Source organism: Nuphar pumila, chromosome 1 (genome assembly GCF_984573655.1).
Source record: "Nuphar pumila chromosome 1, dmNupPumi1.hap1.1, whole genome shotgun sequence".
NCBI classification, from domain to species: Eukaryota; Viridiplantae; Streptophyta; class Magnoliopsida; order Nymphaeales; family Nymphaeaceae; genus Nuphar; species Nuphar pumila.
The window spans coordinates 32,324,883-32,396,971 of NC_143249.1; the positions used below are offsets into that span (position 1 = coordinate 32,324,883).

At 38.5% G+C, this 72,089-nt stretch overlaps 2 protein-coding genes and 1 long non-coding RNA gene across 4 annotated transcripts in view; all 3 read right to left on the reverse strand.

Annotated features, from left to right (window-relative positions):
- Window positions 1-2,163: 2,163 nt before the first annotated feature.
- LOC149848598 (uncharacterized) lies at window positions 2,164-48,026 on the reverse strand. 2 transcript variants are annotated; one of them, XM_089996370.1, is made up of 13 exons: window positions 47,889-48,026; window positions 47,733-47,798; window positions 47,590-47,655; window positions 47,360-47,435; window positions 44,909-44,986; window positions 42,719-42,816; window positions 31,545-31,618; window positions 31,174-31,264; window positions 30,630-30,787; window positions 29,532-29,574; window positions 3,432-3,497; window positions 2,536-2,613; window positions 2,164-2,444 (listed from the first exon to the last, which is right to left on the reverse strand). In XM_089996370.1, exons 1-13 carry the CDS (start codon window positions 47,982-47,984, stop codon window positions 2,352-2,354), a joined length of 1,083 nt encoding a protein of 360 aa, XP_089852496.1. In that variant the 5' UTR covers window positions 47,985-48,026; the 3' UTR covers window positions 2,164-2,351. The 2 variants fall into 2 exon arrangements, with proteins under 2 accessions (XP_089852496.1, XP_089852504.1); XM_089996378.1 differs by lacking the exons at window positions 47,360-47,435; window positions 47,889-48,026.
- A 10,000-nt stretch (window positions 48,027-58,026) lies between these two features.
- Window positions 58,027-60,106, reverse strand: LOC149848599 (uncharacterized). Its single transcript, XR_016432966.1, has 2 exons — window positions 59,763-60,106; window positions 58,027-58,461 (listed from the first exon to the last, which is right to left on the reverse strand). It is a non-coding gene; the product is annotated as an uncharacterized LOC149848599 (long non-coding RNA).
- A 5,641-nt stretch (window positions 60,107-65,747) lies between these two features.
- The window catches only part of LOC149848600 (adenine DNA glycosylase-like), a 16,080-nt gene continuing 9,738 nt past the window's right edge, over window positions 65,748-72,089 (reverse strand). Inside the window, 5 exon segments of the mRNA XM_090004852.1 lie at window positions 65,748-66,043; window positions 66,399-66,982; window positions 67,366-67,463; window positions 67,566-67,685; window positions 68,785-68,844. Of these exon segments, the coding sequence (XP_089860978.1) occupies window positions 65,748-66,043; window positions 66,399-66,982; window positions 67,366-67,463; window positions 67,566-67,685; window positions 68,785-68,844 (1,158 nt within the window).

Below are 72,089 nucleotides of genomic sequence, written 5' to 3' on the forward strand. Positions count from 1 at the left end.
TTGGGGTATTGATTCACCTGAACCGGGCAACTTACATCAGACTCAACAAAAGCAAAACAGACTCTAAGCGCAAGTGTACAATGTAAGTTGCAAGAGAACAACCCCAACGTGTCTTAAAATTGTGTTGGAACAAGACTTTTGGGATTAGAATCAACTGGCCATGTTGCAATAAGGTCATTCATGTTAACCTAAACAAACTTGGATCTAAAAATACACAGAGGATCCTGGAGTATCATGGATTTAACAGATTGATAAAATGAAGACCATTTTCTAAACTTGGTCCCCAAGTATATGGCCTCAGTTGGCCCACCAAGCGTTCCATAAGTCCTTACAAATCCTTATAGTCCTCCAATCAGCAAACCTTCTCATAGACTGGCCTGCTTGTCCTAATCGAGTCTCTTCTAGGGTGGAAACAACAAGGGAAAGAGCATCTGAGGAAGGTTAAATCCCCAAGAATTTATGGCAGATTAAAAGTGGCCCTTTGATGATGCAAAGAGGTGAGCAACAGGTCCTTTGGTAGGTTAGAAGGCCGGAGAGGACAGGTTTGCAGTGCATCAATTTTCCTTGTTTGGTAAGGTGATGTGGCACATTAGATTTCCTTGTTTGGAAAGTAATGCAGTAGCACAAGCTTTAATGCTTGAAGGATGATATGGCAGCATCCTATGCTTCCTAATTTATGGGCCTGCATTTTGGATGGATTTAGATAAATCTGAACAAGGTCCAACTCAAAATGATCAGGATCCAAACTTGGTTGACAGTTTTAACTTATTTTAAACCATTTTTAGTTAGTGTTCAATACAACTGAACAAGCAGGTTGACCAACGGGGTGTCCGCTTGTCTGTTAGGAGCAGCTAGTGCACGTCAACTTGTGTTGGGTCGTTGCAAGTTCGAATTCCAATGGTATCAATGTATAATGGGTAGGGGTCGTTCTAACACCAGCTTGCCTTTCAAAAAAATAATAATAATAAGCAGGTAGCCTACGAGGTCTCCACTCTTTCTGGTAGAGCAAACCCGTGAACGTCACCAAGCTAAAGAGATGTCACGAGTTTGAAACCTGCAGTTGTACGTCCCTTGCGTGTACTTCCTGGTGAGACAAGTGGGACCTGGGGTTTTTATAACAATCAGTTCACCAGTGAGTGAGGTAGTTTTCCTCAGCCAAAAAAATAAAGCAGCAAACAGATAAAAACTTTTTTTTTGATATTTACACGGAGAAACCGCCCCCAGAATCAAATACCAAGCCGTGCTGGCTCTGTCTGCCGTACTTATGATCACTGCCCTGGCAGCCTAAAACCCTGTATAAAAACTTGCCAGTTTTGATTCTGAACTATCAAATATAGCACATTAAAAGGGTCGGGTTAGATTTTGAGCAAAATCCTATCAATTTGCAACTATAGTACTTTCCTGGGAAACCTTACCGCATCCCCTTCACACATAAAACAACACACTGTTCTTATATAGTAGAGATAAATGCGCCCCTACATCTTAATCCAAAATGAAATGGTTGAGAGAGAGGACACTCCTAGAAATGGATCCAGTGTAGATGGATGTCGCCGGAAGCTCAGAGGATAAGAGCACGCAGCTACGAACCATGGTAATGGGTTTAAATCTCACTCACAACCGCCCTGAAAGGAGGAGGCCCCTTCCTTTCTTTTCTTGCCTTTAGGGGCATGTAGACGGGAGTTGTGAAACCTAGTAAACTCGATAATCATTTCTTAGATGATAAGTTCCAAAGCCCAAATTACTTGGAAGAGCATGGCTGACGGTAACGCTAGATACAACAAGATGAATGTTTAGTACCAAGTGGTTATTGAGTAGTCATAAAAAAGATCACTGACTGCACATTTTCATGACAGATCATTCCTGCATTCCCTCAATGCAGGAAAGACCAGTTACATGACTACCAAGTGGGTAGGCCACGGATCCACATGAGACCTTCATCTTGATATTAGGCTGAATTAAATAACGTTCAACCATTCGTGTGTGTGTGTGTGTGTGTGTTTTACTCTTGCACAAACATAGCACATTTTTACGATGTCCACATCTTTTATTGGACATTATTTATGCATATGGTGCCTTCTATTTAGGGTAATGTGGAATCTTTAGTGTTCGAACCAGTGGAAGTCTCGCGTTTGAGCCACTTCACACATCACCACGAGAAGCATAAGTGAACAAAGATACTCATCAAGACAGCTTAGACATCTTCACCATCACTTCAGATCTACGCAACAATGGTACATATCCAAGCCAAAAGGCCTAGGAAGGCAAGATATCAACTAAGTCTGAGCACCAAGATACAGATGAAAGTTCCAAAGAGCAAAACTTAGACCAGAAAGCTCGACTGTGCTTAAGGATCACGATGATGCATCTAACTGTTGCATTGCAACATCAGCAAGAAAGATATTTCCAGAATCACACCACCCAGCTAAGAGGTCAGTCTTCGAATGCTGTCATTGGCAATGTGAAGCATGTCAATCTAAACCATACGTTTTCCCACAAATAAATAAGATTGTTGTCACAAAGTAGAAAAGTGCATACCTTGCTAAATCCCAGCCAATTCGAGTCTCCCCTAAAGGAGAACACCTTTTTATTACCTTTCCAATTTCCACAAAAGACCTATGAAAATAATCATTTATTTGTCATGATAGCACAAGTTTTCATTCACCAAAAAATGATTTTAAAAGTTCTAAATTATCGGCTAGGGCAATACATCTTTATGATCATGAAGTCAGAAAGAAAAAGACAAGGGTAAACTGTTAAACCATCAGATAAAAACGGAATTCTTCAATGCTTCAACAGATATATAATGCATGCAGCATGTAGAAAAGCAAGAGACAGAGAGAGAGATGCATGCATATGCCGATTCACAAGAGGGTAATTGCCACCATAGAGACAAAATGTTTAAAACAGTAAAAAGACACCAACCTTTTTCTCATGAGAAATTGAACATTTTTATTTTGCTTGCATTTTTTGGCAAAAAATATAAAGACTAATTATTACACAGGAAAAACTTTTGAAATAAAAAATTCAATTTCTGGCAATATTTACGTTTTTATGACTAGGCAAGTTCTCATGATTTTTATGAAAAAGAAGACGATATTTGTCACTGTGATTGTCCATCTTCCTACTACATATGGTTCGATATGCTTTGAACTGCAACTTTCTTCTTGGTTTCCGAAACTAAAGAAGTCTCTCTCTCATATTCATGTTACAATGCTACTTTAGTTTGTGAAAGGTCATGAATAGTAGGGTCCTCATTTGGAACCAACAAGATTGGATTGCTAGTTCAGTTCTAGTTACTAAACCACAAGAACTATATGGCTGATAAAAGGACTTGGAAGCAAAATCATTTACAAGGCAAGAAATGATGCAGATATTTTTGCGCTGAATGTATACCTGGAGAAAAATGCAAACAGAATAAGAGACTCAATTACCTCGTAATCAATGCCTTGCACATAAATATGATCAGCATTGAGAGAGGAGAATGCAAGACCAGTTATCTACAATAACAGGCAAACAATGCTTAGAATCCACCAATCCACAGGATATTCATTTTATTATACATTTATTCTAGTAGTAACAAACAAATAAAAAAAAATCATAGGAAATGTAACTTGACCTTCAAAAACCAGTCTTTTGATTTAAAGATGACAAGGGATCATTTATAGTACAGGGTTCTGCAACAAACGAGGAACCCTTTTTTTCTTTTTCAAAAAGCTTATTTGGTAAATTCAGTTTTGCATGATTTACATTTCAACTGGATCTCAGTAACAAAGTTCTTTGCATTTAAAAACAGACGGTAAGAAACCAGTCATATTGCTTTCACATAGAAATGCATTTATCACTACTATTCATACTTCAACTGGATCTTAGCATGCACAACTTCCTAGGAAGGAGTTGGCAGGTGCTTGAATTGAAAACACTTCAAAGAAGCAGGTGATAAACTTGCAAGTAGAAACAGATGAAGAAAAGAGATTCTGATTGTTGATAAAGTAACGAAGGTCTTGGTATTTCATATGCAACAGTCAGGATGAAGACACAGTAACAATTATCATATGTACATCAGTAGAACATTTGAATTACCTCAGCTGCAGAAGAAACATAAATAGAGCAGGATAAATTCACACAAGCAATGACCTTTTTGCGTAATTTATATGTCAGTTTCTCTACTAACGCCCTCCTTATGTTTGTGCATGGTTTTGTATCTTTTAGACCTTGCACTGGAAAAACTGATCCATAAGAGATTTGATGAAGAAATAAACAACCTCATTTTCTGTGTCAGCAGTTCCATATTGAGCTCCTAGTCTTCAAGCTCTTCTCAAATGGATGTTTATCAAACCATATTTTTATGGTGTAGCACTGATAGAATCAGGTTCACAGAAACCCTGTGGCAATTCAATCATGGCAAATAACCATGACAGGGAGATGGGCATTGGATAGGGAGGAGATTTCAAGCTTGGGGAATTTCTGTTGTGTTGATAATCAGCAAGAAATACCTAATAGATTTGGCATTCACCATTTTAGTTCCTCCTATTTAGTTATTAAAAAACACAAGATTCTAATTTCAAATGCAATAGTAATGAATATTACCTTGACATATTTCTTGGATAATCTTTAATATATTCTCTATGTCACACGGACTCGGCTCCAAGGTCGCCGCACCCGCGTCGACACGCACCGACACGGGTGCGGACACGGGTGCGGCTCGGACTCGGTCAACCCGACCCTGGGTGTGGTCAATGCACCCAGGGTCATTTTGGTCCATTTTTTGGAAAAAAAAATTGATTTTTTTTTTAAAATTTTCTGGGCTACAGCTGTAAGGAAAAAAACCCATCACAACTAAAAAACCTGTACACTTTCAAGTTTTAAGTACAGAATGGGCACAACTCAAGTTTTTGTGGTTTTTTCCTGTATGAAGAAAGTGAATTATTACAGTGTATGAAGAAAGTGCCCAAAAGTGAATTATTCCTGTATGAAGAAAGTGTACAGAATGCCTTCACAACTCATCACCTGTCCCCTAATGGGCACAACTTTGACCGAGTCTTATATATATATATATATATATATATATATATATATATATATATATTTTTTTTAATATATATATAGCCGAGTCCCCGTGTCCAAAATTTTTGAAATTGCGCCGCACCCGTGTCGCACCCGCACCCGCACCCATGTGACATAGTATATTCTTTAGTTTAGATTAGGGACCCAGTTTTTGTCCCTCTTTGAACAAGGTTAGATTAACAAAAACCAGCTTTTGTTGTTCCCCTTTATTTTCACAGTTAAAAGTCAAATAGATTATAAGTGTATTTCATTTCCTCAGCAAACATACTCTGTAGGATGATGAAACTAAAGAATTCTTTGTCATCCACTCTTTTTCATAAATGGCTATCTACAGTGTGCTTATGTTTGGCTTGAAACATTACAATCCTGATCTCTGTCATAGGGATTCGGCCAGCCGGGTGTCGCACCTGCGTCGACGCAATGCGACACGGGTGTGGATGCGGCACCCGGTGCAGTCAAACTAACCCTGGGTGCGTCACCGACCCTTGCTGCGTTGACCGCACCCAAGGTCTTAAGTGTTCAATTTTTGGACTTAAAAAAAAAAGAAAAAAAATTTGCCCGAAGAAATGGGCTGGGAGGGGGATTAGGGCAAAAACATTTTGCCCCCTCCTCCCGACCCCGACGCCTCCTCTTCTCCGTCTCCAACCCAGCAGCGGCAAGGTGAGCGGTCTGGCATGGCGATTCCGGCATGGCGAGGAGGTATGTCTCCATTCCCTCTCTCTCTCTCTCTCTCTCTCTCTCAATCTCTCTCCCCTCGTCTCTCTCGCTCTTCTCGGCTTAAACCCCCACCACCCTCTCTATGTGTACCTCTCTCTCTCTCTCTCAATCTCTCTCCCCTCGCACACTTTTTTTTATCATGTGGTTATTTCTCAAGTGTTTTTACAATGTTAAATACCACAGTCACCCCCTCATTTTACTAAAGTTGGCCACTGCATGCTGATCTAATTTGGATGATAAATTTTTTCATCATATAAAAAGCTACAAAGGCCTCTATTCCGTGGGGTGATGATGTTGAACTCATCCATTTTGTATGATTTATAAATAATGTGTATCCATATAATATGTGTGTGTCTATGTATTATGCCTCCCAACCACCTAGTGCTGGGTCTTTTCTTGATCAGTACTTGGTCCATATATGTGAGATTCAGAAGCCCATTAATTGATGAAAATTCTGTAAACTTTCTTTATCTTTGTCATGCGATTGTTGTGGATGCATGATGATGAATTGATTTGATGATATTATGATAATTGTTTTTTATTTCATTAGTGTTACTGTTAACTGCTAAAAATTATATATATATATATATATATACACACACACACACTCCTGCACCCCCGCACCCAAGTTTTTTTTAAAGTGCCGCATCACCGCACCCGCACCTATGTGACATAGATCCTGATTTTTAAAACGTATAATGTTCAATAACATTGCAAACCACATTATGGGTTTAAACATTTTAATCTGATAACTGACTATACATTAAAGCAGAACATAGCACCCTTTAAAAAGCAAGTAATATTTCGAATATTATTGTACTTTTGACTGACGACAAGACTTTTTAATTCAGAGGCAAATGTTGGACACTTCATGAGTTTCAAACATTTGAGATATGTTAATGTACCCTTAAAGAGGTTTTCAATGTGTCAATCCTTGTATCAGGTGCACTTCAAACCTCATTATGAAAGTCATACTGAATGGTCAAAATGTCACCTTTATTTTGGGCCTACAGCATTTATGAAGGCACACTTTTAATTCAACTTGTACTTCATCTTTTATGCAAGATCACTACCATTACCATCGTTTGACTTTTTTCCTGAGTAGGTTAGATGAGAATGTAAGAAAAACCATTCACGGCTTCTAACATCTTATATTCAGAACATAATAATTCATACAATCGTTTGTGATATTTGGGGTGTTCAGAAATGTCCAAAAACCCTAAAAGATGTCTATATGGGATGAAAACTTGTAAATTCAAAGATATCCTGGTTTAATACCCCTGAGTATTACCTCTATCACGTAGTGCCCCTGATTATTGCCTACACCAATATCTCTCCCCTTTTTTCTTTCCTCGTCTCCTAGAGCCTATACCCACACTTGAATTTGAAATGGAAATAGAGTCCATTTTTACATTACATGATCAAGAAAAAATAAGGCGGACAATTGTCATGAAATGGCACAACACAAAAACTGACAACATAAATGAAGTCCAAATGCATTATTAAAATGCATTTGACTAGTTACGATAAACCATGCATAGCCATGAAGAAAAACAAGACATAAAAATTAAATATTTTTTAATGAAAAATACACAAACAATAAACAAGAATATCTCACTACAACACTCATGCACACACTCTTAGTGCATCCATCCTCTCTCACTTAAACACACACTTTATATAAGAGAGTGAGAGGGAGAAAAAGAGAGGACTAGCCTAAAGGTTAGTTGGAGGGAGGTCCAATGGCTAGTTGGACCTCCTCCAACTAGTTGTTAAGGTAATGAAATAAGAACAGAAGCAAACAAGTGCCTCATATGGGCTTACAAGAATACAACCAAGCTACAAAGAACACCAATTGATCAATCCACACCACCCACACAAGGGTCAAGAGCTTAGTTGTCAAAGGCGCTAGGCGGTGAGCCCCTAAAAAGGCTAGATGATGCTTAGGCGGTACCCCAAATAAAAAAAAATTAAAAATATACAAAATATGTAAACAAACTACTAAAATTAATAACAAACATGTATGCAACATAAAATCAAGCAACAATAAGCAATAGACAAATAATATGTTGTTGAACACGGCAAAGCAATTATATCACATAAAAACAGTCAAATAGATAACTCATTTGCTTATAGATTATATATGAATTAAGTACACAAATATGTATATATAATATAAACACAGAATATTGTAAATTTATAATATATGTTTATGATATGTTAATATATACAATTATATATATTTACACAGAAAACATATATATGTGTATGCAATGGCGCATAAGACCGAGATACTACCTCGGCTAGGCCACCTAGGCTCCGCCTTTGACAACTAAGCAGAGGGGTGAAAGGAAGAGGAAGAAGAAAAAAAATAAGGTAAAAAAAAAAGAATAAAAAAAACTTTTGGGGGCGAGAGGAAGAAGAAAAAGAAAGAAAAGTGACAAAAAATTTAAAAAAACATGACAACTATGTCCCTATAGCTTAAGCAAGGGCAACCTAGGCATTGTTTAGGCAACCCAGGTAAAAAAACAAGGCCCTACTGCCTAAACCCATAAGTCTAGGCGATGGCCCAACGCCTAGCCAACCTAGGTGCAACTTTTGACAACTAAGGTCAAGAGAATAAAAACAAATGCTTTTATATTACAAAAATGCTTAAGAAAGCATTGGAAATGTACAAGGGCTTGAGGTCCTATTTATAACAAGTGAGAGCGATAGGGAGCAGCCCAACTAGCTGCGTGTGACAATTAGGAGTAGCCCCAATAGCTAGTGGGAGTTGTCCCAATCGATTACATAAAAAAGACAAAATAAAAAAAATAAAAAAATAAAAATTATATAGTTAACCCCTAATGGGTTGACTTCTGTTACAAGGTAAAATGATCGAAATACCCCTGATGGGTATTTCAGTTTACATGAATGTGGTCATACATATATATTATCTTTTTTCATCTTTGCATTGATGACCTCTGAAGTATAAACTCATTTTTCATCTGAGAGTCCTGATCATACGATGATCTCTGCTGCATACTTAGTATGAGATAACAAATAACCACGAGGTGAGTAAGCCACTTTTATTCAAAAAAAATACCGTAAAAACCAAGATCAGTCATATCAAAGTTGGCTTTGATCACATCTTTGATATGACTAACTCTCTGCTTATTACCCCCTATGATAATTATATCATCAACGTAGAGAAATAATACCACCATTCATGCATTAGAAGACTTAACAAACAATGCAGTGTCAGTATAACAAGATTTAAAACCAAGTTTTGACATCACATTACTGAATCGATCATAACAAGCCTTGGGGGCTTGCTTTAGATCATACCAGAGTTACCGGAAGCGCCCCTGCTATAGGGGAAGCACCCTTCCCCGATACGCGCTTCGGAAGCGCGAAACGCGGCACTTCCAAAATGCGCAGGGAAGCACACGCTTATGACAAGAAGCGTGTCCCCCTTTAATGGGGTACGCATACCCCTTTAATGGGGGACGGGTACCCCATTAAAGGGGTACGCGTTTTACCATTTTACCCTTTTTTTAAAAGAAAGATTTTTTTCATTAAGGGTAAAATGGGAAATTTCAAGAAGTCGTGAAATAAAAACTCGAAAGAGAGGCTTAGGGTTTTTTTTTTCACGCCTCTTTAGAGCCTCTCCTCCTCCCTCTCTCGCTCAACCGATTTAGCAACCTTCTTCGACGACCTCCGACGTTCGACAATCAATTAAGTGATTAATTTTCTATCGATTTTCTGTTGATTTTTGGATATTTAGGTTTCTTATGTCCAAATTTGGTTTTTTGTTTAATGTAATCCAATCGGTGAGTGTTTGGGTCTCAGATGGATTGTATTTTGGTCGTTTTGATGTATACCATCAGTCAGACAGACGTGATTTGGGTCAATACCAGTGTTGTTAAAAACAAACCTCAAGGCGAAAAAAGCGCGCCTCGCCTCGAGGTGAGGGCCTTTTTGCCTTGAGGCGCAGTTAAAAAGCGTAAAAGCATAAAGGTGTACCCATCATGCGCCTTGAGGCATACACCTTGAGGCGAGGCGCGCATTAAAAAAAATCGGATGGGCTCGGACCCGAGTCTGACCCGGACCCGTATTCTCGAAGGTTCGAGAGAACCTGTGTCTTTAAAAAAGACATAGGCACCTCGGGTGAGGGGCAAAAGCCCTCGCCCCTTCTCTCTCCACTCCGTCCCCCGCGACAGCTGTCGCCGACGACCACCCGTCGTCGGTCATCGCCTCTTCCACCTTCTTCTTTCCTCTACTGAGAAGGCGTCGGCGACCCACCGACCACCACCATCTTATTTTCTCTGTTGCGAGGGCGCTAGCGACTCACCACCACCGCCGTCCGTTCTGACGACCTCGACTGACATCCCCGACGCCGCCTTTCCTCTGCGTTTTCCGGTGACGTCGGAGTCGTCGCCGCCGGGTAAACCCCTCTTCTTTACTTCTTCTCCATGAGGGGTCGACCGACAGGGGGGCAAAGCCCCCTGTCTTCGCCTCTCGTCGGCAGGGGGTTACCCCTGCCTTTCTTTTGGGGTCGACCGACAGGATGGCGGTGCCCCCTGTCGTTGCCTCTCGTCGGCAGGGGTCCCCCCCCCCCCTCTGCTTTTCTCTCTTGGTCAACTGATAGGGGAGCGGAGCCCCTGTAGTCGCCCTTCGTTGGCCGGGGGGGGACTCCCCCCCCTGCCTCTTTCTTTGGGTCGACCGGCAGGGGGACGAAGCTCCCTGTCGTCGCCTCTCGTCGGCAGGGGGCTCCGCCCCCTGTCACTTTCTTTTTCGGCAGGGGGCTTTGCCCCCTGTCACCTTATGTTCGGCAGGGAAGGGGGCTCTGCCCCTCCCCCCCCCCCCCCCCCCGTCGCTTTCTTTTTCGGTATGGGGCGTCGCTCACCTTGTCGTCAGGCAGGGGGCTCTGCACCCCCTGTCCTTCTTGTTTTGCCGACAGGGGACTCCACCCCCCTACCATTTGCCTTATCGACAGGGGGGCTCTGCTCCCCCTATCCTTTTTGCTCTGTCGACAGGGGGCTTCGCTCCCCCTGTCGTCGCCTGTCGTCGGCCAGGGGGGACTCCCCCCTGCCTCTTTCTTTGGGTCGACCGGCAGGGGGCGGAGCCCCCTGTCGTCGTCTCTCGTCGTCAGGAAGGTTAATTATTTCATGTTAATTCATGTTTCTTGCATATTAGATTAGTTTTAATTAACTTTAATTATCGATAATAGTTATTTGATTAAAATAGAAATCAGTAGATAGAATAAATAGTTATTTAGTTTTTTATTATTTAGCCAAATAGATTAGATTTATTTATTGTTTCCATCAGTTAGTTAAGTTTATTTTCAATCTCAAAAATTTTATTTCCTGTATTTAGATTAGAATTTAGTTGTTAATTTATTAATTATCATTTTTAGATACATTAATACTTGTGAGACTAGTTAAAAAAAACTGCAGTACATTAATACTTATCTAAAATTATTGAATGAATGCTCATATTTTATTTCTTACATACTTACATAGATCAAGTTGTTGCATTAATGTTACTTTTACATGTTAATCTCATATTTTTTCCGTATTTATTTGAGATTTTTTATTTTGTGTTGGTTGGTGCTTCATCAATAAAGCATTTCTTTTTTGTTTATAATTTTAGATAATTTTTATAGTTTTTTTAAGTTTAAACAAACAAACAACAACTACGCCTTCATCCCAAAACAATTGGGGTCGGCGATATGAACCAAAAAAGAAAATCATTCTGGGTCTTCCACATGAATCCTTCTCCTCCAATCATTACTATCCAATGCCATGTCCTCGGTGAGGTTCAAAGCATTCATATCATTTCCTATCACCTCCATCCATGTCTTCCTAGGCCTACCTCGACCTCTTTTAACTAATATATTTTCCCATTTCTCCATCCTTCTAACTGGAGCATCATTAGGCCTTCGCCGAATATGTCCAAACCACCGTAAACGATTCTCTCTCATCTTATTTTCAATGGGTGCAACACCTACTTTCTTACGTATCTCCTCGTTCGGAATCTTATCTTTTATTGTATTTTCACACATCCATCTCAGCATACGCATCTCAGCTACACTCAGTTTAAAAAAAAATTGAGGCTTATGCTTTGCGCCTCGAGGCTTACGCCTCGCATCAGATTTTGGTGGAGCCCCTCGCTACGCCTCAACGCTTTTCACAACACTGGTTGATATTATTCATGTTTGGCTGAGTTCTCGTGATGCTTATGAAGTGGTACTAGAGGCGGTAACCTGGATTTGGCTTGATGCTCTTATCGACATTGTGAGATAAGTTCATCTCATTGTATTGATGGCTCGGATATCATCATGTATGATATTTGTGGTAGTATGGATGTGAACTTATTGTTAGTTCTCGCTTACTTTTGGTGCCTATAGTTGAATATTCATATTCATATGAAGCTAGTTGTGTGATATTTTATTGGTGTTATCGTGTCGAGTTTTAGATATATTCTGCATATTTTTTCTTGGTGTTCTATTTGTGTGCAGGGACATTAACAACAAATACAATATCTGGAATCTCCAATGCTCAGCCGATTTTACAATGATGAACACTAAATTCATGTATACGATCTAGCAATCAACATAAAATAAATAAAAAACAATAAAAATTGGGAATCATATCCCAAAATCGCTTTCCTTTCGCTTCTCATTTGAATCCTATGTCGATTCCTTCTTCGCTTCTTAGGTCGTTTCCGGTTCGCTTCCGAGATGCTTCCTAGGTCGCTTCCAAGATGATTCCTAGGTCGCTCCTAAGTCGTCCCGCGCTTCCCGCTTCCTAAAATTTTAGAAGTGCCTCGCTTCCCGTATCGCTTTCCGCTCCCGCTTCCTCGAGTAGCAACTCTGGGTCATACAACGTTTTTCGTAATCAAAGAATTTTTTCATGTGCTAAACTAAAACTTGGTGGGGGATCCATGTAAATTTTCTTATTGAAATTACCATTCAAAAAGACATTTTTTACATCCATTTGAAAAATTAGGCATTTTTTTATTGATGCTATAGAAATAAGGGTTGTAACAGTAATCATTCGAGTCACTGGAGCAAATGTCTCATCATAGTCAATTTTGTATTATTGACTATATCCTTTAGCTACTAACCTAGATTTATATCTTTCTAATGTCACGTCACTTTTAGTTTTTATCTTATAGACCCATCTACATCCTATAACTTTATTTCCTTTAGGTAATGTTTGAATTTCCTAAGTTTTTGCATTTTCTAAAGCTTCTAATTCATCATTCATTGCCTTAATTCATTTTTGATGATTTTTAGCATCATGGAAAGATGATGGTTATACATTTGACTGTATAGCCATTAGACAAACTCTATATTTAGGTTCAAAGGAATCATAGGATACGAATCTACTATGAGCTTTTGAAATGCTTATGGATCTTCCAACACTAAAGGAATATATATCTTGATTTTGAGAGTATCTTTCTAAAGCACATGATGGATCATCTTTGGTACGTCGAGTATAGGTTTGAATTTCATTATGAGATTGGTCTATATTATCAAGACCCTCATTCGCATTCTCATGTGCATCATGAGTATCCTCATTGTCACTCTCATGAATATCATGAATGTCAACACATCTTTTATGCTCGTTTACAAGGTCACCATTAAGCCTATCAAACTAAACGACTCAAACTATGTTACATGGGCTTCTATCATGAAGCATCTTATATGGAAAAAGGGCTTGTGGGGATTAGTGGATGAGACCCATTCGGAACCTACATTAATCGTCACAAAGATAGAAGGGGAGATAGAAATTCCTCTCATGGAAGTGGAAACAATTAAAGCTATTACGACTTACGGAAAAAAAATGAAAAGAATAGAGAATGGGACATGCTAAGATTATGTTTTGGCTGATATCTAGCGTGGACATCAAGAAATGCTCAAGCCTTGCAAAATTTGAGTACGCTAATGATGCTTGAGATTATATTAAGAGAATGTATTCTCTTAAAAATATTGCACATGTGTGCAACTTACAAATCAAAGTTAGAAATATGGTTCAAGGAGACAAGAACATTAGAAAATACTATAATGGCTTATCGGAGTTATGGAAAGAGTTGGCACTGCTTGAACCGAAGTGGCATTGCCCACAAGATATAGAACTCCACCAAAACCAAATAAATGTGGATCACTTTTTTCAATTTATTAACAGATTAAGACCGAATTTCGAATCTACCAAGTTCATTCTTCTTTATCGAGGGAAGGTGCCTTCGATAGAAGACACCATAGAAGAGCTAAGTATGGCAGAAAATAGACTCAAGAGTAGAATCACAAAGTGTGATGATGACTCGGTTCTTGCCGTATCCAGACCAGTAAATCATGTTCGAACATACAAACCCCAAACTACGGAAGGACAAATGATGAAAGGCAAAGAAATGAATCCGAGAAAAGAAAAATTATTTGTTATTATTGCTGTGAACTAGGACATTGTGAAAACTCATTGTCCAAAATTGAAGAGACCTTATAAGAAAAAGGTTGGCTTTGTCGGACCTCCACAAGAATCAAATGAATCTTCCATTGGAAGTATGTCTTTAGCTCAATTGGTGGAGGCACTTCAACCACTACTCAAGGGAGCATCTTCATCAGCAGGAGTCATAGTCTCTTCCATTAGCACTTCTGATCCAGGTAAATCTCCTTGGCTTCTTGATTCAGGTGCCTCCTTTCACAAGACACCAAATATAAACATATTATCTGAAAGACATAACTCAAATGAGTTAAATGTTTTTACTACTGATGGGACATCACTTGAAATCAAAGGATAGGGGATTTCAAAAATAATTTCAAAGACCTAAAAGGTTTTCACATTCCAAAAATTAGATATATCCTAAGTTAAACCTCAATCTCTCATTTGTTTCTCAATTATCTGACCATGGATATAACGTTTTCTTCTACTCTCGCAGTTATCGAGTGCAAGATCACCAGTCAGGGAAGCTGATTGGGGAAGGCCATAGAGAAGGAGGCCTATATTACATGGATTTTTTGGAAATTCCCAAGAATGATTTATGTTATAATATTCAAAAAATGGACTTGGATCTATGGCACAAGAGACTTGGCCATCCTAGTATATCCAAGATTCAGTTTTTTCCAAAGATGGAACATTTTTGTAATTTTGAGCCCTTTAAATGTGAAGAATGCATTCTTGGAAAAAAAATTATCCTTTTAAAAAAGAAATTGTCTCTTCTCGACCACTTGAATTAGTTCATTCGGATGTATGGGGCCCTGCACCTGTCATATCCGAATGAGGTTTTACATATTATGTCATCTTCGTAGATGACTTTACAAGGCATACTTGGATTATTTTCTCAAACATAGGTCAGAGGTTTTCTTATGTTAAAATATATGTAATCATATATACATATATATATATATATATATGTATTTATCTCATCATACCCGATAAAGGGTATTTTTGTAATTCTGCCCATTAGCGGCATTTTAGTCTTTTTTACATCTTTTACATGTATTTTATTTTACATTTTCTTTTTCCTTTTTATTTTTCATTTATTGTAAAATGCATTTAATGCATTGCATTGGGGGTCCCAACCAAAGGAGTCGTTGGACCCCCAACGGTCACAAATGTGACCGTTGGGGGCCCAACGAGTCCCCTTTTGGGCCTCCCAATGTTCTTTCTCTCTCTCTTGTCTCACTCCTTTGTGTATAAATAGAGGGGTATTCCCCCATGTAAGGAATGGCCTTTTAGGCCCTCATTCAATAAAGTTTATGTAACTTATGCCTCTTCGTAAGCTTCTTGTGGTGACTAAAATCACACACCATGGTGTTATGGTCAGACAGATGCAAAGTTCTTTCATGTGCTATAATGTTGGTGACTTTCATTGAAGATTTTTTTGAAGACTGGAACCCTCATTTTGTATCTTCAAACTTCTCGTTATCCCCACACAAAGTTTGAGGGGGGTATTAAAATATATGTAATCATCTATGTCACAGGGACTCGGCAAAACAGGTGCCGCACCCGCGTCGACGCGACGCGGGATCGCGTGCAGGTGCGGCACCGGGTGCGGTCAACGCACCCAGGGTCATTTTTGTCCAAATTTTTGGGCGAATTCCCCCCCCCCCCGATGAAAAGGAGGAGGATTAGGGCAAAAAAAAAATTTGCCCTAATCTCTCCTCTCTCTCCCCCTGAGCTCGAGCTCTCCCATCGTCGCCCCAGCTCCGCCGCCCCCAACGTCGCCGCCCCCAGCTCCGCCTCCCAGACTCCTCCTCTCGGCTCCTCCTCTCGGCTCGCAGGTATGTCTCTCGTCTTCTTGGGTCGGCTGGGGAGGGGCCGAGCACCCCCCCCCCCCCCCTCTCTCGGTCTCTTGTTGGGTCGGCAGGGGAGGGGCTGAGCCTCCCCTGCTCCCTCATTTTTCGGCACAGGAGGGGCCGAGCCCCTCCCCCATCTACCTCTTTTTTTTGGGTCGACAGGGGAGGGGCCGAGCCCCTAACCCATCTTTTTTTTTTGGGGTCGACAGGGGAGGGGCCGAGCCCCTCCCCCATCTTTTTTTTGGGGGGGGTCGACAGGGGAGGGGCCGAGCCCCTCCCCCATCAGTTTTTTTTTTGGGGTCGACAGGGGAGGGGCCGAGCCCCTCCCCCATCAGTTTTTTTTTTTTGGGTCGACAGGGGACGGGCCGAGCCCCTCCCCCATCTTTTTTTTTTTTGGGTAGACAGGGGAGGGGCCGAGCCCCTCCCCCATCTTTTTTTTTTTTGTGTCGACAGGGGAGGGGTCGAGCCCCTCCCCCATCAGTTTTTTTTTTTGGGTCGACAGGGGAGGGGCCGAGCCCCTCCCCCATCTTTTTTTTTTTGGGGGTCGACAGGGGAGGGGCCGAGCCCCTCCCCCATCAGTTTTTTTTTTGTTTTTGGGTCGACAGGGGAGGGGCCGAGCCCCTCCCCCATCTGTTTTTTTTTTCGGGGTCGACAGGGGAGGGGCCGAGCCCCTCCCCCATCTTTTTTTTTTGGGGGGTCGACAGGGGAGGGGTCGAGCCCCTCCCCCATCAGTTTTTTTTTGGGTCGACAGGGGAGGGGCCGAGCCCCCCTCGCTCTCGCCCTCTTGTTGGGTTGGCAGGGGAGGGGCTGAGCCCCCCCCCCCTTCTCTCTGTATTTTCGAATTGATTTGAAAATTGTAATGTATTTTTTTTTGTGTTTTCAGGATAAAAATGACGGATAAAGGGAAAGGACTTGCGTCATCCTCATCCCAACATGTGAGTTCTGCTGCTAGTTTTGCTGATAGTTGCAGTGGGATTGATGATGTGGGGCCACTATGGGTACATGTAGATAAACTTGCAAAAACTGGAGAAGGAGGTGGTGGAAACAAAAGATTTCGATGCAAGCTCTGCGAAAAAGATTTTGTTGGGTCTTACACAAGAGTGAAGGCTCATTTGTTGAAGATACCAGGACATGGCATTTCAGCTTGCAGAAAAGTTGATGAGGCAATGCGAAGGCAATACAAGAAAATACAAGAAGAATATGAGAAGAGAAAGGCAATGGCCGATTCTTCTGCACTCCGTGTGCCATTTGCAAGCCACCAAGAAGATGCTGAAAAAAAAAGAAAAGTCAATCTAGGAGGTAGAGGAACGATACAAGCAGCATTCAATACATATGGAAGAGAAGAATTGGATAGAAAAGTTGGGAGGTACTTTTATTCTAGTTCACTCCCATTTAATGCGGCTAGAAATCCTTATTGGAAGGATTTAGTAACATCCTTGGCAAATTGTAATTTGAGTGGTTATGTGCCTCCAAGTTCAGAAAAAATACGAACCACACTTCTTGCAGAAGAGAGGGCAAACGTGGAGAGGTTGCTAGAAATTAAAAAATATTCATGGGAGCAAAATGGAGTTTCCATTGTGTCTGATGGATGGACAGATATTCAAAGGCGTCCATTAATCAATTTCATTGCTTGTTCGCTTAGTGGCCCAATATTCTTGAAAGCAGTTGATGCATCTGGGGAATATAAAAATGCGAGTATTTGAAGGGATTGTTTATAGAAGTGATAAAAGAAGTGGGTGATCAGAAAGTGGTACAAATCATTACAAACAATGCTCCGGTTTGTAAAAGTGCAGCGTTGAGTTTGGAGAGTGAGTACCCTCATATTTTTTGGACTCCCTGTTTAGCACACAGCTTAAATCTAGCCCTAAAGAGCATATGCAACCCCAAAGAAGAAGAAAATTCACAAGCATATGCTTTATGTTCATGGATTGAAGATTTAGAAAGAAATGTCAAAAGCATTAGGAATTTTGTTGTTAACCACCATCGTGCTAATGCTATATTTAATAGGCATTCTGATTTGAAATTGTTGAAGGTCGCTGAAACACGTTTTGCGTCCATCATTGTGATGATGAAGAGGATTAAAAGAGTGAAGAATGCTTTGATTAACATGGTGACTGATGAAAATTGGACATTCTATCGTATTGATGATGATATGAAGGCTCAAGAAATTAAGAAATTCATTCTTGATGATGAGTTTTGGGACAGAGTGGTATACTTCCTTCAATTTACGCAACCTATTTGGGAAATGTTAAGAGAAGTTGATAAGGATGAGCCCATGCTTCACAGAGTTTATGAAATGTGGGATAATATGATTGAAAAAATACAAGCTATAGTTTTCATGCATGAAGAAAAAAATCCTGCATTGGATGATTCAGATTTTTTTAATCATATTCATTCAATTTTAGTCATAAGATGGGATAAGAGCAACACTCATTTGCATTGCATGGCACATTCTCTTAATCCAAAATATTATGCAAATAAGTGGCGGGCTGGTGGTATTGGTCGTGTCCCTCCAAATTTAGACCCAGAGCTATCAAGACATAGAAATATGTGTATGACAAGACTTTTTCCAGAAGCACATCTTCTACATCAAGTCACACAAGAGTTTGGAAAATTTTCATCTTCGAGATTATATGCACCGGCATTATTCGCGAGAGAAGAAGATAATATAGATCCTATCACATGGTGGTCAACATTTGGATCGGAAACACCTCTTCTGCAACGTCTTGCATTAAGATTGTTATCGCAGCCTGCTAGTTCATCTTGTTGTGAAAGAAATTGGAGCACATATTCTCAAATCCACAACATGAAGAGAAATAAACTCACCAGCAAGCGTGCAGAGGATTTAGTATATGTTCATTCAAATCTTCGATTACTTTCGCGAAGCAATGATGAATACAGGTACTAATTTGCTCTCTTAGTTATTTGATTATTTCTTAGTTTTCATTTAAATATACTTGTATTGTATTTATCATTTTCAAATTGGGTTTATAATGCAGACAAGGAACATCCAAATTTTGGGATGTAAACCCAGAAGAGTGTGACTTCGAGGGAGAACATGAATTCAACGTAACAAACATGGATTTAGTTGAGCCCAGTATTCCTTCTAATGATGCATTTGATGATGAAGAAGAAAATTATTAGCATCCATTACTTCATCAGGATATACTTTGGCATGTAATTTAGTTCTTTTATGCATACTTATTTGATTGATATTTAGGTCGATTTATGTAATTGCTTTACTTATTTGATTGATAATTTGATATTTAGGTTGATATACTGCATGCATGATGAATCATATTATGAGTTTATGACAATGTTTACTGTTAAATGTTAAACTGCTAAAACTTCAAAATTATATATATATATATATATATATAATTTTTTTTTTACATTTTTGCCCCTACCGCACCCCCGCACCCGGGTTTTTTGGAAGTGCCGAATCCCCGCACCCGCACCCGCACCCGCTCCCGCACCTATGTGACATAGGTAATCATATATACATATATATGTATATTTATCTCATCATACCCGATAAAGGGTATTTTTGTAGTTCTGCCCATTATGGGCATTTTAGTCTTTTTTACATCTTTTACATGTATTTTATTTTACATTTTCCTTTTCCTTTTTATTTTTCATTTATTGTAAAATGCATTTAATGCATTGCATTGGGGGTCCCAAACCAAAGGAGTTGTTAGACCCCCAACGGTCACAAATGTGACCGTTGGGGGCCCAACGAGTGCCCTTTTGGGCCTCCCAATGTTCTCTCTCTCTCACTCTTTCTCTCACTCCTTTGTGTATAAATAGAGGGGTATTCCCCCATGTAAGGAATGGCCTTTTAGGCCCTCATTAAATAAAGTTTATGTAACTTATGCCTCTTCGTAGGCCTCTTGTGGTGTCCCTTAGTGGACCATTGTGTTATTCCCCATTATGGGGTTGTGTTTGTCCAATGTTGGACCTTATGAATGCATTATGCATTCTTGTAATTCATTTCCACATAATTTCTAACATCTTACACTTTCAAATATTTCACAACTTAGTTAAAAATCAGTTTAAAGATGATATTTCCATTTTTCTCACTGATTCAGGAGGAGAGTACTTATCAAAAGAATTTAAAGACTATTTGAATTTACATTGAATTACACATCAAAGGTATGTCCATATACTCCACAACAAAATTGTTTAACAGAATGAAAGCATAGACATGTTATAGAAATAACAAGAACTCTACTCATTACTCACAAAGTACCAAAAAAATTTGGGCCGAAGTTACTCTAACTGCAGTCTATCTCATTAATAGAATGTCATCATCTTCGTTAAACAATATATCTCCTATTGAAAAACTTTTCAAACAAATCCTAGATTATTCAAGATTAAGGGTATTTGGGTGTAAATGTTTTGTTTTCTCTAACAAAAATGACACTATCTCCTCGTGCTATTCCGTGTGCGTTTCTCGGCTACAGAAACCATCAAAAAGGTTATAGATGTTTTGATCTCAAAACTAGAAAGTTATGTGTGTCAAGTAATGTATCTTTTTTTGAAAAAGAAAGTTTTTTTGAAGTCAAGAACTCTAGAGAAATAGATGAGTACTCTTTCCTATTGGACTTAGCTCCAAAGATCAGTGAAGGCGATATTAATCTAGAAGATCAAAATGACATAGTAAGTACTGAATCATCTCATGATAATAAAGGTTGTATTTGTTAAAATAAATGTATATATATATATTTATATATATATATATATATATATATATTTATGTATATATATATATATATTTATATATATATAATACCCGATAGGGGTATTTTTGTCATTTCACAAGTACCCGATAGGGGTACTTGTTTTTCTTATTTTATTTTTCTCTTTATTTTTTGTAAATCATATTTTTTATTTTTTGTTTTTTTGCTCACACAAAAAAGGCCCCACCATGTAGTCGATGGGGCCCCCAACGGTCACATTTGTGACCGTTGGGGGCTCCCAACGACTACATGGGGAGCCCCCTATGTGGCTCTCCTTTTAAGGCCTCTTGGCCCTTCCCCTCTCCTTCTCTTGTGTATAAATAGGGGTGAACCCCTCTTGTATTTCTCACTCTTGAGAGCTCTCTCTCTTTCAATAAGAGACATTTATATTTTTATGTTGTGTTGTCTCTTGTGGGTTTGGGTATTAGCCCTTGTTGTTTGTTCATTAATGGATGTTGTAAGTGCCTAGTGCACTCTTTGCTTTTCCGCATATTTCATTACATGGTATCAAGGCGCCTTGTGTATGCTCTTCTTCTTAATATAGCTAGTTGTGTAGCTATATTTTTTCTTGTTATATCTCTCTTCTTTTCATCCTCTTGTAAGTGATTATTACGGAAGGAGAACAAAAGATTGATCTCTCCTTCAAGCTCAATGACTCCAACTACATGATGTGGGCCGCCGCCATGGAAAACAACCTCAAGGGGAAAAATCTTTGGGGATACGTTATGGGCACTATTCCGGAACCGCAACTTCAACTAACTAAGATGGAAGGTGATCAAGAGAAAGCTCTTGAAGGAGATGCCCGCATGAAGGCCATTGAAGATCACCAATCTAAAATAGAAGATTGGGAAAGTAAGCATGCCAAGATTCTTGCTTGGTTCATGAACAATGTGGAGCTCAAGATTTGCACCAACATTGCCAAATTTCGGATGGCAAATGAAGCATGGTTCTTCATGAAAGGTATGTTTACCCAAAAAGACCTTGCTCGTCAATTCTTTCTTCAAGAAAAAATCCGGACTATCAAGCAAGGAGAAATGAGTGTTAGGGACTACTTTAGCACTCTTGGCCCTCTATGGGATGAGCTATCTTTACTAGAACCAAAATGGGTTTCTAGTATAGATGTGGAATTAAGGAGAGAACAAATGGAAAAAGAACACTTTTTCCAATTTTTACATGGGCTTAGGCCCGAATATGAGCAAGTCAGATCCTCCCTCTTACATAGATCAAAGCCTCTTCCCTTGGAAGATGCCATAGCCGAAATATGCCAAGAAGAAACCCGTCTTGGCATGATTAAAGGAGGAGATGATGTCTTGGCCGTATCAAAACCCGGCAACCACATGAAAACTTACAAACCTCCACATTTTGGAAGACAAAATAACTATAATGGCAATTATAGAAAAGCCATTTGCCATCATTGTCAAGAACCGGGTCATATAAGACCTAATTGCCCTAAGTTGAATGAAGCACCGAAAAATAAGGTTGCTTCCGTTGAAGAAGCTACTCAAAAGAAAGAGGAAGCAATCAAAGGAAAGGACTATTTTTCTCTTGCTCAACTATCGGAAGCACTACAAACTCTACTCAAGATTCCATCAACTTCGGGTGCCGCCGTAGCTTCCTCCTCTCCTCCAGGTATGTCGTCTTGGATCCTTGACTCTGGAGCTTCCTTTCATATGACCCCTCTTGAAAATGAGCTTTCCGATTTATGTAATAATTATAAAAACTCCTATGTTTCAACTGTCGATGGTACATCTTTACAAGTAAAAAGTTTTGGAACCTTAAACTTTTCAAAAGATTTCTTTGTGCCAAACGTGAGAGTTGTACCTCAACTTAATTTAAATTTCCTCTCTGTTGCTCAAATATGTGATCATGGATGTAAAATCTCCTTCTCAACTAAGGATTGCTCTATACAGGATCTCCGGTCCGGGAAGCTGATTGGGCAAGGCCATAGGAGGGGAGATCTCTATTACATGAGCAACTTGAAACTCCCCACTAACTCTTTTTGTAACCATGTCCAAGATAAAAATATTGATATTTGGCATCAAAGACTTGGACATCCAAGTTTCTCAAAAATGTACTCCTTTCCATTTGGAAAGAAATTTTGTAATGAGAAACATTTTGTTTGCAAGAATTGTATTTTTGGTAAAATGAAATCTACTCCTTTTCCAAACCGAACCTTTGTGTCCAAAAGACCTTTTGAGTTAGTCCATTTGGATGTTTGGGGTCCTTCTCCCGTCATGTCTAAAGGAGGGTACTCTTATTACGTCACTTTCATCGATGACTACACTAGGTATGTATGGATCTACTTCCTCAATTTAAAATCCGAAGTCTTTGACTTTTTCAAAAAATTTCATATGATAGTTAAAAATCAATTTTCAAGTAATATCTCTACTCTTAGATCCGATTCGGGTGGAGAATATTTATCAAATGAATTTCAAAACTATTTAGAAGTAAATGGAATTTGTCATCAAAGATCGTGTCCTAGGACTCCCCAACAAAACGGCTTGGCCGAAAGAAAGCATAGACACATCATGGAAACCACTAGGACACTCCTTATTTTCAAAGATATTCCAAAGAATTTTTGGGCCGAAGCGGCCTTAACCTCAACTTACTTAATAAATAGAATGATATCTTCATCCTTACAAAATACATCCCCATACGAAAAACTATTTGAAAGAACACCCGACTTCAATAGATTAAGAGTCTTTGGATGTAAATGTTTTGTCCTTACTCATAAACGGGACAAATTATCTCCTAAAGCTATTGAATGTGTTTTCTTAGGTTATGGAGAAAATCAAAAGGGTTTTAGATGTTTTGAATTGAAAAATAACAAACTCTATGTATCCAAAGCTATAACATTTTTGGAAAATGAAAATGGTTTTGTGAAAACTAAAGATATTGACGAAAGTGAATATACTTTTTTATTTGATCTTCTATCTCAAGAAGATGAGACTCCTCAAGAAGAGGAAATCTCTAATGTGTCTTTGAATGACCTAGAGGAAATTCCTCTTGATAATGTTATAGATGAAAATAATAAACCAATCCAAACATATGTTAGGCGTGGTCAACAATCTCAGATGAGCGCCTTAGAAAAATACTCTCAAGGATCCAACATAGAAGAAACCTCTTTAAGGAGATCCAGTCGGATCTCCAATCCTCCTAATAGGTTTGTTTCCTATGAGTCCCTAACTCCAAGATATAGAGCATGTCTAATTGCGTTGCATTCATTTCATGAACCCTCACACTATAACGAGGCCAAAGATATTCCCCAATGGGTTGAAGCCATGAACTTAGAGCTTAGTGCCCTTGAAAAAGCAAAAACTTGGGAAATAACTTCGTTACCCACTGGAAAGAAATCAATAGGATGTAGATGGGTCTTCAAAATTAAAACCAAGAGCGATGGTTCATTAGAACATTATAAAGCACGGTTAGTAGCTAAAGGATATGCTCAGGAATATGGAATAGATTACGAAGAAACCTTCGCACCTGTTGCTAGAATGACTAGTGTTAGGACTCTTATTGCTATTGCGTCAGTGAAAAAATGGCCTATCTATCAACTCGATGTTAAGAATGCATTTCTAAATGACGAATTAAATGAAGAAGTTTACATGGATCCCCCACCTGGAGTATGTATTGGTAAAAATAAGATTCTCAAACTTAAAAAGCCATTATATGGTTTAAAACAAGCCCCAAAGGCTTGGCATGATAGATTTAGTAATGTAATGACAAGTTTGAATTTTCGTTCATGTTATACTGACACTGCTTTGTTTGTGAAAAGTACAGGGTCTTCAGTAGTTATTTTACTACTTTATGTTGATGATATGATCATCACAGGAAGTGATGAGCAAGGCATTAATGATATTAAAAAGGTTTTGAAAGAAAATTTTGATATGTCTAACCTTGGTTTCTTGAGATATTTTTTAGGAATTGAAGTGGCGTACTCTCCTCGAGGGTACATTCTCTCTCAAATGAAACTTGCTGCTGACATCTGTTCCAAATCTGGTATCTCCGATGATAAGAAGACAGAAACCCCAGAAGTCATCAATGCAAAATTAAGGTTGGAAGATGAAACACCTCTCGAGGATCCTACTCCCTACCGACAACTTGTTGGGTCTCTAACCTACTTATCCATCACACGGCCAGACATTGCTCATGCCGTCCACTCTGTCAGTCAATTTCAACATGCACCTACAACCGTGCACATGAGTGCAGTCTTAAGGATTGTCAGATATATCAAAAATACCATAACTAAGGGAGTTTTTCTTTCTTTTGCCTCGTCACTTAATTTAATTGCTTATACTGATGCAGATTGGGGGGGAAATCCCAATGACCGAGTCTCAACTGCCGGATTTTGTGTTTTCTTAGGTGACTCTATGATTTCGTGGAGATGCAAGAAACAACACAAAGTATCCTTGTCCTCGACGGAAGCAAAATATCGTGCTATGGCCACTACAACCATGGAACTTGTGTGGCTAAGAAGCCTCCTTAATGATATGGGCATTTTCATCTTTACTCCTTCGAAGATGTGTTGCGACAACAAAAGCGCAATCTATATTGCAAGCAATCACACCTTCCATGAGCGTACTAAGCATATTGAGATGGACTGCCATTACGTTCGTGATGAATACCTAAGAAGAACTATAGCACTACCTTACGTTACATCAGAGTACCAGTTGGCGGACTTCTTCACTAAGGCTCTTGCGGCTCCTCGGTTTTTGTTTCTTCTTAACAAGCTTTCGGTTATATCCCCGTAAAGCTTGAGGGAGGGTGTTAAAATAAATGTAATTCATATATATATATATATATATATATATATATATATATATATATATATTTATATAATACCCGATAGGGGTATTTTTGTCATTTCACAAGTACCCGATAGGGGTACTTGTTTTTCTTATTTTATTTTTCTCTTTATTTTTTGTAAATCATATTTTTTGTTTTTTGTTTTTTTGCTCACACAAAAGGGGCCCCACCATGTAGTCGATGGGGCCCCCAACGGTCACATTTGTGACCGTTGGGGGCTCCCAACGACTACATGGGGAGCCCCCTATGTGGCTCTCCTTTTAAGGACTCTTGGCCCTTCCCCTCTCCTTCTCTTGTATATAAATAGGGGTGAACCCCTCTTGTATTTCTCACTCTTGAGAGCTCGCTCTCTTTCAATAAGAGACATTTATATTTTTATGTTGTGTTGTCTCTTGTGGGTTTGGGTATTAGCCCTTGTTGTTTGTTCATTAGTGGATGTTGTAAGTGCCTAGTGCACTCTTTGCTTTTCCGCATATTTCATTACAGTATTCAATACTCCAAACGGGGCAACTCTGAACAACCTTGTGCTATAAAAAAATATACTAAAGTACAAGATCAAATAGTAACCAGGAGATCATCTAGGGTGTCAAAGGTTCCCAAAAAAATTGTATCCTATGAGTCTTTCCCACCAAAACATCAAGCTTACATCGCTTTAATACACTCCTACACAGAACCTTCTAATTATGATACAACAAAAGAACACCCTGAATGGGTCGAAGCTATGACAACAAAGTTAAATGCATTAGAAAAGGCAAATACGTGGTCTATTCATGATATTTTGCCAGGTAAAAAGCTCATAGGATGCCGATGGGTATACAAAGTTAAGACCAAGAGTGATGGTACTCTTGAGAGGTTTAAAGTCTGACTAGTTGTCAAAGGCTATTCTCAAGAATATGGAATAGATTATGAAGAAACCTTCGCACCAATCGCCAGAATGACCACATTTAGGATCTTAATTGCTCTTGCCTTTGTAAAGAAATGACATATACTAGATGGATGTAAAGAATGATTTTCTCAATGGAAGCCTAGGTGAGGAAGTATATATGGAACCACCTCCTGGCATTGAGATCTCTCAAGGGAAAGCTCTTCGTTTACATAAAGCTTTGTATGGCCTTAAGCAAGCACTAAAGGCGTGGTATGACAAATTCAGTCAAGTTATGCATGATTTTGATTTTCAATCTTGTCTTACTGACATAACTTTGTTTGTTAATAATTTTGATGCAGGTATTATTATTCTTCTCCTTTACGTGGACGACATGATCATCACAGGAAAAGATAAACAGGGAGTTAATAATATCGAAAAAAATCTCAAAACACATTTTGAAATGAGTGATTTGGGATTCTTAAAAATTTTCCTTGCTATAGAAGTTGCTTATTCCTCTAGAGGTTATTTGTTAACTCAGTCTAAATTTGCCCTTGATATTATTGACAGGTCTGGTATCTCTGATGAAAAACAGGTTGACACTCCTGAAGTGGTGAACATCAAAATGAAGATTGATGAGGGAGAGCCACTGAAAAATCCTAAACCTTACAGACAACTTGTTGGGGCGTTGTCTTATCTCTTTATTACCGGACCCGACATTGCGCATATTGTCCACATCGCAAGTCAATTTCAGCATGCGTCTACTACTGTTCATATAGGAGTTGTTTTACGCTTTATTAGATACATTAAAACTTTTCTCTTTAGAGGAGTTTTTTTATTTGTTTCTTCCTCGTTAGAATTAACTGCTTATATTGATGCAGATTGGGGAGGTGATCCTAATGATCAATATTCAACTATTGATTTTTGTGGGGTTATAGGTGAATATTTGATTTCATGGAGGTGCAAGAAGCAACAAAAGGTCTCTCTTTCATTAACATAAGTCGAGTCCAGAGTCATGGCTACAACCACCATGGAAGTAGTTTGGCTAAGACGATTTCTTCAAGACATAGGAGTTATGTGTACAGGAGCATCACGGTTGTGCTGTGACAACAAAAGTTTTATTTACATTGCCAGCAACCGAACATTCCATGAACGAACTAAACATATCGAGATGGATTGTCACTACATACGAGAGGAATTCTTACACGGCACCATTGATCTTTCATACGTCTCCTCAGAATATCAACTGGCAGATTTCTTTACCAAACCTCTCGCGGCTCCTCGATTTCACTTTCTCTTGGACAAACTTTCGGTTATTCAACCGTAAGTTTCAGGGGGGGTGTTAAAAGAAAACTATCATTTGTAATCTCATTTGTAATCTCATAGCTTATGTCATATGTAATACATCCCCATATGTAATTTTTTTTAGTTTAGTTACATAGTCTAGTTAGGGTTATGATAGTTACCTTTTTTGGTTTCTTTTGAGACCTTTTATAGCCTTTGAAGTGCTTTTGAAGTCAAAAAGCACAAAGAAGAGTGAGCCGTTGGACTCCCAACGACGCTCAATAAAGCCGTTGGGAGCCCAACGACTCCCTCTTCCCTCTCATTCTCTTGTATTATAAATAGGGGATTCTCCCTTCTTATTTTGTAATTCTTGAATGTGGGTTTCTCCCACTTGAATCAAAGTCTTTTTTATTCCCATTTGCTTTGCATTCTTTTTGAGTTTGGTGTATGAACCCTAGTGGTTCTTGTGAGTGTATGCTATTTGTGAACCTTCGTGGTTCTTTTGTAAGATTGGTTGTGAGCATCATTTGAAGATCCATTTGTGGACTTCATTTCCTTTCAGTGCTCACGCATAAGAATATCCTCATGCATATGCAAAATTCTCATAACATTATATATTATCAAATAAGGCTACTAAAGACTTCACATACAAAAGATAATTTAAGAGTATACAATACGTATCCATACAAATTCCACATGATTCTAAGTCATGCTCACATAGCCTCGACAAAAGATCACAACCCTCAAAACAAAACAAAAAAAACATGAATTTGAAGTCATACACAAAGAATACATGCTTTGACATATAAAGATTTAAGATACACACCAAGATCTCCCTTGAATTCAAACCATACATCGATTATGAAGCACGAACTCGAACCAAAGAATCTCAAGACCCATAGAGGCAAAATATGAAGAATCATGAATTGGCACAGAAAGAGAGGCACAAGAAACGTTGAAAATGACAACATAAATGAAATTCAAATGCATTATTAAAATGTATTTGAATAAATACAATAAGCCATGCATAGCCATGAAGAAAAACAAGACAAAAATTATTAATGAAAATATACAAAAAATATACAAGAACACCTCACTACAACACTCATGCACACACACTTTACCTACATCCATCATCTCTTATATAAACACACGCACACACGCTTTATATAAGACAGTGAGAAGGAGAAAAAGAGAGGGCTAGCCTAACAGCTAGTTGGAGGGAGGTCCAACAGCAAGTTGGACCTCCTCTAACTAGCTGTTAGGCATAGTCCTAACGGTTAGATGGTCAAAACAGTTTGACGAAAAGAAAATAAAAACAAAATACCAAAAAACTAATAATAGTCATTAAATAATGACTAAAAATAAAAAAGCAAAAAAAAATCCTATTTTACCCCTACAAGTATACTCAATCTAAAGACTAAATACCTAATAGGTATACCAAGGATATACCTAAAATACAAAAGGAATACAAAGAATTACAAATGCAAAAGAAGTACCGATAAGTATACCTTGGCAAATACAACAGAAAGATACATTTATCTTAACAGACAATAACATTAATAGAGGGTGCACCAGACATCGTGCTAAACAATAGGCAACAACTAGGGGCATTGATAAGAGAGATCATGTTGACCACTGTCTCAAATATATATTCGTAACATAGTGGCAAAGTCAGAGATGACATACTAATCCAGCAGCAAGAGACTTGCTATTTTGAGAAGATAACTAATCAAGCACTTTGAAAGACAAGGGTAGATGTAGGATGTCAATTCACCTCATACTTTGAACAACTGACCCATCTTGAAAGTGTCGACCATCTGCACATAATGCTCAAAAAGTCAAATGCAAAATGATAGCATTTCAAGAAGGCCAAAAGAACAACTTGTAACACGTAAATACAGTTTGAATGCTGAAAAACTAATAATCACGTAATTTTAGAGTAGATATATATATATATATATATATTATTAATATTTCTTGTTTTGGCCCACCAGGGCATTTTGGTAATTTTACCAATTGTAATAGGGACAGTTTTTATTATTTTTCTGTATTTATTTTTATTTTTCTTTCTGTGTCTTTTTCATATTATGTAAGGGCACAATGTCAAATGACCATAGAGCCGTTGGGATGCTCCCATCGGCTAAATTTATAGCCGTTGGGAGGTCCCACCGTCTCTTGGGAGCTTCCCAAGGCCTCTCTCTTGTGTATAAATTGGGGCTTCTCCACTCTAATTGTTTCTAATGCTTTCCTAAGCACTCTACCTCAATAAAATGATTATTATTTTTTACTTTTGTGTTCTTTTGTTTATGCACATCGATGCCTCTTGTAATCTTGTGTATTTGACATTGATTGGCTAGTGTTTTGTCCCTTTGTGAACTTGTGCTTATGCACTTTTAAGCTCTTTGTAGCCATTGTATGAACTTATGTGGTTTTATATTGCCTTTGGCATTTGTATTGTCCCTTGTAGGAATTGTACTTGTGCTTGTGCACATTGTGGTTTGCTTTCCGCTTGATTTTATTACAAAACCTACTAGTGCCTTTCATCCAGTCCAAGCTACCAATGATTCACATGGTTATATTACATTTAGTTTTTGTCTAATCAGCATTAAACCCTTATTTACAAGATATGTTTAGCAAATAAACCCAAGCCTATGTCTTTGCAAAAATGACAAGAATTTTAACTTTTAATCCCGATAAGAATTTCCATTATGAAAGCTTAATGTACCCTTAAAGCTCATAGTGCAAATAGCAAGAACCAGGGCAACTTTGATAATATCTAATAAACATGTAAAACACAACACTATCAAGCATATCAGCAATATCTAAAAATATCATAATCAAATCATATTTCCCAGTTTGATTTATTGTCAACCTGCGACAGTCATAGATGGTCACAGAACGATCAGCACCACCAACTGCAATTGCACCACCTGCAGAACTGCAAACAGCATAAAAAGGACTTCCTAGGCTGCCAGAAATTCGTTGTATGCAACCACCGTTATGCTTTACTCTCAGATCCCATATTGAGAGCTGCAACAAATTGGCATGTTAGGAAAGAAACAATTGCACTTTTAAGATTAAAATCAGCAACAAGTTCATACACATGTTGAACATTGAGGGTGTTGCAGTACAAAGGTAAATAGGAAACCTCTTCAGTGAGGACTCCAAGTTACTAACAATTCAATGGCATTTTTGGAGAAGCCAAACTAGGAACTTAGATTGCTACCTCTATATGCAGTATCTCATTTTCTATTGATCAACAAAATACTGTCATTTTTTTGAAAATATGGCTGAACAAGAGTTTCATGATAACCATATACAAACATAGGAATATTTTGAAGAGGGGAAAACCATTTATCACCTCTGGCAAGTTATCTAAAATATTTCCAAAGCACATTTTTTTCCTAGAACAGCACCTGGCAGCCTTCAGCAAGAGCTAATGTAGAAGAGCCACCATCTCCAATTATCGAACTTCGCATAAAGCATATAGAAGCAGGATACCACAAGCTGCAAAAAAATCTCATATTTGAATCACTTATTAAAAAAACACAAAAAACTATCATTTTAGTCATAGCTCAGAAAATAGGTAATAATTTCAATAAGGTCTGAGAAACTAATACAACAATGATTCATAAAATCAAGTCACATCTTATCATATAAGCAAACTTTTCAAGATATGAACCACTAACAAAGTTCATAAACAATAATGCAGGTAATCTAACGAGCACATCAAACATAAAATTGAGATCTTGGCTTGGATACATTTCAATATAACAAACTGACTTACGTATGTAAACTCTGAAGGTGAATATCCTGGTCATAGATATCTATGCTTTTGCAGAAACTACGAGCAACTGCCACCTGGAAATAAAACATGAAAAATAAGCATACATATATAGTAACTTCTGCTATTCAATACAAGTACAAATGTACAATTGCCAGCCGTCATAAAGGTAAAGTCAAATACTGCAAACTCATTTGTTGATGGTTCACCTAAAAAGCTAACTAATACTACCATCAAAGATCATCTTATTTCTGTAACGCCCCAAAATTTAACCCAAATTTTTAGAGAATTTTTTTTTTATAATAGCGGAAACAATTAATACTATGAGGTTAAGCATTCCAGAACATGACAGTGGAGAGCAAGCCAAAACGTTTATTGCATTTCACTATCAATGAATAATAACATCAAAGTCTTAATGACATAAAAATGAACCCAAACTATCCCGGGAACAATAAACCAATATCTCGATCAATGCCCCATCCTGCCGCAGCTCATGACATTCTATCTTTCACCTGAAAAATGGTAAATTGATTGGAATTAGACTACAACTATCTAAATAGGAAATACTGTAATTTTTCTTGCAGGTATCTCATGTGTCAAGTATGTGATGTGGGTGTCGTGTGTGATTTTCAACATATACAAAGAAAAAGTAAAGATCTACGCTATGACAGTCAATAATTTATAAGAAGCTAACTAGCAGGTAACATCATTAGCAAAATTTAAATATCTCAGAGACACAAATTTCATTGCAAGCTGAAATTAAATGTTCACCTGTTACAATTAAATGTACATGTATAAGATTGTAAATTTGTTACTACCTACTCAGATGTGACACCTAAGATGATCTAATTCAAATGTTTATCTTTAATTATACAGCTGGTACACGCGGGCCAAGACAAACATTTCAGAAGAGAACATTCGGGGGTTCATTATTCATTGGTGTTTTATTAACCCAAACATTCTAACTGAAACTATAAATCCGAAAGGAGCGGCCAGTGATCGAGAGAATCTCCCAAAGACCCAAAACCAAAATAGGATGCATCCCTAACTTTTGCAGAAGAACAAAGAGCTATCACCTAGGACACATTAGTAGTCCGGGTCCCCCCAACTCCGAAGACTGAGGACCAACGAGTCATTATCGCTCGAAACAATAAACACATGTCCCCAAAGTTTTGTACCACCTACGCTCTCCAAGGTAAGCCAAAAAACTGAGTTGGTTGATCTTTTTATTTATTTAAATTTCCCAATGTAAAGGAGTGTTTTCCCCAAAATTTATTACCATAGTAGAAGATCCTCACCCTTTATGATCTCACAAGGGTATACAACCCAATGTTGTTCTATTTGATTGCACAGACCCACTCAGACGCTTTGGTACCTTTAAACCATCGAGCACAAGCTCTGGTACCTTTAAACCAGTCAGGCTCACAAAAATGAACATTTAATTTTCTTATCAATGTTATTGACATTGAGTGCAAGCTTATCAACCCAAGTACCCACATCAGGTACTCGACCCATATTGCCCATTAAGCAAGATTTTCCAAACACCCACTCAGAGTGCTTCGGTGCCTTTAAACCAGTCAAGCACACAAACCCTGGTACCTTTAAACCAGTCAGGCGAAAGAATTATACTTCAATATATATGTATTCCAGTTATTAACTTGTGACCACTGTGGACCCTCTCACCTTAGCTTGGCAATTCAAACCATGGTTGTCAGTCGAGGAAGCGGGAAGCGAGGCACTTTCAAAAATTTAGGAAGCGGGAAGCGTGGGACTACTTAGAAGCGAGTCATGAACCGTCTCGGAAGCGACCTAGGAAGCGAGAGGGAAGCGAAAAAATAAAAAATAAAAAATAAAAAGGGGGAAGCTTGGGGGAAGCGCGCTTCCCATAAAAGGGAAGTGTGCTTCCCAAAAAAGGGGACGCTTCCCCACACATTTCGGAAGTGCAATGTTTCGCGCTTCCGAAGCGCATATCAGGGAAATGTGCTTCCCCTACTATAGGGGCGCTTCCGGTAACTCTGATTCAAACCACCGTTGTGATGTCTCATGTGTTACCACCAATAATTTGCCCTCTATGCCACCAATGAGATCAATTTACATATGAACTACTGTGATTCCCACTACATTTCATACGAGAACAACTCGACTAATCAGATACAAGAGGAGAGAAGGCATACACGAAACTCAAGCATGCATCAGCCATTGATTGCCCATAAACTCAAAAGAAAATGCACGGGACCTAATCATGCTTCACCTCAATAGTTCATATAAAACTTAAAGAAAGTTACACAGGATCAGATCATGAAATCTCCAAGATTATGCACAGGACCAATTCGTGAAATTCCAAAGATTGTGCCCAGAACTACATCATGAAATTCAAAAGATACATACAGACTAAATCGTGAAATCCAAAGGAATATACACCGGTCTAAACCGTGTATTTCATAAGAATATATACACGGGGTCAGCTCATGAAATCTACAAGAATATGTACTGGATTTAAGCATGCATCTATCATTAATTAATCTGATGAAAGAAAACACAAGTCATTTACAACATTTAGGCATGATCAGCACATTGCTTTTTCACCTAATACAGAAATAATAATAACAAAAAAATGATCACTAATAGGCGATGTATACAGGCATGAACCCTAGTCAATACCTCGAATACAAAATCATTTAAATTAACAAATAATACAGGTTTTCCAACACAGATCATGCAAATATAACGGTCGGTGCATAGCACATACGCAGAACCGAGATTCTATATCAGGTTACAATTCATACTATCAATAAAGATTAAAACACAGTGTTTCACAATTAGATAGCATCCCACATTTCCAACTACGAGTAGAATGCTCATATGCAATTTTCATAGTGAATCACAATTCTTAATGGCAATAAAGATCTTAACATAGTTTTTCACTGATGTATAATATCACCCGATTTCAGCTATAAGCATAGTGCCCAAACACGGGCAACCAAGGACTGACTCATGTTATGCCAGGGTTGACTCTCTGGTCTTCCAGATATGACATAATGCACTAGGGATCAGCTTCCTGAGAAAGGGTTCGGCTCCCATGCGCAGGATGTGGGTACATGTATAGTCATAACAACAATGGGAAGCACATATTTAATTATCTATGCAGAACATATCAAAGGCGGAGTTCATTCGTCACTAAGGTCACAACAGAAAACGTATACATATTTTCGTGGGTGCACAGTAATGTGTGCAGCAAAATACATACCAACTGAGTGCATACTGCAGCAGTACAATATGGATACAAATAAAGATTGGACACAAAATTCGATGAATTTCAAAGCAAGTAACTATTGTTATCAACGTTCTACTTCCTACCATCAAATTGGATAAAATATCAATTGCTAACCAGATTAATAAATAGAAGACAAAAGTTTCTACTGAACCTCAAATAATAGCAAAACATTTTGAAAGCAGTAAAAAGATTCCTGACTTCAGTGTATGACCACCAGGGTTAACAGAACAGAACAACTGGCCAAAGACACCCTTAAACACTGCTATAATTCTAAAGGAAATTAAATGAAAGTTAACCACCATATTACAAGTCATGTTAACACCAATATCATTAAGACTAATCATCATTCAAATTGGTTGTAACTGAAGCCCTAGAGGCTCTGCTAGGTAGGATTAGCTCTCCCAAGACTTTTTTTTTTCAAACATCATTATTGCCAACTATTTCACAAGTTAACCCTAACATACATACTTTTTACAGTTTTCAGAATTGACACATTAAGTAGCTGCATTACCACAGCCCTCGTCAAGGTCAGTTTATTTTTTAAATAGAATAGAACTGCTACGTCCAATACCAACGCAAAACTTAATTGGGTCTATATTTTGGATACCCAGACTCAACCTGAAGAATATGGTTGTGTCCAAGATGGGCCAGTTCAGCTGACTTTCCCACCCTACTTCCAAGTAAACAACATAAGCAACAAACACCCAAATCCCAGAGCACTCAAAAAAAAAAAAGGAAAAGTTGGACAGATTGCATACTGCAAGCTTGACACAAGGTACCCTGCAAAACCGTAAGAAACCTTACTAACCGAAATCCGAAATCCCTAAATCGAAGGTCTGGGATTTTCGGCAAACCCACATCGACTACTCGAACACACTCAATACCCAAAACAAGTAAAAATAGCAGTAAGACCTACCTTTTCCGGCGTGATGGTGGTTGATGCTGCGAGAGGAAGGTTTCGCCGGCGTCGATTTTGTCGAGCACGGATCGAGAGGGAGATCGCGAAAATGAGAGAGGAAGAGAGAGATAACGAGAGTGAGAGGAAGAGGTTCGGGAGAGGCCCTTTTTATAGGGGGTGGCCTCCCAGAAAGGAAGGGAATCGGTTACCTCCCCCCCCCCACCCGGCGGCTACGCATTCCCCCTCCCCCCAACCTTCTCCATTATCAGGCTGCGTTAGGGTTCTCTTAGAACCCTAATGCCCATTTGATTGGGCAGCCCCGATATGTGTTTTTTTTATTATTATTATTACTTATCTCTTTACACGGGGCGCGACCCTGGGTCTGAGACCCGAGATCCAACCGCGAGGTGGATCTACGGTTCCCTGCGGTTTGGATCCACAGGATCCAACTGTGGATTCATTTAATAAAATTTTATATACTTATTATTATATTGCTATTATTATTATTCCTTTTTCTAATATATATATATATAGAGAGAGAGAGAGATGGACCTTAGTTGATATGGATCTTGGATCCGAAACATGAATTTCAGCCCCAACCTCAGAAAATTATGTATTATTTTAAAATAAATTCAAGAAACAAAAATTTTAAGGTTATTACATCATTTAAATTTTTAAATATAACCCTAACTAGATTTCTTTGGACCCAAATACACTATCATGGATCTCAACCATTTATTACGGGTCCAAGATCCATCGTACTCATAAAACCCTCTTAAGAAATACGGATCTAAGGATCCGAAATTTTCTTCACACTATGGATCTGAATTACCATACAAGGATCTAGACCACTAATATGGATCCAAACATAAAAATTCTAATTGGATCATTACCATATTTAAATCTCCGATGTCCAGGATCCAAATGCAATATTGTGGATCAACGTCGCTTAGACTATTACGAATCTCCATCAGGTGTTATAGGTCCGATATAGAAATTTTCTTATTAACATTTAATTTAAACTTCGCGGATCCACTGAATTCTTCCTGCATCCAGTATCCAATATGACCATGATATTGAGGATCCAATATCAGAGATCTGATCCTTTTGCCTAAAATCCCTTATTGGTTATCCAATTAAAATGTTCGTGATCCGTTATCTAAGATTCGAATAAAATATTGAAGATCCGAACAGGATACTAAGAATCCAACATTGAAGATCCAAATAGGATATCCGAGATCCAAGTACGAATAAACAATTAAAACAATAAAATATCCTTGTAATAGCTTAAGGACATAAATTTTAAGTTCATTTATCTGATAAAAAATCACAGGTATTACAATTTCATTTCAGCCAGCTCGTAGTTCCAATATAAGTATCTGTATTCAAAATGACTCTTTGAAAGTCAAAGAAAACAAGTGTTTAAGGTTAAAACAAGTTATTGAACACATACAAGAGCAGTGAAGGCCCTAAATCTTCCCCAACAAGGAGACAAAAGCATCATCTAGTGAACAACTATGTCACATGGGTGCAGGTACGGGTGCGACACAGGTCAAAGTTGTGCCCATTAGGGGGACACGGCTATATATATGTATATATATTTTTAAAAATATATATATATAACAATAATAAAACTCGGTCAAAGTTGTGCCCATTAGGAGACACGGCTATATATATTTTAAATATATAAAAAGATCAATTTTTTTAGTTTTTATACATCTTTTGCCCTAAAAATGGACAAAAATAGACTCGATCAAAGTTGACCGAGTCCAAAATGTGGATGGACTCAGCCCCGGTGCGTTGACCAAGTCTGACACTTGGTTGACCGTGTCCGCCCCATGTCCGAAGCTGCACCCGTGTCGAGGCGTGTCAACGCAAGTGTGTCGACCTTATAGCCGAGTCCGTGTGACTTAGGTGAACAACTAGATGCCTCAACCTCAAGGCTAAACAATTGCAAATGGGAGAAATTATGTTTTTAGGATTGTCCGCTCACCTATTTAGAGTTATCATTAAGCATATAAATCTCCCATTCCCTGGGTCTATGTCATCATATAAATGCAAGCATGTGGAAACACCAACAATTATGAATAAAAAGCTCTCACAAAACGAGGGAGAATTATATAAGGATATGCAAAGGTACATTAGTATAGCATATGCTTTATAGTATTGCAAAACATTGGAAGGCCGAGTATGAAAGTTCATATAGAGCTAGAACAAGCATAACAGCAGAGATAGCTATGAAAAGAAATAATGATAGTTTTCAGTATGTTCATTTACTATTTTCATGTGCTAAAGCTAACTCCAATATGATGTTTTATACTATTAACCACCCTTGACTTCATGAATTGTGAGCTATTGAGGAGGAGATTCTTAGTTACTTTTAGTTTTCAGATATACGTTAGGACATTATATTTTTCAGTTACATAATTAGTTTTTCAGATCTCATAAATAAAGCATTTTTTTATTTATTGAAGAAGAAGAAGATTTTTCAGTTATATAATTAGTTTTTAGATATACATTAGGACATTATATTTTTCAGTTATATAATTAGTTTTTCAGTTATATAATCAGTTTCTTAGTTACTTTTACATGTTAATCTCACACATAAAGTATTTTTTATTTATTTGTATTTTTAGATATTTTTTTATAGTTTTTTTTAAGTTTTCAAAAAAAAATTGAGGCTTACGCTTTACGCCTCAAAACTTACGCCTCGCCTCAGTTTTTGGTGGAGTGCCTCGCTACGCCTCATCGCTTTTCACAACACTGGTTATTTCAAAAAATATATATATTTTTTAAACTTATTTAAGTTTTGTCCTTTTGATGGATTTAATTGCATTCATATTTGTGCTGATGTAAAATTTTATTAAATAATTTGATATGATTTATAATATTTATTTGATTTTGTGAAATGATATTTATGCATGCATGTACTCCTATAAGATATAGTTTGATTCTTATGTTTTTAAACTCTCTTAATTTGATGTACACGTGTGTGATCTAGTATTCTTGAGCAAATTTTCTTATTGGTTTTGTGACACTTAGATGCTTTATTCGAGTACCTCGTAGTTATATGTGTCAAAGCATGTCTTCTTTGTGTATGACTTTTGTTGTTTTGAGGGTTGTGATCTTTTGTTGAATAGCTTGAGGCTAGTTCTTTGTGAGCATGAGTTAGAAACTTGTGGAATTTATATGTATGCATAGGCTTAAATTATCTTTGGTGTGAGGTCTTTAGTAGCCTTATTTGAGAATGTATGATGTTATGAGATTTTTGTATATGCATGAAGATATTTTCATGTGTGGGAACTTTATAATACTTAGTGATTTCATGAGATTTTAATATATTTTCTTCATGCATGACATGTTTTCTTGTGAAAAATCATACTCTTTCCATAGTTAGATTTGTAATACATGATCTTGTATTGAGTATTAGGCACATTTGCTTGTTTCTTAACATGCAATAGACTTAACATGCAATAGATCTATAGGATCATATTATGATTCATGTGTTCTTCGGATATTATGTCTTTCTTCAGACATAGTTTGTGTATTTGTGAGAATTAATAAAATTAATATTTTAAGTATGTGCTCTTTTGCTCTTGGTGGCTTTTGCCTTAGTGGTCTCATGATTTTTTTCCCTTTTAATTGTCTTTCGTTACCTTCGTAGCAAGGTTTTATGCCTTTTGAAATTTTGTTACATATTTATGAGAACTATGCACGTATTATATGTAAGCCTCATGAGGATTTGAGTGATATGCTTGTATCTTGTATTCTTGTTATGCACATGATTGCACCTTAATTCATTTTGAGGATTCAAACTCTCCTTGTTGGATTTGATTTGAAATTTTTTGTTTTTCAAACCTCTTTTTGGAAAGTGATTTTTGAAGTTTTCTTGTTGCTTTCTGTTGGCTTTGGTTTAGTCTATCACGATATTTTCTTCGATGAATCATTTCTTTCTTTTGGCCTTTTTGAGGTCTGTTGTTTGCACCTCGGTGTTGTGGAGCTAAAATATGTGTGTTTGTTGGGGGTGAGTTATGTACACCTCGTTGTTTTGTCAATTTAGATTGCTGGTTTATGAGTTTAGTGTTGGCACTACGTTTGGTTCCGAGTAACAATTGTTTGATCTCTGTTTTGTGAGTGTTTTGTATCTCATTTGCTTATTTGGCTCTTGTTGTTATTATGTTGGATGCTCGTATTGATCTTTATCTGTGATGGCTAAACTATTATTTGCTTGTGACCATGTTGGTCCCTATGGATTAAATATCATAATATTGCAAAATTTATTTCTCTTGCCTTGATTTGAATATTATTTTCAAATCTTCTTGCTTATTTTTGTTGACATTAGTTTGAGTTTATTACATTATTTTTTCTTCTCTTATTTTTTTACTCTTTCCTCTTATATGAGTGACTCCTTTGGACAAGGGATCTTGTTTGTCAGTTTTACAACCATGTGTGTGGTGAGTTATGTGCACCTGTTGTAGCTGATTGTGTTATTTACAGTTTTACAACTATTGTAAGGTGACTGTGTGTACCTCTCGTGGTTGTATCTGGTGATTATTGTTAGTTTAGATAGCCAGTAATGTTGGTGCATTGTCACTGGTATGGTTATTGATAACACTGGTTTTTTATTTGTTGCCCTATGTCCTGATACACTTGGATTTTGAAGTTGATGAATTGGAGGTCAATGGAGTGATTGCTTGTAGTGATCAAACTATTGTTGGGATTTGCAAAAGTCTTGTCTCTTCTGATGATGTTAAAAATTCTTGTATGTGAGATTTCTAAAATCTTTTCATGTATTTTATAATTTTTTTCACTGCCCTTTTGCCCTCTTATGGCCAATAGTTAATTTTTGAAGATTTCATTACCATGCATTATGCATTGTAATATGCTTTGTTTGCATAGATTAATATATATTGAATATTTCATATTGATAATGTTATTGTCATTGAAATTTATATTATTGTGATCTCTTGAGCTTTTCCATTTCTTTGAGACATCGTAGTCTTGATCTTATATGATTGTTACTTATTGACAATTTGATTTAGTTATTTAGAATTATTGATGATTTATATCTTCGTATGATATGTCTACCTAAGCTATTGAAATATTGTTTGAGCATGATTGCCTCTTGATAGTCTATTTTGATATATAATTATTTTGGTCTCTAGGAATTTGATATTTTATTACTATCATCTTTGGGGATACGTTGATGTTGTGAATATGGATATTTGACTTATTGGGTTTTTGTGAAATGGTTTCAAAGTTAAGTTAATATTTCATGGTTCTCGTTTGATAGATTATCGTATCTCTTAATTATTTTTGAAATATTTTGGATTAAGTTTTTTACTGTCTTTTTCTTTGATATTCATAATTTAAATTATTGCTATCAACTCGGGTTTCAATGATTATTGTAAATGTTTATCAAATATCTCTAACTAGTTTTTTTTCTCGTGAATTGTTTAAATGATTGTATTTTAAAGTGATTGTTGCATTTTCTATGTATTGCATTTTCGTGTGTTTTTGGTATGCTTGACCATCCTCTCTCCATATGTATATATAGCTAATATTATTACTATTTATTTTGTTTTTAAATACTATATATATTGTTATAATCCCTTTATTGTAGTTGTTGCATTCTTAATGCAGGAACTCAAAGTCGTGGTTTGAGTTAAAGCTCTATAGAGATTTGAAGATTAGAGTGCTTGGAACTCTAATGATGATTGAAGTTCTTTTCTTTAAAAAAGTCTTAAAGCTTAAAGTTCTCGTCTTGGAGATCATTTATGAAGACAACTGAAGACTCATTTTAATCTCGTTTTGGCAAACCCTCAATGATCCACCGTAAGTTTGAGGGAGGTGTTAAGATATATGTAGCATTTCGTTATGTTGTATGTTTTGTATATACCAAAAGTACACTTAAGTGTACTTTAGGTATTTTATTTCTTTCTTTTGATGTGTATTCTTGTACATTTAATTTGAGTTATATTAATGGTATACTTTAGGCATGCCTTTTATGTATTTTTGGATAGGTATACCTATTAGATTAGTAAGTATACTTATGGTATACTTTAGGTTTTTTGTCATTATTAAAAGACTAAATATTTTACTTTTTGTTTTTCTTTTCTTTTTTGGTTGTTTTTTGAATGACCAACTAGCCATTGGGGTTTGTAACGGCTAGTTTGACAAACTAGCCGTTATGTCTTCCTCTATATATTGCTCATCCTTTTGTTGTATAGGTGAGAGAGGATGGATGTATATATATATATATAGTGTGTGTGTGTGTGTGTGTTGAAGTGAGGTTGACTTGTATATTTGTGTGAATATTTCTCATAAATAAAATATTTAATTTTTATGTCATGTTTTTTTCACATGACTATGTATCATTTATTGTATCTAGCCAAATGCATTATGAGAGTGCATTTGGATTTCATTTATGTTTGATAAAATTGTATTTATTCTTTTGTATTTCTTGTGTCTCAGATTCCATTTCATTTCGTGACACAAAAATCAAATCTTGTGGTGTATCAGACATGATAAAACCTCCAAAGTCAGATCTACCATTTGGCAGCTTAAATTGCATCAAATTATGACATCCAACAGAAGTCAAATATTCCATTTTCAGAATGGCACAAAAAATCACAAACCATCATGAGAGTTACAACCGACATCTGCCATGACACATGAGAACTAGTAATTTTTCAGACAAGTAAACATTATTAGAAAATCACACTTGGTCATATATTAGTGATGATTATCACACCCATGACATGTGCATTAAGCAGCATCTGATTAAGGATTTTTCTTATTAAAGTGTTAATGGTCATAGTCGAAGGAAGTACATTCCAGAACAGGATTTAGCAAAGACTAAATAATACAGAGAAAGGATGAGCTAGAATATAAATAATTTGAATATGAAGGCTCAACGCATATTCAAGTTTTGCTTTATGATTAAAAGAGAAGCAGCATTTAATTTCCTAGAGCAGAAATGATGTGAAGTATGTAAAACTATACCATGGACCATTGATTTGGACTGAAGCACAGCCCAGACCAGCTACCCTCTCCAACACCACAATCTTGAGGCAAAGCTGCATATGTAAGTTCTTCAACATCTGACAATTTCATGCATGCATGTCAACACAAGTCCTCCAATATGAAATACTTAACCGCATGAATCCAGTTATGTGACAAATAAGGTTTTCTCATAATTAACCCACAGAAAAAAAAAAGTATCCTTTTCCAAAAAGTAAACCATAAAAACCATGGTTGTACCATCAATCTAGTATTGCTGCTTAAATTCTACATGAATGATGCACATAATTTAAATGTCACTGCTGGAAAGGGCAACAAAGTGAGACCTAAAAGGAATCACAAAGCTCCAGCTAAAATTTTGAGGTCTTAGCAGCAATCTGGCAGGAAGAATAGTATTGCTACAGTAATCTAAGACTGCACTATGTCACATGGGTGCGGGTGCAGGTGCGGGTGCGGGGATTCGGCACTTCCAAAAAACCCGGGTGCGGGGGTGCGGCAGGGGCAAAAATGTAATATATATAAGGGGGTCCAGGGGTTCCCCTGACGCGGGTTTTTTCAAATTTCATTTTATATACAGATGCACGATAGCGCACCCATCTCGTCAGGAGAACAATGAATACTAATAGCCAGCAAGGCTACCACCATCATTATCATTTATTATGGAGAGAGAAAATCCTTTACGAAAAAGAAGGATCAACAAGGCTACCACCATCATTATCATTTATTATGGAGAGAGAAAATCCTTTACGAAAAAGAAGGATCACAAGGCTACCACCATCATTATCATTTATTATGGAGAGAGAAAATCCTTTACGAAAAAGAAGGATCAGGATTAAAAAGGCAGGAGCAGCAGCAGCAACAGCTGTCAACAGAATTTTTTTTTTTAAATTCCGCAGCCCATTTCATAGGGCAAATTTTAAAAAAAAAATCCAAAAAAAAAAATGGACCTAAATGATCCTGGGTGTGGTCAACGCACCCAAGATCGGGTTGACCGCACCCAGTGCCGCACCTGCGTCGAGTCGACGCGGGTGCGGCACCCTGCTAGCCGAATCCCTGTGACATAGACTGCACATAACAATCACAAGGTGGGGTGGAAGGAATGTAAGGAGTTGACAAAGAGAAGATTGGATATAATAATTGGTAACAAACATTTTCTTTTTGCAGGCTTTTAAAAGGGAAATGTCTGAAAGCACAGTGATGCCCACCAGATAATGCTAGATTTGTTATATATGTTTTTCTATGTCAGCGAGTGTATTCCATATTGTCCCAAAACATGAAAAATAACCATTTTTTTGTCATGATTTAACTTCACATTTACCTTTACCTTTAAATTTTATTGAGATTTCCCTAAGAACAGTTTACAATGACAATGTGCAGCCCAAGTTGAAATATCAAAAAAAAAATTGTACGCTTCTCCTCATATAAAGTGATAAAGACTTGAACATAAAATAAACAATATGGAAAGGAGCAAAGGCCAGAAAACATAGATAAGGATGTTCATCACTATTTGTAAATGGAAGCAACCAGATCAGAGGTCGAATTATGAGCTCAGACTTATTGGTCAAAAACTCAGACATCATCAAAAGAATGGGAAAGTATGAGAATCAACAATAGTAGCTATGTGTGTTCCAACTTCTGCCTTTTTTATTGTATTTATATGTCCTTATATATCTCACAATAATATTTGATTGAGCAGTACTCAGGAGTTGTCCTGGATATATCTCATTACAGACACCACGCATATTTATTTCCCTTCATAAAACCTGAAAGTCTTATAATAATAAGAAAAGAGCTTGCTAATCCATGTCAAATAGGTATGGGTGGCGGCACATGGTGTGATACAGATATGGCTGACACTACATGGCTGTTTTCCAAAAGAAGGATGCAAGGGCGGTGCTAGGTTGTGGTGTGTGTGGTGCAGGTATGCATTGCGAGTAGAGAACCTCACCAAAATATTAAAAAAAAGGTGAATGATTTTAAATATTCAAGAAACATACAATGTGTTATGTAGTATGTACATTGTTTAATATGTATCTATGTGTCAGCACCTGGAAGAACCCAGCACCAGAACCCATATGTACAAGTGTTAACATGGGTACATTGGGTATTTTAAGAATACCTTGTTACATAGTTGCGAATATAGAGCATAGGAAGGACAGACAAAAATTATACCTTGACTTCCAGCATCCAGTCTGGACACTATGACATGACCATAAGAATCAACTGTACCTAATATCAAGCCCATGTCACCTGCCAAATTGCAGAAAACAAATATGAGTATAAAAAATATGTAGTGCATCAACCACCAAATTAGTCAAATAAATTAAATAACAAAGTATGATCCAGAATTTCTCTAGCATGTTCTAATTATGGCTTTTGGCTGCATAGAGTAACATCTTGAAGGAGTTTTAGTACTACAACACCATATCAGCATTTGTAATTTATAAGGTCATTTAATGTTTTTGTTCACAAATGTTAATATGTAAGCTTGATTCTAGTAATTTCACTGTCATTTGTATTGTCTAGGATAAAACCATGTCATTATAAAAGAATAAGACAAGAAATCAGCATGATGCAGGCAATCAGAGCCACTTCACACACAAGGAACAATCTGTTCTACTTGCCAATACAATGCATTGATGATTAGATTAGTTGTCAAAAACTGTGCCTAGGCTGGCTAGGCATAGGGCTACCGCCTAGGCTTATGGGTCTAGGTGGTAGGACCCTGTTTTTTTACCTAGACTGCCTAGGCTGTCCATGCCTAAGCAGCAAGGACATAGTTGTCATGTTTTTTAAAAAAAAAATTGTCTCTTTTCTTTCTATTTTTCTTTTTCTTCTTCCTCCCGCCCCAAAAGCTTTCTTTTTTTTATTCTCTCATTTTCTTCTTCTTCCTCCTCCTTTCACCCCTCCGTTTAGTTGTCAAAGGCGGAGCCTAGGTGGCTTGGCCGAGGTAGTCTCTCGGTCTGATGCGCAGTTGCACACACATATACATGTTTTTTTTGTACATATATATATATATATATATATATATATATATATATATGTGTGTGTGTGTGTTTGTGTGTGTGTGTGTACTTAATTCATATATAATATATAAGTGTATGAGTAATCTATTTGACTGTTTTTATGTAATATAATTGCTTTACAGTGTTCGACAACATGTTATTATTTGTCTATTGCTTATTGTTGATTGATTTTATGTTGTATACATGTTTGTTATTAATTTTAGTAGTTTGTTTACATATTTTGTATGTTTTTTTATTTGGGATAGTGCCTAGTCCACCTAGGCCTCGCCTAGTCTCTTTAGGGGCTCACCGCCTAGCGCCTTTGACAACTAAGCTGATTAGAGACGCACTCGGCTAGTTAAAAAAACTATACTTAAGCCCAATTTTGGATTGGCAGATGCATGGTTCTCGAAACTCACCAGATACAAGATGAGAGAGCATCAAAATTGTTCATGCCACTAAAGTCAACAAGAAAACTGCATCACTTCAGCAAGCAACTTATCATACATGTAATTGAAATGGCTCTTATTCTCCAACATGGATCAGCAAAAATTGCTGGAACACTGGAGATTTAATCAGTCTGCCCAATAGCATAAGCATGAGCTCATAGCCGACTTTGTCCAGGAAGTCAAATGGGTTCAGAACATCTTCGATAGCTTGTGTGCATGCATAAGCATAAATTAGTGATGGCCCAAGCATATTTTTGGGTCACCTAATATATAGGAACCACATAACATAGCACTGACAAAATGGCATGTCCAAAACAAGGAGATAAACAGCCCAAGCGCTGGCTTGGATTGGGAAACTTCAAAGTGAGCAATCATTAATTGCATTTTCATGGTTTATTTACTCTAATAACATACTTCGAACCAATAAAATTAAATTACATTAACTATATCTTAAGTATAAAAAATAAACAGTCCATATAGCATAAAAATGTAACTGTAAAAAGGGTCTATTACATTCAAATTGTTAGATAATAAAAATGATTTTACACTACTGTATGAACCATGCTAAACCCATGTATTAAGCTGATCTGCTTTTAAAATGAATGGGTAGGTGAGAATGCATTAATTGATACGGTATGCACATCAATACCAGAGAGTTATCATACATACATACGCACAATACATATATTTGTATGTGCACTCTCAAGCTCACCTTGTTTAACCAAATAAGCCTAGGATTGAGCTTGAACCTGTCTCGTTTATTAAAAGAATGAGCTCAAACATAAGTTTTAGTGAGCCGAGACAAGTCTATTCCCCACCCATATTGGAAACTTGAAAAGATGCATTAACAATATGTTCTAATCATCTTAATGCTTGTTGGTCATCACGTAGAGTACACGTCACCTGACCCGCTTAAGCCACAGGGCCTGCTGTTTACCCATTAGCAACTATCTATTATGTTTACCGGCAGATCACGTTAATCAAATGCTTATATCAATCATAACAGAAAGAACAAACACCATCTACACCTGCACTAGCGTCCAGCAAATTAATTCAGACGTGCAAAAACAAAAGTCAAAACAAAGATTACGATCTAAAACCCTACCCATTCCAATTTTCCACAATATGATAACGAAGAAAACCTGAAAAATCACTCCTCGTTTACTCACAATTGGCATCCGCCAGAGCTAAGCTCTGTATCTCCGAACGATGTGGACAACGCCTCACCCTCGTCGAATTCAATATCTTCAAATCGACAAACCAAACCCCTAAATTTCACAAAAAAAAAAACACACACAAAGCATTCTACCAAGACTACCTAAACAACTTCCATCAATCAAAAATCAAAAATCAAAAATCAAAACGAAAGAAGAAAAGAATCCAACAGCCAACGAAACACCTTTGCCGCTATCGGTATCAATAGACTGTCCTTTCCCTTTTCGACCGCGGAATCCTCCATTGCAACCTGCAGAATGCTCACGGAATTCAAAATGCAGCGCGACGATTAGCGCTAGGGTTAGGGTGAGGGTTATAGTTTCAGACCTCCACTTTGTAGACATTGCATCCTGATGCGATGAACACACAACATGAAGAACCATCTTCATTCACCTACAGACAGACAGAGACAGAGACAGAGAGAGGTCATAGATAGAAAGATATAGATAGATAGATAGATATATAGAGAGAGAGAAAGGTTACGTGGAGAGCGATGCGGGTGGATTGGAGGCTGGCGGGCGAAGGGTTCGGTAGGAGCGAAGGAGGGATGAGTGCTCTCCTCAGACTCCTCACTTCCATCTCTCTCTCTCTGGCGCCACACAAAGTGCCGGCAAGGCCGGTTTAAACCCACACAAACTGCCGGGCAAGGTCGTGATATCTTGCTTTTTCTCGCGCTTTATAAGCAAAATATCGGCCGTTGGATAAACTTTAAAAAAAACGTTAAATAATATGCAAACAATCAAATTAGGCAGTGGACCGGGGCGGGGGGCAAGGACTCCAACACCCCCCACCCTGTCTCAAAATCAAGGTTGTTAAATGCGATGAGGCGAAGCGAGGCATTGAGCCTGCGCTTGGCCTTTGAGGCGTACGCCTCTCACAACATGAGACTCTCAAGTATCCGTGGTATATTTAAAATATCGTAAAAATATGTGGCATTTTTGTAGAGATGTTAATGGATTGAAGTTAATGCGACTGCATCAGAACGACCTTTGTTTAATGCTCATAATCAGATTTCTTTTTTTATATTTAACTTAGGTGCATCACTGCACGCCTCAGTACCTTGAACGTGCGCTTCGCCTTTGAGGCGTACGCCTCTCACAACACTGCTCAAAATTCCGCCCTCCATTCCTGCCCCTCCATTCCTGCCCGGGTTTTGATTTTAACCTTCATATCTGCTTCCGTCCCAGTATGGGTTTTGATTTTAACCTTCATCCATGCTTCCATCTCTGCACGGGTTTTGATTTTAACCTCGTCTCTGCCTCCATCCCCATTTCATGTCCTCCATCTCCGGTCCAAACGGGATGAGGCAGGGTGGGGTCCTTTTTTTTTTCTCAGTCCACTGTCAACCCTAAAGAGTATTTTAGCATTTTACTAACCGGGTTTAGATACGAAACAGGACAAGGCGGGGCAGGGGAAGCGTAAGTTCATCCCCGTTTCATGTCCTCCATCCCCTGTCCAAATGGGGTGAAGACCTTGTTTTCCCCTGGTTCACTGCGGTGTTTTCCTCGTGATAATATTATTATGAATGTTTGAAACTATCGCGATATATTGTCATCTAAAAGCAACTAAAATTTGATCTTTTTTAAAGATATCACTGATTGTCGCACTGGTTTAAAGTTTAAACACACACACATGGTTGTCAATTGAGTCCTATTAGATTCGTTTCACGTTCAATTTCGGATTATGCCAACCCGTTTAGCAGACATACTAGTAGCAGTGTGGGTGGACAGTATGCATTGGGCCAAATGTTGATATTCTATTATACCTCACCTAAGACAAGTTGGGCTCGAACCCAAAAGTTGAGACCGAACCGACAAGGCTTGGGGCCTAGGCCTGACATAGCGTAAAAACAAACCCAGGCTCAAATCAGGCGCAAAGAGGATGTGTCCAATGGGGTTGGTTAGGTCTCCACCGATGCCACAATTATCGGTTTGGGCTTTCTTTGACGAGAAATCTCATAAAAGTTTGAGTTGTTATTTAAGAAAATACCAACATACAAAATATATATTAATCATAATGGAATTGTTTTTAAAAATTAATATATAAATAACTTTATGATTAAAGGAGTGATAATGCTGATGTAACTTGTGCTATTCTCTATTATCTTAAAATTCTAGGAAGATAATTTATTTATTTTTTTAAAGGCAAGCTGGGGTTATGCAGACCCCTACCAATTATACAACTATACCTTGGGGTTTGAACCTGCAACCTCCCAACACAAGGTGACGTGCACCAGATGCTCCTACCAGACAAGCTGAGCCCAGAGAAGATTATCATGAGTCCGAGCAGAATTAACGGGTGTTAGAAGAGAATGAAAGGCCTGTTTGTGCAACACCACCGTTGGGAGAGATAATATTTGTCCTGATTTCTGAATTATTCCTTTCTTTATTTGTAGATCTGTAGCCTGATTATATACATTCGTGCAAAAACTCAAATGAGTTCCTTTTCAGATTTCTTTTTGTGAGAAGTGTCCATTTTATCAGTTTTGCATCCAAGAATCTTGTTTTCTCGTGTCATCATGTATGCTTGAATATCTCAATATTTATCCATTCTCTTCTATGGATTGCGGGAAAACATAAAGAAATATTTAGGGTACGTTCGGGTGCCTCAACTGGACAGGATTTGGAGTCAGAATTATTTCAAATCATTCGGATTTTAAATCCCAGGGCAACCCTTGAGATTTAGATTTTGAATCAGAATGATTAGAAATGACGGGTTGGCTGAAATCTCATGTTCGACATGTGATTTCAGGCTATTAAAATAGCCTGATTTTGAATGATTCAACAGTCTCCACATGGTGTCACAGACTTATTTTCTTTAATAGGCCAACACAATGCGATGATCCTTCCTTATCGTCGCAAGCTTACTTATCGCTCGTTTGTCAACCACGAAAGCTTGTAATCAGAATGCAAAAGAGCAAGAGAGAATGAAAGAAGAAAAATTATAATCACAAGAAGCAATCACAATAAGGGTGAATAAAAAAAAGCTCAACGCATTTGATTCATTCACAATTTTAGCCCATAGGCCTCTTACAATTCAAGTATATGGGTTGTTCCGGACCGAGCATTCGGAATGGGACATGTGCAATGCGGAGCTCTGCTGAGTGGTAAACGCATCAAGTGTAGCAGCACGCAATATGCGTTGGCTTGATCAGTGATAGCGCCACACACGATAAGCAACGATATTGGCGTTAGTGCATCTTTGGGTGGCGGCTTAAACATAGAGCGTCGGTTGGTTAAGCAGTGTCAGCGGATCAGTGGATGTTGCCTTTGGAGATTTTGTTAAGGACCTCTCGACTTTGAGTTTCCCACACGTAGCGGTTGGATGCACGAGGGTGCGTGTGGGTTAGAGCTAATTCTCTCAGGAATCACCTTAGGTGATTCCAACCGAGTATGGTGACTCGGGGCTAGGTGAGTGAATACCTAGGCACCGACGAATGAGTCTGGGTAGTGCTCTTTGCTATAGTGTTCAATCATCAATTGGTCTTCGGACTGGGGGGGCGTAAGGTCTTATTCATTCGGTGGTAGGGTTTTGCTATGTCGTGCGCATGGAGCCACAAGACACTTCATGGCACGCAAAGGCAAAGTTTGTGTCTCTTTCGAAAGTGATAGCTGGTATGGGATGGCCATGCACTAAGCGACATGAATTATATGGAATGCGCACTTGAAGATGTGTTTGATCAGCTTCCGCTAGGCAGCTGCGCATGAGGTGGTGCGCAGAGCCAATGAAAATGATTCAGCATATAGAAAAGTGTTATGACGCGGCCTTTGGTCGTTAGGCTATTCAGATTGGGCAATCTGGCGTGTTGTGGGTTTGCAAAAAATTCTATGCCCATAATAAATTGGCATCAGAGCAGAAAGATTCACGAAGACCTTGTTTTTCATTGTGTGCGACACTGAAGAGAACAACGATGGTTTATCTTGGTTACGTAATTTTGCGCAGTTGAATTGTGGTTGATCGAGCACAAAACATGATGTTGGTAGGATGTTATAAGACATTTTGTCGATAATAAGCAAAAGTGTAAGGTTGTTGTTCAGTTGTCTAAGAGAACGTAGATAATCCAAAGATTCCTACCAGTTGTGCGTTAGGCTCACAGGTGAAGCGTGGTGTCTGTTTTGTACATGCAGAGAATGCACGTTGGATTCGGTTGGATGGATTGACACCTTTGGGCATGAGAGACTCAATTAAAACTTTTAGATTCTCTCTCAAGATTGTGGGTTAGCGGAGTGCCCATGATGAGCAAAGATGCCCATTGCTTTGGTCCCTTGAGTTGAGAGTTTCTCTGTGGATTGTATGTGCTGAAAAGTTGTTGTTCGTGGCTAGTGGGTTTGGTTCCTAAGGGAACGTTTGCTGGCTCCAGATGAGAATTACAACGTGTTGGCTCTGAAAGAGAGTTACAACGTTGGGCTGTGTTGCCCCTTGTGTGAACGAGTGCCCATAAAGACGCTTTGAAGGACCGCTTTGAGGTGTTACGCAAGTAAACATCCTCTACGTGAGGACTAGTTTGGACCGTTGGAAAACCGCAAGTTGATGCCTAAGAGAGTTAATATTTTATGGCACACGTTGGTGGTCGTGCTTCTCTGCGTGCACCACGGAGGGTTTGGAATTTCCCTTGCTGGGGTTGGAAGGCACCCCAGCCATGAGCATAAAGACGACAAGTTTGTCGTGCAGGCGAGGATGACCTGCTTTGAGTTTAAGACTTCACTGGGGTTCCACGAGCAAATGATGCTCGATGTTGATGCAATGAAAGACTAATATCTAAGTGATTGGAGGCGCGTTAAGGAATGAGACTTGGCGTGTTAAAGGTTACGGCGATGGTGAAGAAAACCAGAACAAGATGAATCTAAAGAGAAATTGGCATATCAGTTAAGACTGTGTTCTTACTTGCACCGACATTGTCGATGACGACAATTGTTTGGGTGGGGGAGAATATCCCGGATTGAGCACTCGAAATGAGGCATGTGCAGTGCAGAGCTCTATTGAGTAGTAAATGCATCAAGTGTAACAACGCACAGTATGTGTTTGCTTGATCGGTGATGTGCGGTGATAGCGCCACACGCGATAAGCAACAATATTGGCGTCAGTGCATCTTTGGGTGGCGACTCAAATGCAGAGCGCTGGTTGGTTAAGCAGTGCCAACAGATAAGAGGATGTTGCCTTTGGAGATTTTGTTAAGGACCTCTCGACTTGGAGTTTCCCACGCGTAGCGGTTGGACGCATGGGAGTGCATGTGGGTTAGGGCTAATTCCCCTAGGAAGGTGATTCCAACCGAGTATGGTGACTCGAAGCTAGGCGAGTGAATGCCTAAGCGCCGACGAATGAGTCTGAGTGGTGCTTTTCGCTATGGTGTTCAATCATCAACTGGTCGTCGGACTGAGGGCCGCAAGGTATTGTTCCTTCGATGGTGGAGTTTTGTTATGTCGTGTGCATGGAGCCGCAAGACGCTTCATGGCACGCAAGGTTAAGGCAAAGTTTGTGTCTCTTTCGAAAGTGATAGCTGGTATGGGATGACTATGCACTAAACGGTATGGACTATATGGAATACGCACTTGAAAATGTGCTTGATCAGCTTCCGCTAGGCAGCTGTGCACGAGGTGGTGCGCAGGGCCAATGAAAATTATTCAGCACATAGAAAAGTGCGGCAGTCTGGCGCGTTGCGGGTTTGCAAAAAAATCTATGCCTGTGACACAAGCTGCCCCTTTGGGGTATTGATTAACCTGAACTGGCAGCTTACATCAGACTCAACGAAAGAAAAATAGACTCTAGACACAACTTTATAATGTAAGTCCTAAGAGAACATGCTCCCCCCTTGAAATCATGCATCGTCCTCGACGCCATATGTTTCATGGTAAGCCCTGACTTTAGCCGGGTAGCAATTGTTCATCTAGAAAGCTGGCTCCCACGTAGGTTTCGTTGTTTCCTTCAACTGCACTAGGTATTTCTTCGCTTCGCCCAAGTAGCTGACCTTGTGGCGAAAGATCTAACAGAGTTGCTTCTCGGCCCCTTGTGTTGTCAAGGCTCTCTGCATGATGAGAGCGTGTTGTGGCATGCTACATTTCAGATATCTGTCATCTGTATGAAACTGTTTGATGTTGCACACGTGGAACACCGGGTGCACCTTGAAATCTATGGGCAACTCTAGTTTGTATGTCAGTTTGCCCACTTTCTATGTGATGGTGAATGATCTTTCATATTTTCTGATCAGTTTGCGGTGCGACCCGCGAAAGATGCTTGTGCGACCAGGATAAAGCTTCACCAACACTTGGTCTCCAACTTAAAACCCAACGGGCCGACAATGCTTGTCCGCCCACTTCTTTATTCTCTTTGTCGCCTTGTATAGGAATGCCTTCGCTAACTCATTCTGCTTGTGTCAGTCTCGAATAAACTGATAGGCAAAGGATGCCCTTCCCTTTTCTTGCGCGGCAAGAGTGTGTGAGCGGTTGCTACCCCGTAGCTATTTCAAACGGGTTGTGGCCTAAAGACTCGCTATTCTACAGATTATAATAGAATTGTATCACGTCAATGAGCTTCACCTAATTTTTCTGATTAGCACTAACAAAGTGCCTAAGGTATTGCTCAAGTATCCCGTTGATGCGTTCTGTTTGCTCATCAGTCTGCAGATGGAAGCTTGTTGAAAACAACAAATTAGAGCCAAGTAGCCGAAATACTTCATGTCAGAACTTGCCCGTGAAGCGAGCACCGCGATCACTCACAATGGTCTTTGGTATGTCCCAGTGCTTCACCACATGCTTTACAAACAACTTTGTAGTCTTCTCTGCAGGCCATTCCTTAGAAGATGAGATGAATGTGACATATTTTGAGAAACGATCAACACCACAAGAATGAAGTTGATGCCATCTACCTTCGACAGACTAACAATAAAGTCCATGAAAATGCTTTTCCAAGGACGTTCTGAAATTGGTAGAGGCTCAAGGAGACTGGTTGTCTTTTAGTTGATTCTCTTGTCTTATTGGCAGATGAGGCACGTTCGCACATACTCCTTCAAGCCATCTTTCATCTGTGGCTAATAAAAGGATTGTTAAGGTCCGCTCCTGGCCAAGATGGTCGACCCATAATGTATCATGGCACTCCTTAAGCAATTCGCAGAGAAGGCTTTTCTATCGTGACACAAAAATGTATCTCCTTTTTGTTACAAGAAGGTTGTCCTATAGCCAAAATTGTTGAGTCTTCCCTGCATGCATCAAAAAAATAAGGTGTTGCGCTATCAGATCTTGTTATGTGCCTTCACAGATGCGGCTCAGCAAAGCGCCCTCCAAATGCAGTTCAGAAGGCTTCGCACGTGCAACAGCCAGTTCAACCCTACAACTTAAGGCATTCACAATTACATTGGTCGTCCCAACATTGTACTCTAAGGCAAAGTTGAACTCAGCCAAAAACATCTACCACCGAGCTTGCTTAGGCGCTAGTTTCTTCTGTGCCTAAAAATAGCTCGTGGCAACATTGTCCGTCTTGACGACGAACTGGGCACCCAGAAGGTAGTGTCGCCAAGTCTTGAGATAATACATGATGGTTGTCATCTCACATTCATGCACCGTGTAACGTCTCTCTACATCTTTTAGCTTATGACTCTCATATGCGATCAGATGACCATCCTGCATAATAACTCCGTCGATGGCAAAGTCTGAGGCATCTGTGTGAACCTCAAAGGGCTCGAGTGATCAGACAATCGCAACACTAGCTTCCTCACTAAGGATTTCTTCAAGCCGTCAGAGATCTTGGCATGCTCCTGTCTAGAGCCATATCCGATTCTTCTTTAACAGGTCAGTGAAGGGCGCAACCTTCAATGAATCTTCGATAGTAATTCGCCAAAACAAGGAATGACTGCGACTCTAGGATTTTGCTTGGCGGAACCCACTCTTTGATGACTCTTATCTTTTGCCCATCCATGCGCAACACACCATGCCCCCACAACATGGCAGAGGAAGTTGATATCCTCCTAACCGAAGAGACACTTCTCTCGTTTAACACATAGGTCATTTACCTTTAGCACCTGAAACATTGTTCGCAAGTGCCCAACATTGTCTCCATATTGCTATTGTATATCATGATGTCATCTAAGTAGACTACCACAAAGTTGTTTAATGGTAGAAAATTTGATTCATTAGGGTCGTGAACGTGGTTGGAGCATTTGTCAACCTGAATGGCATTACTAAGAATTCGTAAGCACCATAGCGGGTGATGCAAGTTATCTTCGGTTTATCACCATCTGCAATCATCATCAGCTAGTAACCCGATCTCAAGTCTAGCTTTGAAAAGACTCGAACACTGACAAACTGATCGAACAAGTCCGCTATTAGTGACAACATGTACTTATTCTTTACTGTGACCTTGTTTAGTGCACGATAATCCACACACAATCGCTTGAAGTTGTCATGCTTCATCTGAACTAGGACTGGTGCGCCAAATAAGGCTTTCGATGGACAAACAATGCATGCATCCAGCATCTCATCCAACTGCATGTGCAACTCTTTCAACTCAACTGACCCCATGCAGTATGAAACCATTGTGGGAGGTTTCGCTCTTGAGGTCAACTCAATCTTATGATCGACCTGACGTCTTGGTGGTAGACGCTTGGACAATTCCGGAGGCATCACCCCCTGAAACTCTGCCAACAGTGAGGCTAGGGTCGACGTCACTGCTGATTGCACCTTCCCTTTTTCTGCGTGCACGACAACTAAGAATGTCTGCTCCCCACGCTTGACACCCTTCTTCAACTGCATTATCGACAATACTAAAGTCTTGCCTTTTTAAGTAAGGCATTGAATTGTGTGTGACAGGTTTGGCCCCATAATCGTCAACGAGTTAAACTTTGGCAACATCATCACATTCTGACTACGCAGAAACTTCATAACCAAAATCATCTTAAAATTATTCAGGGGCACCACAAAAAGTTGGCCTTGCCGGCCCAACTCTAAATTTGGATAGCTACAACCCTTGCTTCACCAAGGATGAGCTTGGCCTCAAAGTTCATCGTTTTAATGGTCCTCTGCTTTGGCCCAGGCCTCATGCCTAACCGCTTTACCTTTTCTCGCGAGACAAAATTGTGTGTGACCCCAGAGTCTACTATTGCTGAAGTAGACTTTCCATTTGTAATGATTTTTAGATACATGAGTTTCTTACTGACCTGCATGTTTTCAGCTACACAATTTTTAGATGCATTAATCGATCGCATGTCTCCCATCCTTAGTTACATGGTTTCAATATCACTGCATTCTGCCTGCACTGCATTAACTTCCCCGTCGTCCTTTACAAGTCGCTTTGGACATTGCCTTGCGATATATCTATCTCCACAGAACCAACAAGTAACAACTGCTCCCTTATTACTGTTGTTATACTTCTTGAAGTTCTGTTTTTTATTAAATTGGTGGGATATCGATGCCTCACCTTTGTTGTTGTGTCGCTCATTCTTCTTGCCTTCGTGGTCAGGCTTCTTCCCGACCTTTGTTGATGGGGTGAAGGGCTTGCGCTAAATGTCAGCTAAGTACTCGATCGTTACGTATGCATCTTCCAAAGTACTGAGGTTGCTCCTTTTCATTTCGAACTGTGCCCATGACTGAAGTCTTACCATGAACCAATTGAGCTTGTTCTGGCATGTTAGGCACCTCAAGCATAAGCTTTTAGAATGTTCTGACATATTCTTATAACGAATCAATATGTTTAAGATCCACCATCATTCTGTAAGTATGTCTTTGAGCATTCCTCGACATGAAGTAGTTACGCAATTCTATTTTAAAATTATCAAAGATGTCTATCACGCATTGACCCCTCTCCATGTCACTGCGCTTCTGCCTCCACCAAACGATAACATCTCCATCTAGTAAGACAGATACAACCTTGATCCTGAGATCTTCAAGAGTCACATTCTGAATATCCAAGTAGTCTTCTACTTGAAACAAGTTCTCAATGGCCTTGCTGTTGCGAGAACCATTAAACTTTGATGATCTTGGCACATCAATCTTTGATGGCCTCTCACCATTTCTCACATTTAGGGTAATTGTTCGTTGCAATATACAATTCTTCAATTGAAGCTCCCCTACTTCAGCCTTTAAGTCGACCATTGTTATTGTCAACGAAGTGACCTGTTTTACCAGTAAGATCACATGATCTTGCATGCTCACCACCACAACCCATCTCCTCAGCTTCGACAATTGTCTTGCCTTTGATGTTACACAAGTTTTGATAGAACATCACGATATCTTGCTCACAAATCATAACATATCAACATTGACTCCAAAGTCCCTTCAGCAAAAAAAACAAGCTCTAATATCACTTGTCACGAGCATATTTTCTTCAATAGGCCAACGTGATACGACAACCCTTCCTTACCACCGCAAGCCTACTTATAGCTCGCAAATGCAAGAAAGAATGAAAAAAAAAGAATTGCAATCACAAGAAGCAATCACGAAGGTGAACAAAAAAAAGCTCAACGCATTTGATTCATTCACATTTTTAGCCCGTAAGCCTCTAACAGTTCAAGTATACGAACCGCCCCTTCAAGGTATTGACTAACCTGAAATAGACAACTTACTTCAGACTCAACGAAAGCAAAACATACTCTAAATGCAACTTTAGAATGTAAGTCACAAGGAAACATCTAGAATGCATCATGTAATATGTACAGTGAAAATAACAATAAAAGATAACTTGTGCTCTGCTGGCAAACATAGCCTATGGAACTGCAGTTACTCATAGCGGTGGAACAAACAAACTCATATGATAATAATAGTTATAGCTTACTACTACATTACTTTTTTACATTACACACAAGCAATTTACACAGACAAAATTGGTGTCATGTCGTAGAGATGGAGGCAACAGGCCTTCCGACAGGCATGTCATTTGTGAAATGACATACAATGAAAAGCATGCCAGACCCAACTCTGACCGATCATCAGTGAACAACTAGAACTTCTTCTCTTAGAGCAGCAATCAATATCTTGGTCTGCAATCCCAATCTCTAGCCTTTCCTTTTCTTTATTTCTCTTTTAATACTCTGCACCTTGTTTTGCTCATATTCCTCGATCATGTTGTGGACCTGTATAAAAAAAACATGCATTAAGGAAGACATCATGAAAATAATCTTACAATTTGGTAACAAGTAAAAACATGAAAAAATAAAGAGAATAATAAGGCTTCGTTTGGGAGCTGGTAATTAATTGAGGGACTGGAGTTTGGATAAACTATTATGGAAGTGGCTGTTCAAGAGAAAGGAATTTATAAGGCATTTGAGGAGTTCAGGAGCTAATAGAGGCATTTATTCATTATTTGCACTGCAAAGTGGAATTGGCAACCAACTCCAGAAATAGCAGGCTTTTACTTCTCCAATTCCATAAATACCAAACAGTGCCCAACTGGATCTTCATATGGTAATCATGCATTTCTACGGTTGTAGTACTGTAGGTTTCGCAGCCTTTTCGGTGATTGAAATGTGAACTATTAGTACATCTCTCACCAGATGTTAGTTCCATGCTCCTAATGGTATTTCCATCGACAGACTTCCATATAACGGTGCCCTGATCCTATCCACTCAGTGAAGCTTCTATTACAGCTGCATGACAAACAAATAAATTGCAGCTGGCTTCTTGCATATTGACAATATTAGTTAAAATAGTGATCTACCATCAGATCAGCCTAAATGACGATGGAATCAACCTGATTCGCCCCAAGCCCAGATGAGATTCTCTAAGACAAAACTAAGGTTTAAAGCAACCTGTCCCACAATGACGGTCTGTGAGAGCAACTTGGCCCAATTTTGTTAGCATTGGTTTCTGGATTCTGTGCCATAGTTACTTAAGAACGTTATCGAGGGTGGCCAACATAGTTGGCAAACTTGTGACTCGGATTAGGATTGCCCCACCCTTGACTCATGAATCTGTGGGTCAACTCGGTACTAGTTAAGACCATGCATTTTCTAGTGTTAAGATATAGAAAAAATCAAAATCCATATTTTATAATCACTAAATTTAGCACATAACATCAATGACTAAGTTATATATGTATTCAGCTATACATAATTGTTAATATTTATGATTTAAAAACATATGATTCTTTATAACAAATATTCTTTTATGAACATAAAACATTAAGACCACAAAACGCATGATAAAAAACACAAGAGGCGTGTGGATAGGTGGCCCTGAATCAGTGACCCAGTTAGGGTCCGATCCGGGTCAACTTGGGTGATTCCCAAGTAGACTCGCCAGGTTTGCCAACTATGGTGGCCAATAGACTGTTAGCAAACCCATGTGGGTATAAACTCGATTACTGCTTCCATATATAAAACTTTAAGCAACATAAATCCGAGAGCCATATTCACTGAATGGGAACCGAACTCACATTTTGGATGAACCACTAGCCACTCGATGCACATGCGCAATCCCTCAGAATCACATAGCAGCTTTTCTTGACATCAAGACCCAATGACTTCTTCAAGTACTGTTTCATGGCTACACTCAATCTCGAATCGTAGTCATGCTTGTCCAGCAGAACAGATGGGAATTCCTAAAGCCCTGCAAGCAGCCCCTCCTCTGGTCTCCTTTTAAGAAGAAGAATATCTAATTTATTGTTCATTTTCCAGAGGATTGGCTGATACTCAATTGATAAACAGCAGCAAAATCTTGCATTTGCTTGGATTTAACCACCTTCATAGGATAATCTGAAACAGAGACATGGTCCATGCTATTATCAGGATCGTGATTTTGGGAGATCAAAAGTGCCTAGCACTGATCAGAAACGAGACATGGAGAACATTGTGGGCATCTTCTCGTGCACATGGTCGATACCAGTTCCAATAGTGCCTGGTTAAAATTGCCAGGTCAGATGGGATCAACTAATTGCCAGCTAGCATCATCTAACAAATGCTTACTCTAAACAAAAATCAACATGATACTAATGGAATATTTACTCAAGACAGTTTCTTAAAATGCAGATTCAGCCCTGCAATTAGAGGAAGGAACCCATAGGTGGATTGCAGTTTTATTAGATTCTTTACGTTATGTGAATGCAATAAAAGAATGCTATAAGCCAAGTTTGCTAAACATATAAATTGGCCAATTAACCACAATCTGAGAATTTCCTTGATTTGATGAGGAATCTACACAGTTTCTCAAGGATAACCCCAAAGAAATCCTGAGGTCAAATTGGGCTACCATGGTCCAGGATGATAGTAAAAGTTTTACATCTCACAAATTGTCACCCACAAACAAATTCTTTTAAATATGAAACAAAACCAAGTTGCATTTTGATAATGCCCTCAGATCTCATAGCTATTATCATTCATCGACGGTTATGACAAAGGCATTCAACAAGTGCTTCTGCAAAGAGAGGAGGGGAAGGGTATGAAAAAATAAGGCAACAGCCAAGAAGAAGAAGATGAAGAAACAACAGCAGCAGCAGCAGAAGAAGAAGAAGAATGGAATTGCAGAAGCTCATGCGGAAAACCAATGCAACCGCTCCAATGGATTAAGTTTTCCATCATTGGGCACTGAGAAATTTTGCATATTAAAACTCAGCAGTGAGAGCTGCTTCAAACTTGTTAAAGAATCCAAGAAAAAGAACCAAAGAAATGAAAACAAAATGGAAGACCAAATGGAATTAAAAGGTAAAATTGAGTAAAATGGCAAATAACATAATCACACCAAGAGTAAGAAAACAATGCTTAACAGCAACCAATAAAAACTAAGCTGCATTTTGATAATGCCCTCAGATCTCATAGCTATTAATCATTCATCGACGGCTATGGCAAAGGTGTTCAACAAGTGCTTCTGCATAGAGAGGAGAGGAAAGGTATGAAAAAAAAGAAGCCAAGAGCCAAGAGGAGGGGGGGGAGGAACAAAAAGCATCAGACGAGGAAGAAAAAATGGATTTGCAGAAGCTCAAGCTGAAAACCAATGCAACCGCTCCAATGCAATTAAGTTTTCCATCATTGGGCACCGAGAAATCTTAAATTCCACAACCCAGCATTCAGTGCTGCTTCAAAACTCATTAAAGAACCCAAGAAAAGGAACCAAACAAACAAAAACAAAATAGAAAACCAAATGTAGAAGGAAAAAAATAGAGTAGAAAGGCAATAACACATCACACTAAGAGTAAGAAAACAACGGAAAACTGCGATCTTATAAACCTTAATAAAACTAGGTTCAGTAAACACCACATGTATTTCAAAAGATAACATCATACTAAAAATACTATTTTTCCAAAGGATATAGCTAGTTTCAGCAAACAATAACATGTATGACAAACCCTAAACCCCAAATCCATCTTGAGCAAGAGAAATCTTAATAAACCCTAATCCCCAAATCCTAGAAACTCCTTATCAACCATAAAACTAGATCCAGTAGTACACAAGAAACCCTAAACCCTAGCACAATAGTACACATCAAATCACATAAAAAGAGCAAAAAGTGAATCGTTTTTTTGGAACGCACCATCCGAATTATTTTTTAAATGCACAAATGAAGAAAATGAGAGGAAAACAGAAGGGGAAAACGGCTGGAAAAACTAACAGGAAAATGGCTTCTTACCGCCGGAAAAGAGTGCGACAGACCGGCCATGGAATGGAAGTGTTTGGCCGCCCTGAAGGATGATTTATAGCTAGGGCGAACTTATATTTAGCCCTAACGTTTAGGTAAATTTCTGAACTACCATCTCAGTCTTCTCAGAGTATAGGTGAAATGGATCGGGTTTAGTTCTAACTTGAATCAAGATTCCAGCATATAAGTATTTTTTATAGAATCTGAATGTGTTCTTTGATCAGATCCAGACTTATACGAAGGGATTCTTTTCACATACATACTCAGATCCAATCAACATCTATTGTGGGATCTATATCCATAACCAGACTAAATCTGATCCCTTTTTTTCCCTTTTGCTTGTATGATGATACATGTTTTCAATTTTTTCAACCAAATCCCATGATTTGATTTGATTTTTTTTTGAAAGCCCAACTGGGGTTAGACCCCTACCAGATATCTCTTAAGCCCAATGTAACAGAGGAATTAGAACCGGGGCCTTCAGCTTGGCACAGGACTGAGCTTACCACATGGGATACCAGTTTGTCCTCCATCTTGTATTTGATGCTGGCAAATGAGTGCAACGACCGTGGTGACTCGCTGGGGGCAAGGGGTAAGCTCACAGAGTTTTACTATGTCAGGACAGCAACCATAAGTACAGCAGGCAAAGCCACTGCAGCTAGGTTTTTTATCATGGGGCTGGTTTCTCCGTGTAAATATAAAAAAAAAAATGAGTACAACCAGCTAAAAGTATTCAAGCTTAGCTTATTCTTTTCACAAGATGAACCCAGCAGAGCTCAAGATTGTGACAATTCCAAGCTAAATGAGGTGAGATCAAAAGGACTCGTTTACATAATAAATACTTAAATGGGATTTGGACCCTTAAACTACTAAGCTAAATCTGAACCAAGTTGTAAGCAATAACGATATAAAATATATCTAACTAGTTAAAGAACCAATACGATTCAAGCCACAATGAACACCTATTATTCATAGTTGGCGTGCCAAGCTTATTTTACGAATTTAATAAGAAAAGTTTGGTATGTTTATGCTTAAACATTAGGAAAAAAAAACACAATGAAAAAGTAGCCATGTATTTCAAATTAAGCCATATTTTAAATGTTTTGTGATTGGAATAGGATTTTAATTGTACGTCAAAATAAAATTGCAAGAAATCCAAAATACCGGAGGATATTATTTGTGACTATGGACTAACAACAAATTAACCCATTTTTTTAGCACCGCGAGCCTTTGTGGGGAATACGATGACATTCTTAAGAATATTATGAGATCTCACTAAGCCAACGTTGTAAAATTCACTTTTTGAACCGAATCATTTTTCAAAAAGATTAAGAAAATTGGACCAAATCAAATTGGATCAAACTGTTATGAATTAGTCTGTTTGGATTTTATATTAAAAAACAAAAAAATGTAAAAAGTAAATAATCAACCAAGCTCACCCAAGTTACACGATCCCTGTTCTGCACAGGAAAGGCACACAGCTTGAAGAGTGAACCCCACATCTCTCTTTATTTTCAAAATCTGGATCCATTTTGAATCCACATCTATTTTTTAATTTATTCAGTTTTTCCCTTTCCAAATTTGGGGATCCACACACTGATGTTTGTAACAATGGATTTAAAAATCAAAACGTATGTGTCAATGGGTTGGACCCATTTCATATTCCCCAACCTAGTTCATAATCTGATGGGGGTCGAAATCAGTTCATGCTGATCCATTAAAACGCATACCAGTGGCAGAGGGGGCGATCATTGGGTCAAATATCAGTTGAAATTCCATATAATTGGCCCAAGACTTGTTGGTTTTGGATCCAAAACATGGGACCATACCCAAAGACTGGGGGCTTAGGACATAAAAACAAATGAGGTTCAATTATCTCATAAAAATTTGAAAAAAGTTGTTTTTTGAGAAAATACCAACATATGAAAATTTATAAATACACAAACATGAATAAATTAAAATGAGATCAAAATTTATATGAATATATAAATAACTTTATAAATATGCTTGAGACTAAAATAGTGTTATTACTGTGATAAATCATGATATTCTAGATTCTCTTAGGAGGTTTGTTTCATGCCCTTTCCTATAAAAGCAACTCTCTTTCATAGGAAATCCAGATTCTTTCCTGAAACAAACATGTCGGTGAGAAATACGTGGTGAGACCCACATAATAAATGCTAAAAAGCAGATTTCCTATAAAAATTGGTTAATACCTCCCACCATGGGGAAACACTCTCCCTCCAAGGTGGCCCTTTCAAAGGATCGAGGCTTTGATTGGGTGGAAGTAAAACAAACGCCCCCTTTGGGCTTTTTTTTTCTTTATTTTTGTAGGAAAATGCTGAATCAGCATCCTCTTTCCCTTCCCCACCCTGAATGAAACAAACATAGAAGCACCATGGTAGAAAAATATCATGCTGGTACAAGTGGTCTGTTTTCCCAACTACCTTCCTCTCTTTTCACACATAAATTGCTTCAAAACTCACCCCACATAAAAGAACTTTCATGAGAAGGCTGAGCTAACAGGATTTTTTTACAAATGAGCACACTCTCTCTAAAGAAAGACCCTTCCCTTCAATGAGAATGAAACAAATAGGCCCTTAAAGTTTTGAGAAGATAATTTATTATCACTAGTCTGATAACTCTTGAAACGTGTTAAAAGAGAAAATTATTGCTAGTTTGTGCAATTCGGTTATTGGGGAATAGCATCCACATATATTTATAAGTTTCTAAATTATTCATTGCTTTATTGGTAATCTGATTATCTAGATTTCATGAAAAACAGGATGTACATTTTCATGAAGGCTCTTTTCTCCTGCCATTACATATGCTTTGAATAGCTCAATATTTATCCATTGTCTCTTCTATAGATTGCAAAACGGAAAATGGGAAAACATAAAAAAGATTTCATTTTAATAATCAGCATAAATTCCGAAAGCATCCTATGTGGTGTGCACAGGGTAAATAACATTAAAGATGAAAAAAAGCTACTCCTGCTATGCATTACATTCTGCTAGTATCATTTCTGGAACTGCATTTTTTTTTTCAATATCACGAGGAAAAATCACTGTTATGGTTCAGACATCCTGTTATAGGCTGAGAAGTGCCACGTTAACCGTGGCTCTGTTCTGGTGTACAGTGTAAAACCCCATGAGCGCTCCCCCCTGTCCATCGAGGATAGTTTCTCCTTAGCTCATCCTTGGAGCTGTAGTGAACTCTGGAACTGCAGCAGTTATTCATAGCAGGGGAACAAACAACAAACTCGAATGATAAAATTAGTTATATCTTAACACCATATAACTTTTCTACATTACACAAAATCGATCGACACACAAAATTGGTACCATGTTGTAGAGATGGAGGCAATAGGCTCAACAGGCAAGTTGTACTGACATTATGAACAAAGATCAGTGGACCACTAGATTTTCTCCTAGAGCAGCAATTAGCATCTGGGTCTGCAATCTCAATCACTAGCCTTCCTTTCTTTTCTTTCTCTCTTTTAATACTTCTTTGCACCTTGTTTTGCTTATATTCCTGGATCATGTTGTAGACCTGTATTTAAAAAGGCAACATGCATTAAGAAAAGGGAGACATCATGAATATATCGACAAACAATCTTATGATTTGGTAACAAGTGAAAACATGAAAAAAAGAGAATAAGACTGTTTGGGAGCTGGTAATGAAATGAGGAACTAGGAGTTTGGTCAAACTGCTATGGAAGTGGTTCAAGAGAAAGGAACTTATAAAGCATTTGAAGAATTCAGGAGGTAGTTTCAGCATTTATACCTTATCAGCAATTGGCAACCAATTCCATAAATTGCATGCTTTCACTTCTCCAATTCCATAAACTCCCTCCAATACCCAGATCCCAAACATAGCACAATTGGATCTTAATATGATCATGCATTTCTATGGTTCTAGTATAGTACAATAGGTTTTGCATAGTGTTTTTGTTGTTTGAAATATGAACTCTCAGTACCTTTCTCACACCAGATGTCAGTCCAATGCTCCTAATGGCATTTCCGTCTACAGATTTCCATATAACTCTGCCTTGATCCTCTCCACTCAGTAAAGCTTCTATTCCACCTGCATGACAAACAGAAAATTTTAGTTGTGGCTTTTTAAGTAACGAAAATATTAGTGTAGTGATTCACAGAGCCTGAGTGATGGATGACTCAACCTGATTCACACCAAGACTAGATAAGAATCTCAGGGTCAATCAAGTAACCTGTCCCACAATGACTGTGGGAGCAACTTGGCCCAGCTTTGTTAGGATTGGTTTTCGGATTTGGTCCCACAGTTACTTATGAAAACCACCCATGGTGGACAAAGCCGGTTAGCAAACCAATGCCAGTATTATCTCGAGAAATTGAGCCCACGGAGAAAACTTTAAGCAACAAAAACCAGAGAACTATATGTACTGCAAGGGAACTGAGCTCACATTTTGGATGGACAACTAGCCACTCAATGTGCATGTGAAGTCGAATATGTGTGAAAACATGGACATATTCTCCAATATCCTCTCTCAGAATCACGCAACAGCTTTTGTTGACATCAAGACCCAATGACTTCTTCAAGAACTGGTTGATGGCTACCCTCCTCAACCCCGAATCAACATCATGTTTGTCCAGCAGAACAGATGAGAATTCCCAAAGCCCAGCAAGCAGTCCCTCATCTGGTCTCCTTTTAAGAAGAAAAACATCTTGTTCATTGTTCATTTTCCAGAGGCTTGGCTGACATTCCTTTGATATTTGAAGGACACAAACAGCAGCAAAATTGTGCCTTTGCTTGGCTTTAACAACCTTCATAGGGTAATCTGTAACAGAGACACGGTTGGCCCATCTTTCTTGACTGCTATTGTCAGGATCATGATTTTGGGAGAACAAAAGTGCCTGGCACTGATCAGAAATGGGACATGCAGAACATCTTGGGCTTGTTCTCGTGCACATGATCGACCCCAGTTCCATGAGTGCCTGGTTAAAATCTCCAGGTCGGATGGGATCAACTAATTGCCCAGCCAGTTTCCTGCAGTGCATCAAGAATCATTATTTAACAAAAGTTTAAACAAAACTTAATGTGATACTAATCGAACAGTTGTTCTCAGACAGTTTCTTAAAATGCAGATTCAACCCTACAACCAGAGGAAGCCATAGGGGGGCGGCCATGGACCCTAGACATACTGAGCTGCTGGATGAAAACCAAATCCATACTTGACCCTGGCTATTCACTACTCTATCAAAGAACTCTGCCAGTGTGTTTCAAAGCCAAGATCCATCAAAATTTGCAATTTCTTAGCCTTTCTTGAACTGAGCCATTCAGTTCCTGAAGAGATGCTTCTGACTTTGAACTATCACACTTGGAATAGAGAAACCTAGAGGTTCACAGTGAAGATGGTATCAAGAACTCACCACAAACTCTTCACTGTAGCAGAATCTTTTGGATTTGCAGAAATGGCCTTCAGTCTGGAGACCACTCTAATTACATTGCCATCAACCACAGGCACTGCCTAGAAACATAAGCCATGATGAACAGCTTTAGGGAGGAGACACTAACAGTTAAAATGACTTCCATACACACTGAAGTAGAGAAGAAGAGTAAGGAAGCTGACCTGCTTAAATGCTATAGAGGCGATCGCACCTGCTGTATAGTCCCCTATTCCACGGACCTTTCTAAGTTTATCTAATGTCTTTGGAAACTTGCCACCTTTTTCTGCAATTGAATTTGCTCCCTAGAAGAACCAGTTTTAGAAGATCAGTTAATATTTCAGGCATTCGTAAATGCTAACAAATAAATCTTTAATAATGAGCTCAAGGATGACAGCATCGAATTTCCTGGTGAATAGGAAAGTGAAGAATTTTATTCAGAAACCAGGGAACAATTTCAACTTGCATCTCAAAATAATCACTTACACAAGCAAATAGAAGCAGAAGAAAAGTGATCCAGCTGGAGTTGTCTCAGATATGTGTAAATCTTTAACGAGAATTACAATTTGTGACTAAGTATGCCTACTTTGCCTAGTGAATAATAATTAATAAAGTGAATAAAAGTGATCCGGCTGGAGTTGTCTAAGATATGTATAAATCTTTAGTAATGAGAATTATGGATCATGCCTAACTGTGTCTACTTGCCTAGTGATAATAAAATGAGGAATTTTACTCAGAAATCAGGGGAGATTCAGTTTGACGTGCATTTCAAGTCATCATTTGCACAAGAAAATAGTAGAAGCAGAAGAAATTTGATACAGCTGGAGTTGTCTACAAAGTGTGAATTGTAACTCTTGCTCTCCATGGTTAGCTGGACTTTAATTTAATCCTGGGTCCTTATCCACAAGATGAAAAGCAAAAGGCAGATCATGGGAATCCTAAGAGGAGCTTACCTGGCCTGTATCATCGCCTAACCAAAAAACATAAAAGACAACCGAAAAAGAAATATATCACCTAGGAGGGTGTCACAGTTTTGGCGATTCCCTGTTTATTTTGCATTGAATGTGAGGAGACGAAGGTGGTACTGCCCTGACTTACATAGGCCCTCATAGATAGATCTATTTTGGTTTGTTCCAAGTAAATTTTCTTAATTCAACAATGATTAAAACAGAAAAAAGCTGTGGATGTTGCTCTGTGATAAGCTCAAGAATTCACAGGTACCATCGTGGTCATTGCATTTTCACACCATGCTGCAAACATTGAAAGCTGGGTACACTCATCATTATAGATACAGGAGATCCAGGCCAAGAGTTCAACTCAATACATAATTGGACAAACAAAGAAAACATGAAAGTGAGAATTGTAAATGAAATAACATGATAGTAGGATCATGCATCGGCACACCTCTAGAAGAAATCGAGCACGCCTGTAGTAACCCAATCCTGCCCACATCTCATTAACCTCCTGCACAATATTCAGTAAGGATGTGTGAAATGTAAGAACAAAGTTAAGGTTCTTCAAGAATAAGGTTGAATTATTCAAATCAGCTGTCACCCCTTGAAGGAAAAGCAGAGAAACATGCTTCCAAAATAAAAAGCGCAATACAAAATGCAGCCCCTTACTCCAGGGTGCTGGGGAAGGGCATATTGTGGTTGGTCCTAACTTTCTGCTTTTCTGTGTGAGAAGTGGCCACCCTTGGGACTTGAACAAGCATCTCCATGCTGACTGCCCAAGCAGCGCAAGGTTAACCCTTCTATACTATTGTTATGAGATATTGCTTGAGTCTGATTTATGGACATCTTTTTCTTGAGTTGCTACATACTTTTCTGGCTATAACCCCAGCTTGCCTATCTAAAAAACAGTTTCGTATTGAAAAGTGGGGGTGATCTTGCATTAGCATTCTTGTTTAGGTAGCGCAAGAAATGCCTTGAATGTCATCTTGAAGTCATGCCTTTTTTCAAGTTTCAAGTATTCAAAACACTCAAAAAATAGTGTCTTATGATTCTTGTGAAGTGTGAAGTTTTGAATGGATTCCTCTACTTGTTTCAAATCCCAAATTTTCAAGTTGAGAATGGGAGTTCTTCCCTTATGTTGAACGCTTGATCTGAAGTTCACCATGATGAGCATGATCCCTAAGATTAAAGGTGTTTGTGAGGGGATATTTTCACCTCTTTTGTTTGTGCGTCCCAATTTTCTGAAACACCAACTGTTAAGATAAACAGTAACTCCCCATAGTTACACTCAGAGGATCACGAACCAAAGCATTTGTCGATTCTCTACAACAACAACAACAACTACGCCTTCATCCCAAAACAATTGGGGTCGGCGATATGAACCAACAAAGAAAATCATTATGGGTCTTCCACATGAATCCTTCTCCTCCATTCATTTCTATTTATCCATACATTTGTCGATTCTCTGTTCCACAAAAATCGGCAAATGTAGCTGGAAGCCAACTGACTGTTAATATCTCACGATAAAGACTCCTCAAATCTCATATTCAGAAGATCACGAATGATCGTTATTCACCAAAGCATTTGCTGATTCTCTATTCCACATAAATTAGCAAATGTAGCTGGCAGCCAAATGACTGTTATTATCTCACGATAAAGACTCCACAAATCTCGTGTTCGGTCAGCCAAATGTGCTACCTGTTTGTTATCTTGTATCTCTATGTAAATTATCTTCCTAAAATCATGTATAGCTAAGTGAGAGAAAAGCCACAAATGTAGTTATCGTGTAATTTCCTTTAATAAGAATTAAACTCACATCTCACGATAGATAGTAAGTGTGTATTTCTCAAACATTGTTGTTCCTCTTTCATGGTATCAGAGCATCATTCTCCAACGAGCAAATCAATGGCGTCCAATTCATCAAACACGTCTGTCTCAATGATACCCAATGCATTAGCAACTCAGTGGAACGCAGTGACAAGTCTAGTCTTGATTAAATTGAATCGAGAAAACTATCTTCTCTAGCATTCACAACTGGAGTCAGTCATGGTGAGTCAAGAACTCTTAGGTTTTGTCGATGGGTCGTCTTTTCAACCCATAGAATTTGTCACCAACAAGGAAGGCAGGTAGTCAATCCTGACTATCACACCTGGCGAAAAGCCGACCAACTGGCTCTGAACTGGATCAAAGCTACCATCTCTTAAGCAGTCCTTGGACGAATCATGAGATCTAAGTCTGCTCGTGATGCCTGGGTAGCGCTGGAGAAAGCCTATGGTTTGTAGTCACCATTATGAATCATGATATTAAAGAAAGAGTAAACTTTTATCAAGAAAGAATCAATGGACATGTTCGCATATCTCGACAAAATCAGATTTTTATTTGATTCGTTGGCTGCTCGCATAATCCTATTGATGACACAGATCTCATTCAGATAACTCTTAATGGGCTGCCCATTGAGTATGAAAGCTTTGTAACATCTGTTACAACTGACTTTACTATTCATGACTTTGTTGATCTATATGATCTACTTATAAATCAAGAAAAGTGATTACTCCTGTTGCACTCAAAACCGTCTTAACCTCAAAAATCAACCCAAATTGCCTTTTTTGCCACACGAAGTAGAGGCTGAGAACGTGGTTTCTACAGAGGTTGCTGGAATCAAGAAAGGGGACACAGGCGCAATTCTCCTTCAAACATCAACTTCAATCAAGGTAACTCAAACCAACGGGTAGCTGTAACCTGTCAATACTACGGCAAGTGCGGTCACACTGCAAAAGACTATTGGGACATCTCGAAGGCTTTTTCGGTTATGTCCATGCAATAGAGTGGGGACAACTATTGGTACCCAGATATGGGTGCTACTAATCATCAGACGATGAATGAGAAGAATTTTGCAAATAAATCCCCATATCAAGGGAGTGAGTCCATCATGATAAGAAACAATAAGACTCTACCTATTTCTTATACAGGAGATATGATTCTTTCATCTAGAAGATCTCAATTTTCACTAAAGAATGTCCTCCATGTTCCTACCATCGCAAAGAACTTATTATCTGTTGGTCAATTTACTACGAATAATGATTGTATTTTTGAATTTACTCCATCTCACTTTATGTTAAAGATCGTCAAACAGGCAAGATTCGGCGTTGGGGACCGAAAACCAGTGCGGGCCTATATCCAATCAAGGCAAACAGTGATTCTTCATTGATGGCAGCATATGCGGGAAAACGCATATCTTTTGATACATGGCATCAACGACTTGGACATGCCAATAAGACAATTGTGTCATTCCTTAAATCTAGCAATGTTATTTCTTTTGATAAAAATAGGCAAATAAAAACGGGTGTTGATTACCTCATTTGAAAGGCTCATAAACAACCTTTTGGTCACTCCCAATCCAGCAGTTCACGGGCTCTAGAACTCTTGCATGCAGATGTCTGAGGCCCTGCTCCTATGGATTCATGGAAAGGTTTCATATATTATTTGCTATTAGTTGATAATTACTCAAGGTTTTGTTGGTTATTTCCCATGAAAAATAAATCTGAAGTGTTTGACTGCTTCAAAAATTTTAAGTCCATTATTGAAAATCAAGTTGGCTTTGCTATTAAATCTTTTCAGTCCGACAATGGTGGAGAATTTACAAATTCTGAGTTTGAAAGCTATCTTCGAAATCATGGTATATTTCATCATTTCTCATGTCCTCATACGCCTGAACATAGTGGTCATGTTGAACGCAAGCACAGACACAGTTGAAAT

What these genes read in the sequence shown, in the direction of transcription:
- LOC149848598 (XM_089996370.1), bottom strand. Translation starts at nt 47,984, where the DNA reads ATGGAAGTGAGGAGTCTGAGGAGAGCACTCATCCCTCCTTCGCTCCTA. An exon ending in GCAATGTCTACAAAGTGGAG is followed by an intron (nt 47,656 to 47,732) that starts GTCTGAAACTAT and finishes AGCATTCTGCAG; the next exon opens with GTTGCAATGGAGGATTCCGC. An exon ending in TCAGTTGTTCAAAGTATGAG is followed by an intron (nt 3,498 to 29,531) that starts GTGAATTGACAT and finishes CTGTTATTGTAG; the next exon opens with ATAACTGGTCTTGCATTCTC.